Below are 72,089 nucleotides of genomic sequence, written 5' to 3'. Positions count from 1 at the left end.
AAATGTTAACATTATATCGCCTGTCATTTATGTTAACCCGCCGAGTGACACGGTCATGCGGGTTGCATATAAATACGTTTATTTTTACCTATGATGAACTAACAAAGGATTTGTACGTTATGGACACTTGAATGGTCAATTATCTCAAGACACTGGTAATTAAAAATTAAAGTGATATGATAAAAACCATCTAGGGTCCAAATCCTAATAACCCCCCAAAAATGAAAGAAATTGGTTCAGCCGTATTAGCGTGATGAGGGAACAAAGGATTTGTGCGTTCTCTTTTATATATATAGATTAAACGTTTCTGATCAGAGTCACAGAAAAAAAATCTTGTATTGAGACCCTAGACACATATGATAAGTTTGTCAGTTTATCCCCGGTACACCCTTCAAAACAAATTCCCGTTTCTATGTTGTGGAGTCCTCTTTCAGAAGCAACTTAAAGTAATCTCTCATCATGGACGGGTCCCATTTTCGCTTTATAACATTTTTCCGTCTGCAAAATGTTCTGGTGAGAACGCTCACCTTGTTCATTCCGTATAGACGCTATTTCTTTTTTCAGAGAAATAACTCAAATGGAAATGCAGACAGTGAATGAATTTTAAAATACATATTTCACCCTTGAGTCTCGCAATTTTTCAAGAAGGTTCTGTACCAGTATTTCATAGTTTCCTTCTCTTACAAGTAAACATATCGCTGTCGAAATCTAATTTCTTGACCAAACTTGGCAGAGAAGTGTGGAATATTAAGAAACGAGCGTAAGCAAAATTTAAAGTGCATCCGTCCATAAAGACGGCCGCAGTGGCGAAAAACCTGATTGATCAGAAAAAGCCGTAACAATGTGTTTCAAATTTGAAAATTTCATTTTATTTGTAAAATGAATAAAGGGATGAAAAACAAAAACACATTAACAGATACCGGGAGGAACTAGACATTTGTTTGAGGGTATGCTTATCATGACCGCCATCTTGAAGTGGAATATCTTGTATCTCGTTCGACTTCTTTAAATAGGAAGGGGTCACGTAATATATCGAATTGGGCTAGAATTATACGAGAAATACAATAGTGAAATCTATTGTTTTTATAAATTTATATTTGTATTGTTCATAATGAAATGCACATTGATATGAATTCATCGGTTCAAAGATTTCTTAACAGCTGCATCTTTAATTAAAGTCAAGAAAACCTAATGTACGCTAGTTAAAACATTGTAGGTATAATCAGCTTGAAATCGTTATCGACTGCAGACAAAATGAAATGGTGGTGAGACGATGGATAGGTGCTGATTGCCACGGGTGCTGACTGCCACAGCCAATTATTGGTGCTGACTGCCACGACTGGCGCTGATTGCAAATATGAAGGTGCTGACTGCTACGACGGCGTGCTGACTGCCACGAGCCTGGGAGAAACTGTATTTGGAAAGAGAGGAATTAATCCCTCATACTAAATTTATGATTATTAATTAATTTAGTAGAGATTAATTTAGTAATCATCACGGCAAATCTATGTGGCATCCTACAAGTTACAAAGTTGCTCACTAAGTGGAACGACATACATTTGGATGTTTATAAAGGGATTGTCTTTTCTGTTATATGTACAATTTGCACATTTCATTGTTTATATTAATTGTTTTATTGTATTATTTAATGGATATGATGGTCTGAAGCCAGATGACAAGGAAAGTTTGGGAGAAGCACTCGCCTGCAGAGAAATAAGCATGTCATTTGAAGGACCAATTCATACTGATTACAACAGGTAATAAAACTCCTGTACGTTGAGAACTGTTCGAGATATTCAGCTTGGAAATTTATATGAGAAAATGAGTGGATGCACGTTTCAATGCGTTAAGTATTCTCACCCATGGCAAAGCCTGATGGTTTGAACTTGCTATTGCTTGATCACTGGGGTCCATTCACAGACAATTTGTCTATTACAAGTTGCATGACGGATGGCAAAGACCTAATGGTTGAGAAGATACCAAAGAATTGCACACGATTTGTGCAACCATTTGATGTGTTTTGATTCCGATCAATCAAAGATTATGGCAGGAGATTTGTACATAGTATGAATCTTCTTCATCTGGACGTTATAATGTACCAACGAAACTATCAAATAAAGTTCGTGTCCATACGAATCACTTCCGATCACCGCGATACATTGGATTGTTTCAGTTTGCGTTCTGCAAGGCAGGTTACGAACAAATTATAGGCCTATAACTTTTGAATCACTTGTCGAATTTGCTTTTTGCTTTGGTTCTGCGAACTGTTCTCTTGACAGATGCAACACAATTGTACATATAAAATGTTCATGGTGCAAGGGAGTATTTTGCCTGCATCATTTCTTCATAAAACAGAAGAACAAGAGTGATCAATTTTCATCTCTAACCTATGATTATTGTGAACAATGTAATGAGTAATTGTATCTAACAAACCCGTTAGTTATTGCGAAACACTTTTTTCTGTTACTTCCAATTCGTATGTCAATATTCGTTACTAATTATGTTGTACTTAACGCGTATAAATGCGTATATCCTCATTTTCTCATATAAACTTCCAAGTTGAATATTTCGAACCGTTCTCAACCGTACAGGAATTTTATTAGCTTGTTATAATCAGCATGAATTGGGACTTCAAATTGCATGCTTAGTTTCTCTGCAGGCGAGTGCTTTCTCCTGAACTTCCCTTGTGAGGTACAGCCAGCAGTGCTTTTTTGATGGAACTTTCAAGAGCTGCTCGAAACAATTTGCACAGCTGTAAACAGTTCAATCGTACCAATTTTGTACGCACCGCTCCCTGACAAAACTGAAAGTACACTCATGTCCAAAATTATTGTCGCATATTTATAACTGTCTTCTTGTAAGAATACAATTTGATAATTTTTCAGAGTACTTTTAATACTTATATTATGTGTATAATCAGGAAATTTATATTTGTGATAAATTTCATAGGAAAAGAATTATAAATACGAAAATCATAATGAGTAAAATAAAATGTAACTAAATGGACAAGAAAATTTTATTTTCGTTTTATTGTTCTTATTTACTGCTCTTTTGACATGAAATTTACCACATACTTGTCTTTGCCGATTATACACATACTAACATTACAAGAAATACCGGGCGAATTCGTTATCAAATTATATTACTAGAACAACATGTGACAATAATTTTGGACACGAGTGTACATACAGAGACCTGTTTACCTTTGTTAGGTGTTGGTCTGAACAACACGATCCTAAGGATCATCTAGTTTCTTTCATGCTTCTTGGCGTCCGGCAATGTCAATCTAGCAACTTTCTCTCAGGCTCGTGGCAGTCAGCACGCCATCGTGGCAGTCAGCACCTTGATATTGGCAATCAGCGCCAGTCGTGGCAATCAGCACCAATAATTGGCTGTGGCAGTCAGCACCCGTGGCAGTCAGCACTCCACCGAGACGATCACAAACCTTAAGGAACTGATGAAAGATGGATGATATATATTCCATTGGATTATTCGAGTTAGAAGACAAATCTTCATAAGCAGCCACTTATCCAGTACGCACTAGTATACATTCGATTTTCATGACTTGATTTTAAAAAAATCATCAACAGGATTTTTCGCAGTAGAGAGCAAGGTTTGTCCTCTGGTTTTGTATTTTTAATATAGCTGTAATAAGAGAAAGGATATGCAAAGAAGTCGCACTGAGGATGATTTATTTGATACCATCTCGGTATTCACGGTAGTATCACATGACAATCAATAAGAACGCCAGGAACTTTTACTTCGTGTGGTATTCAAAATAAAAGAGGGTGTGCATCCAGAATAATGATAAAGAGGTCTATATTTTTAGACAAACTCAAAGAAAACAATATTTTTACGCCCAGAGGTGTGTGTAAGGAAACTTGGGAGAGCGTTAGGGGTCTTGTGGGTGTGCACAATACTCCCTGGACATAGTATATAGGCCTATTTTTACAACAGAAGTTGTAAAAAATTAAAGAAACTACTGCAGCGTTAAATTCAGAAAATATTTGCTTATGCCCGGAAACTTAATACAAACTATTCATTTACTTGTTAGGGAGAGGCCATACCCTCCCTTCTGGAGGTTATGGATGTACCTGTATTGCAATATGTTGATGTGTGTACTTGACAACCGACAGTAGCAGAGCCATCTTAACGGTACCATAGCCCTTGACCGGGGGCCTCGCAAGCAGAATAGCATGTATTAGGAGCAAAATTTAGTCATAGGGACCCCAACACACTTGTTTGCTCTGGGGCCTAATATGCTGTTGAAACGCACTGGAGAGTAGAGTAGAGACGGCACTAGCACGGGGCCCGATTGGGAGCAATCGGTCCAATCCTCTTAAAGCCGGCCCTGATCCCACTCTATTTTGCGAACTAGGTTGAACGCCTAAAACAGACAAAATTTATTGAAAATGTATCCACTTGCTGTAGCTTCGTTCTGAGTGATTAATGTTATAATTTGTTCATTTGTTAGTCAGCAAGGCTAGAAAAGAAATCTTACGTACTTCAGTTCTAATGAAACCTTGATCATATTTCTGACTATCTGTTGTTGGAGACATCCGGGCGGCAAATGCTGTAAAGCCTTATTCTCCAACGTTTTGTAAGGGGAGCGCGGTGGCTCAGTGATAGAGCGTTCACCTCCGGTGCTTGGAGTCCCTGGTTCGATCCCAGCTCGCGCCGTGTGGACTTTGTGGTGGGCAAATACTGTGCTCGTGGGTTTTCTTGGGATTTTTCCTGTTTCCTCCCACTTTCTTCAATTCTCTCATTATCACCGTCTCCTTTAGCCTAATCGGCATAAGCGTGGGACATAAAACTTAAAGATTTCATTTCATTTTTTTCCAATGTTTTGTGTCAACAAATTAATCCGTCTGTGTGCAATGAAGAAGAAGGTTCCGGAACTATTTCACCTTATCTCCACCAGACGGCATTTGTGGTAGCTTTTATTTTCTGCTCATTGAAGTAACTTGTGGTGTATTTCGATACTTGAAAAACTTTTTGTTGTGTGCGATTCGCGTGATCGATAAAGCTTTGAGAAGGCCGTGTGATCCAATTAGGTGGATGCTTTGGATGCCGTCATACTAGTATTTTTAACTTTGTTTTTATCGCCAACAGAAACACCTGTGTCACTTTTCACTAACACCGAGGGCGGATTACACACTCCTCTCTCTACCTTCCCTTCAAACATAGCGATTACGAAGTGTCTCAACGCATACAGTGTTTCATGCTTCGTTAAGATATTGAATTCAAAGTTAGCATAATTAGGAAGGCACTTAATTATGTATAGGTAATTCAGAGCTGCTCATCGCAGAAGAAAAACTGGCGTTAAGAGCCTGAGATACTAAAATAATACAAAATTTACCATTTTTCTTTTGCTTGTTTTTCATAAGTGAAAGGAGATAATGAAATGCAACTTACCACAATTATGCATAATGTTATTCTACAACAGAGAATATGAACCTCAAGAATTTTCAGCGTTGCCATCCATGGAAGTTACAGTGTTGCTAGAATAACATTTCCCCCAAAATCTAAGTTAAGGCAGAGACTAGAGGAACGAACTCAATTCCATTTGATCATGTAGTCTTGGAATCCTGTGAACAACTTTTTAAATAATATTGTAATAAACAAAGTAGTTTTAACATACAGTTATTAAAACACTAAGTAATAACGTTATTTGAAAAGTAGTTGACAGCAGGGGCGTCATTTAGAGTGGGGGCAGGGAGAGGCATTTGCCCCCATGAGTTTGAGATGTACATAGATTTTATCAATAGAATAGTTGTAAATCAGTGAAAAACGCGAAATTTTACTTATATCAAGGGGTCTTGCCCCCCCCCCCCCCCCCCGAAGCAAAATCTGAAATGACGCTCCTGGTTGACAGGACACCAAAACAACATGATACGTAATCAAATGCAGTTGAGTTCGTTCCAGTAGTCTCTGCGTTAATTTAAATTTTGGGGGAATTGTTATTTTGGCAAAACTGTAATTTCTATAGATTACAACACTGAAAATTATTCAGGTTCATACTTTCTGTTGTAGAAAAACACTATCTATGATTGTGGTCCTTTTACTTATGAAAAACAAGCAAAAGAAAAATTGTAAATTTTGTTTTATTTTTAGAATGTCAGAGACTTAAAAGAGTGTGGTTGTAGGTAAAGGAACAGAATAAGAGAATGTATATACGCTTCAATACGTACAAATACAGTTTGTATGTACTATATAGTTTATTATAAATCATTATCTGGATTTGTAACACTTATTATACATAGAATGTGAGATACGGAAAGTTTTGTATATTTATTTTATAGGAAAACTATACTTTTTTACACGAACACATGCAAAGACTCAATCAAGATGAGTGCTTTGAAAATGCTCTACAGATATCCATTTTATCCCAAGCTTTTCGCATAATGTCAGCGGTTATGTTGTCAATATCACTTGCGATTACGCGCTTTTATGTGCAGGAAGAATACGAACAAAATCATTTCTGTCATAATTAGACCAAAAAAAAAAAAAAAAAAAATGCCTTTAAGTCTAGCGAACCAACAGGCCGACTAAAAGTTTCTGATCTTCCTGAGTTCCTTGCCAAATGCAGTAAACACTGGTTCAAAAATACTCTTGAGTGTCACGTGAAAGTGGGATGGGACTTCATTCTGTACCGGTACGAAGTCATTAATCCTTATGGAGTTAGAGAAGCACCTATTCTCTGATTTCCTACAACTTCTTCGGAAAATTTCTCATATATAGTACAGAGATGGTGTAGATCAATGAAAACTTGACAAAATACAAACTAGGGATGGCCAGAACCGTTCTTGGTGGAACCGGTTTTCGGGTCTGAACGGATCCGGTTTTAGATGATCCGGTTCCGGAACCGGTTTTCGGATCCAGGTCTGGAACCGGTTCTTCGGATCCAGGTCTGGGACCGGTTCTTCGGATCCAGGTCTGGAACCGGTTCTTCGGATCCAGGTCTGGAACCGGTTCCGCGGAACCGAAACTTTGTTACCATCCCTACCTAAACGCGAGCTGCTGGCAAGCTGTGAACAGTATGCTAGATGAAATGCTGGAAGCGACAGGCAGGCCCCCAGACGGCGGCAGCTTGTCTCATTTGGCTAAATAAACTGGGTAACTGGCAAACTCATTGGCTAAACAGGCAAAGTGGCCAACTCATTTGGCTAAACACCCATTGGTGGACCAAATTTTTTTTTCTGGGGGCACAAGCGGGTCTGGGCGGGGGAGGCACAAGCGCATGGTCCTCTTTGCATTATTTTTAAAGGTGAACTTTGTGCCTCCTTTACGGGTCTTTGGGGGCTTTCGCATCCTGGTCTGGAACCGGTCCCTAAGATCCGGTTCTGGAACCGGGTTTTCAGATTCAGATCTGGAACCGGGTTTTCAGGTCCAGATCTGGAACCGGTTCTTAAGATCCGGTTCTGGAACCGGGTTTTCGGATCCAGGTCCAGAACCGGTTCTGAAAACGGATCTCCGAGAACCGGTTCCTCGCGGAACCGGTTCCGCCGGAACCGGAACTTTGTGGCCATCCCTAATACAAACACCCATGAGTCACATTGAAGAGAAGGAAAATGATTTTTTTCTAGGACATCACTATTTGTGCTTAAAAAGTTTTTTTTTTGGGGGGGGGGGGGTTAGTGCCAAATATTAATAACGGTTTACAATAACATAGAGACAACGGATGATTTTCAAGTTAACAAATATTATATACATTCACTAAGGAATGCTGATACATCTGGTTATCATTCAGTGAGAAAGGTATTTCGCGACCAGTAGCTAAAAAAGTTGCGAAAAGGACACAATATATCCCACAATCTATTACGTTATATTGCCTAGCTATGTTTGTATAAGAGCTTACTGAGTTGAGGGACAACTACTTTAGGTCTTGCTCTGTGATACAATTTGTGAATTAGTTGCTTGACTATCTTTCATTTTTACGTGCTTTATTTTTGAAAACGTGATTTAGAAAAAAAACTACACTCATATTATACCTTCTGCTATGATTTTAGTGGGGTCTGAATCTATCGTAGAGACTTCGCCATCCTCGTTCCACGAGCGCCTAGTAATAGGCCTATATCAATGAAAAACCTGAAAATTTTTGCTGACATCTGGGGTTTTGCCCTCTCCCGCCCCCCAAGCAAAATCTTAAATGAAGCTGCTATATACATATAGTACAACATACAGAGGGTCTATGGCATTATTTATAGGTATATCTTTTTAAAATTATAAGATTAAGTAACGCCTGAGGTCTGTGAACCACCAATTCGGAAAGACTGCCGTAAATCATAAATTAAAATGGCTGCCGTCTGTAATTATATAGAAGTTACTCATAAAAATATAGATGAAAATAAAAGTAAAATCTTCCAAAACCACTTTTATTTATTTATTTTATTTTATTTTTTATTTATTTATTTATTTTTTTTTGTCCGACATTTCTTACTGTTTAATCTTCGTATACCATTTATTACGTATTCGAATTGTAACTGGAGTAGCCATTAAAGTTGTACCACTGTTTCTGAAAAAGAAGTCTGTATACAGCAGTGTTGGGCAAAATCAATTGAAATCAATTGCAATTGATCAATCAATTGAAAGTAATTGCTGTGGAAATCAATTGCAATTGAATTAATTGCCAATTAATTTCAATTGCAATTGAATGACTGAATTCAATTGCAATTACTTTCACTGCAATTACTTTCAATCAATTGATTAATTGCAATTGATTCTCCATTATTAATGGCCAACTGCAATTAACAATTAACCATTACTTATTTCAATTGTTAATTGCAATTGACAATTAAATTTACAGATTAATTGTTAATTGTTAATTCAATTGAAATTTGCCCAACACTGGTATACAGTAACTACTTTACTATATATTCCATGGCAATGATTGATGTTTATGAATCATTTGGATTTCTTGAGTTAATAAAAAAATTATGATATAGCATAAGCATACAGATTGTAAGTCTGTTCTTTTTTGACCGAATGGTAAGACTTAACTTGGTCTTTGCACGCGCACCTGGAGTTAAGGAGCTTTTATCTTTCTTTCCCCTCTCTCTGTGTGTAAACTAAAGAATGGAAAAGAAAAATAAATAAAGAAGTTGTGTTTGCTAAGAGACCAGTCTTCTTCGTTAGCGTTGGAGCTGTTTGTTCCCTTGAAGAACACTTCATCAACATACATACACGTGCGTATCTTCATCAAAGACTCGGTAATTTGTTTTTCCACATTATTTCCATCACATATACCTTCCACCTGGCCAAATCTGGACTAAATCACAAAATGAGATGTATACAGGGTGTCACAAAGCTCATTTCACATAAAATCTACAGAAATATTCTACGCATGTGGTCTACATATGGGTCTAACATTGATATCTAGTTTCTTTCTAGACTCCTCTATATTCTGAATATCCAATGTAACAATATCACGACCATAACACCAAATATGCATATGTATTCTTCCACTACACAAACAAATTGAATAAAATGTATAATATAGTATGCGGTAGTCAAATTAATTATCCGTAATCCTCAATAAACTATTATTCTCCCATTATATGTTGTCAATCTAATTTATTTTAAGATATGCTGGCACCGTGCCTAGAAATTATTGCAGTATTATATTAAACAGAAAGAAATAATTTAGCTGATCCTGGTATGTATGCAATCCTATCTACAATAATAAATACTTACTAATCCGTAATAGTAATTATCCGTATGTTAGTAATATGAGAAATTTATTTTGGAATCGTTCAAGTTGTTGGTACTGTTGATGAATGTGTGGATTCCATACCATTGAAGCATATTCTAAATTTGTCCTGACATAGGTAAAATACAATGGCCCAAAAGTAGGTATACAGTTCTGTACTGATCGATCATGACATTTTATATCATTTGCTTATTGTATTCCATACAGGTATTGACTTAGTTTCTTCCTTAACTAACTAACTATATGGCCTATGGAAACCGGAGATTCAATGCCGCGTTCACAAAAGCTCTCCACTGGCTTCTGTCCTTAGCTAACTGTATCCAGTTTCTACTTTGTATTCCTATCTCTGCGAGATCCATCTTAATATTGTCCTCCCATCTGCACCTAGGTCTTCCTAATGGTCGTTTTCCGATTGGTCTTCCAGTCAAGACTTTGAAAGCGTTTCTACTTTCTTCCATTCTAGCTACATGACCCGCCTACCTAAGCCTCCTAGACTTGACGACCCTAACAATGTTAATCCGTATAAATTATGTAGTTCCTCGTTATAAAGTTTCCGCCATTTCCCATTCCCGTTCCTCTTGGGTCCGAATATTCGTTTCAGGATCTTGTTCTCAAATACTTTCAGTCTATGTTCTTCCCTCAGAGTAAGCGACCATGTTTCGCAACCATACAGAACAACGGGCATGATTATCGTTTTGTATATTCTAAGCTTCAGATTCCTCGACAGAATTCGGGATGACAAGAGATTTTGAACCGAATAGTAACACGAATTCCCTGCTTTTAGTCGACATTTAATTTCTTCGTGAATATGATTTTCCTCTGTTAATACTGATCCTAGGTATTTGAAACTATCCACTTTATCAAAAGTATTATTTAATATTTTAACGCATCCATAATTTGCTGTATTACGGTCCCAACGCACTTCCATGTATTTAGTTTTCTCTGCATTTACTTCTAAACCCATGTCCCTGCAAGCATTTAACAAAATCTCTGCATTTCTTTCTATTGTTCTCCTATCATTCCCTATTAAATTTACATCATCAGCATATGCCATAACCTGGTGAATACCGTTCAACTCTAGGCCCTGGTTGCTATCTTTGATTTTCCTTATAGTGTATTCCAGAATAAAGTTAAATAATAATGGTGACAACGCATCTCCTTGTTTCAGGCCATTTTCGACGTGAAAGCTCGTGGACAAAAATCCAGTTTCTTCCTTATCTGTTCTTAATTTATTTTCATTTCACAGTCAAACCTTTAGAACATTTTATGATAATTTGAGTGAAAATAGAAAATGATTCAACTGTCTTGTAATTTATGTAAAGCATTTTACATTTTTAAAAATAAAAATTAACATCAAACACCAAGTTCTTTAAAGAAATAATTATACACAAGAATTTTAGGAATGATCCAACAAATGGATAAAAAAAGTTGCGATGTTGCCAATAATTAGTTTTTTGATCAGAGGTTCCAAATTTTTGAAAGAAGCCCTAAATCGAGTTTTTTTTTTTTTTTTTTTTTTTTTTTTTTTTTTTTTACCGAATAAGCTCGTCGCACTGCGTTAAGTGATAGTTTGGTTTTGGCTACATTATATGTAGTTCTCCAAATATAAGGCCTACGGGAAAATTTTTGATTAAAATACATTGGAGTCTTTTTTATTTTGGATCAGGCGCCACAAAATTTTTAAACGGCCCCTAAACCGAGTTTTATATATTTTACGGAATAAGTACATCATTCTGAGTTATGTGATGGTTTTGGGTTTGGCTACATTATACGTAGTTCCCCAGATATAAGACGTACAAGAAAAATTTTGCCTGAAATATATTGGATCTTTTGATCCAAAAATTACTCTCATAGATTATTATTGTCATTGTAATGTTATATCGCTCGATCTTCGATATGACGTAAACCTGAAAAGTCTAAAATATGTATTAATGAATGATTATTCAACGCATATGCATCCCTATCTAAAATTAACCTGGGATGGGATTATAGTTTGTTTCTATTATTCACCGCTTGCAAGTATAATTTCGAAGTTAATTCGAATTCAAAAATTCAATTGGTGCTCAACACCTATTAAATACCTCCAATGGGTGCTTAAGTCGATGCCATGGATGCTTAAGTCGACGCCTATGATTTTAATACGTATATTTTTTACTTCAATTTTTCTTGAATAGTATAGCATCCAAAATAAGCTATTTTTTTTCATTTTTCCCATTACTACTTTATTTAATATATGTTTATAAGTCTTAAATCATAAAAATTATAACTTCGTAACGTGTCATATTTTTTCTTTCTTCTTTTTTTTTGCCCCACTCAGATTCTGTCTGACGTTTCCTGTGTTACGTCGCAGCGCAGAGAATAAAATACCTTTTGGATCCTCCGCCGTCTGCTACCAGGAACAGTGCTCATCTTTGTTGGAATGTGTGCGCTATCTCCCACTACCTTGAACGCATCGCAGGATTCGAGATCGCTATCTTCCCAATCGCTAACACAGAAACCAAGCTCTTCAGTTGCAGAGGATCTCAGAGCCATCTCTCAACAATTCCTGGAACTACAAGTATCATTTTAACTACAAGATAAGAAACCACACTTGTAACATATAACGTAGTTCGCTGTTGCCACATTTAAAATCGTTTAGATAGGCGGTTTTTAAAGCAACATTAAATCTTGTTTCAGTAACATATTAAAACCAACCTCAATATTATGTGAATATAGATACAGGAATTACTTTATGTATTACCCAAAATCATTGGACATACTCAGTGTCGGATTTACGTATAAGCTAAACAAGCTATAGGTAGGGCCCCACTCGCTTGGGGGCCCCCAAAAATGATTGTAATGAAATCCCAAATAACAAGAAAGAAAGAAAAAAAAACAAATAAGATAAAACGCATATACTATAATAGTGTTTTGTAATGTTATGTACTAGGCTTTTATAAAGTAAGTAATAGAGCTCTGTTTCTCAGCCCCACTTGTAATGAGGCTCATGTTATCCAGCCCCGCATATAACGGAGCCCCCGTTTTCCAGCCCTGCTTGTAATGGGCCCTTGTTTCCATTTAGATATTCATTAGATCCATAATTTAGCATATAACATATATTCAAACCTAAAAAGAACGGTGACATTTTGTTGCTGAAAGAGAAAGCTTGACGTACAAAGGGTCCCTTTCAATAGCTTAGGGCTCCATCAAACCTAAATCAGGCACTGGACATAATATTTACATATAAGCATGCAAAGGAGAGGAGGAGGAGTTACCTATGGCCTTTTCCTGTATTTCAAGTGAACCAATAATATGAATTTAGGTTCCGGACAGAAGGAATATTTTTTAAATTTAATTCTTGATTTTTTTTTATTTCCTTACGTTTCTAACTTTTGTTGTAAAAATATCTGTTGCATAACACTAGGTGGTCAACAAAATAGAAAAGTACTTGTCTTTTTCCTGTAAAATATATTGGAGGTACTGGGATGGTATTGTACCCACGCAAAGTGAACTAAACTAGTACTTAAAAAAGTATTCCCGTGCTGTAACTTACTTTATACAATTCGTTATGTCGGTAGCGGGAGATTGTAAAACATAGATATTTAGAAAGATCACACAGGTGAATGCATAAAAATTCAGATTATCAATTATGTACAAATTCTTATTGCTTATCATTAATTAACCTAAAACACACCTGTTGCAGTAATTTTACAATAGTGTTGGCAGGGGTCACGTCTCTAAAAAAAAATCTCATTTTACGGACTTGTATTAAATAACGTTGTCACATTTTATCACCAATGGATAAATGTTGATGCATACTGCACACATAGACAGGGGTTCACTCTCAGAAAATCAGTTTTCTGCAATTGAATATTGATTTTCTTCAATTTGTACATTTTTTTAATTTTACTCTTTATTTTCTTTCGTTACCACACAAAAGCGTTACAAATTCCAACATTGGTCGTGGTCTTGAAAATATCAACATGGAACATGCTTAGGGGTGAGTAGTCAAAATGGCACCACTTTTTACGTAAATGGTTTTAATTCGAAATCTTTGAAGAAATATAAATGATTTTTTCATCGTATTGAGCTTTATAGTTTTCCGATTCTTTCACAGTGATTCCATAACGATATCTTATCATTATCATGATAAAAATTGTATTTTAAAAGTCTGAGATTGGTGTGATTTACGCAACGTTCCTGCAGGCGCTCCGCTTACCAGTGAACACCCCATACGAGCTCGCTTGAAGATGATCATAGGAGGACCATAGGAACTAACTGTGTTTGCATATACAAGAGACGACTTTAATATTCACATCTCTTTCCACGGTTGTCAAACCAGAGATGGGTACCCTCACTCATTTTTGCCCTCAAGAGGGCCGCCCTCACCCTCATTTTGTAGATGAGCGTGAGGGTCAGGGTGGCGGAGGATGAGTGTGAGGGAGTCTATTGGGGATGAGGGTGGCTGAGGGTGAGTGTGAGGGAATTGATTGAGGATGAGGGTGAGTGAGGGTTAGCAAAAATGCCCATCTCTGTGTCAAATATTCAACACGCTTCTTCCCTTTCAGTGACACTACTTTTGAAGTTTTCTTCTGCACGGTTTGAAAACCAGTTTCGTCTACATTATAAATTCGAAGTCCGTTGAGTTCGTTCGTCCACTAGTTTTCCAACTTCCAAGAACATGAAAGAAATGATACACATTAATTTTGTTAAATTCTTTCGCACGATTTACAGATCCGTTTTCTGGCTGGCGTAGACTAAGCTGTGGTTGATACTTCATAAACTCATAATACCACTTCTTTCCTGCCCTTTTTTTTTTTTTTAGTGTTAAATACATTTGCGAGATGAAGATTTTGCTCAATGACTTGATACGCTAAACGACGAACATCAAGTGCTGTAAGTCCAAACAACTGTGATTCTAATTCTAAAATAAGGCTAACCAATTCTTTTTCTGCTCCAGCAGGCAATACTGGTTGTCTACCATTTACACCGCCGGTACGTTCCACGTGCCACCTCACTGCTGTAATGTCGCAAAATCTTTTCTTTGGAATACAATACTTCGTTTCTATTTAATTTAATTTCACTTTATTTTTTTAATACTCTTTCAAAACACGATTCATAGACTCCGAAGACCATTGCCCATATTGTCGTGTATCCATCTTATGTGAACTGAAGCGAGAAAGAAAACAGGTAAAGCGATTACACCACGGGAGCCAAAACCTCACTGATGCATTTTCGGACACACAGTAGTAGTGTGCTACGTCATTTTCTAAAAAATGGTTCTTTACATACTCACAAATTGAAAAAAAGAATAACTTGAGTTTGTCAGTATAATATTAATGGTATTTTGTTTATTGTTACTTATTGAAACATAAGCTAATTCTCTTACCTTATTTTCTATTTGACTGTGAAAAACCTTAAAATTAGTAAGGTATACTCCAATTATATTGTACTGCAACTGCACACACTGACTAACTTACTGAAAGTCGTCACTTTACTCTGGAATTATGGAAGTGTACTTAAGTATTTAACTACTAGATGGCATGTTAGTACTACAGTACTTTCAAAACTAGGGGTGTTGCGATTTAGGACCCGGTGCGATATCGGGAAATCTCCCCTACATTTGTTTCAGGTCTGAGATCTTTATCGTTCTTGCTTCAAAAGATATACACAATCAAACTTTGGGTTGCGTAAATTTACGGACACACTTTAGTACCTCTGTAATTCCTAGAAGAGATTCTTGGATATGTTTGTTAGGAAATAGTCACCAGGCCTTACACGTGAGGCGCTGAATATGAATGTGTATTTATTAATAGAAGAAACATGTATACGAAAAAGAAAAATACTCTTAGTCTATGTGCGCACGCAGCTGTAGTGTTGGGTGCACAAAAGGGTTTATATGGAAAGTTAAATTGGTGACCAAAGTACAAAATAGTCATAAGATCTGACGTAAATTGCAGAAACTTCTTAAGTTTCCGACATTTAATATAAATGTGATGTCTCTCTAAACACTGTTGGTAGACGTTAGTAGTAGGCCCCCGCGTTGGCCCGAATGAGTCAACAAAAATTTTGTGACGTCATAGGTCAAAGGTCAATGACCTTTGCCCGGAGTCAATGACCTAGGGGTACTTAAGACCGCCCCTTCTAGATTTTGGTAGGAGTACCTTGGCCCACACCCTAAATTTTGGCAGGGGTACCTAGGACCACCCCCTTAAATTTTGGAAATGCCAAATCTAAAAATTGGGTATGGTAGCCCAGGACCATGGTATGTACTTCTATTAGTATTGGGGGTTCATCTCGTTCCCTTTCATGGGTAAAAAATTGCCAAAAGGTTAAATTTTCGGGGATTTTGACCTAATTTATCCCCTTTGATGAGGTTTAATTACCCTATGTCGTTATATGGGTGTATTCGAAAGTTTTGTTTGAAAATTTGGTTTGAAATTTTTCGTTTGAAATTTTTTGTTTGAAAATTTTTGATTGAAAAATTTTTTGTTAAAGTTTTTGTTTCAAAATTTTGATTTGACATTTTTTAAGTTTATGCACTCATTGGTAAAGAACCGTTTCGTAACTGTTTAGAACAAAAACATCTGGCAACAATGTTTATTATGATGCAATAGTACACGTCAGAACATGGTAATGCAACGGCATCAGTTTTGCATCATCGTCCGAGTTAGTATTCTTCATAATGTCATCATAAGAAGTTCAAAAGACATTGTATCGACAATATTCAGATCCTTTATCTGGTATGGATGTATGTGATTAACCAGTGCAGTGGAATAAAATGAACAATTTCAATGATTGTGTTTCTCATTTCAAGTACAACCCCCATATTCTGACGTATACTATTGCATCATGATAAACAATGTTACCAGATGTTTTTGTTCTAAACAGTTACGAAACTGTTCTTTACCAATGAGTGAACAAATTTAAAAAATGTCAAACCAAAATCTTGAAACGAAAACTTTAACAAAAGAATTTCAAACAAAAATTTCGAAACAAAAATTATCAAACAAAAAATTTCAAACGAAAAAATTCAAACCAAATTTTCAAACAAAAATTTCGAAACAAAAAATTTTCAAACGAAAAATTTTTTAAAAAATATTTTCAAAATTTTGAAACAAAAAAATTACAAAAAATTTCAAATGAAAAATTTTCAAACAAAATTCTGAAACGAAAAACATTCAAACAAAAAATTTTCAAAACAAAAATTTGAAATTTTTGAAAAAAATTCAAACTTAAAATTTTACGTTTCACGGTTAACCGTCAAACTTTATCCGGTTTTGATCATTTATCAGTGAGTGCAAACTGTTGAACGAAAATGTTCAAATCAAGATTTTCAAACAGTAATCGATACGATAAATGTTAAACAAAACTTAGAACTGAATACAGCAAAGATTTGAAAATCATCAACCAATCAGATTGCACGAAAGATAGTGATCAGCCAATCAAATTGCATCAACAATAACTTTGTCAGTGATCAGATTACAGCACCTTGTGACTAAATTTCAAAGTGTTTTAGCATGTATTGCCTTTCGTCTATGAGTTATAAGATTTAATAAGGTTGGCTATCAGATTTCTAAGGCTCAAGGTAACATCAACCACCACCAATTATCTTAGACTATGAGCTGTGACTAAATTTCAAAGTATTGTTTCAATTTCGCGCCTCATGCTAAAATTTTGTTTATTACAATTCCCAAGTTTAAAGAATGGTCCTACTTACCTCTCTCGATATACCTAAGTCTTAGAATTAATCATATAATTACATGTTGTAGTTAGGTCTCAATTAGGTCAATTGTTTATCTTAGCAGAACCAACTGTTGTCTAGAAACGTGTTATTTGATAACTTCCACGAATTTTGAAAAGGAATTGAATCCCTGTACACTACCACATCAAGGTTAATCATTGGTATTGCTTACGTTTATATTTGGCCCATAGGTGGGAATAATCAAAACCAATGACGTAATTTCATTTTGACAATTCTCAAATTATTCTACAAGGTTTAAGAGAAACGTATTAATGTACCAATGTCCTGGACTCGTAATCCCATCATAGGTCAATAACTGATCACGTGACCATACTAATATTTGACAACGATTTACCCAAAGAATGAGATATCACCCAATTCTAAGAACAACTACCAATTATTGATTTAACAATAAGAAATATATCCCTCCCAAAATTTAAGATTGGTACACAAATACATATGTGTCTTATGGAAAAAGTAATAAATCCTGTACTCATTCAATAATAAAGCCGTATCAAAAGAAGATAAAATAGGTCAAGTCAATAACCTTCGAAACTTAAATATTTGGTCTTAAGAGGGACACCAACATTTACAATAGGTCCTAGAAAACGTTTACCGAACTTTATTTGGTAATTCCCAAATTAAAGAAATGGTCCTATGTACCCCAACAAAATTTAAAAAGGGAACATAAAATACAAAGGTAGAACCCCTGTACACATCCATTTTTATCAAAAGGAATAAATTGAGTCAATAATCAAACACGTGCTCATACTAATTTCTGGTAATTTTTCCCCATGAAAGGGAACGAGATTTATAATGGTATATATTATGAACCTATATTATTATACCAAATTGGGCAATTTCCTAACTTTAAGGGTGAACCAATGTACCTCTACCAAATTTTAAGATGAAAGTATCGATGTACTCATGCCTTATAAAAGAAAATAGACCCCGGAACACATTCATATATTCATATAAGGTAATAAAACCGCATCAAAGGGGGTCAATAACCTACGAAATTTGAATTTTTAACAATTCAATTAACATAAAGGGAACAAAATGGACCACTCAAATTTATACTAATACATATTACGGTCCTATAGTACTATATTAAATATTTAAATTTGGCAATTTCCAAAATTTAAGGTGGGGCCAATGTACTACTTCAAATTTTTCAACGGATGCACCAATGTATCTATATCTTAAGAAATAGAATAAACCCCTATACATGCCCATATAATCATATAAGGTAATAAGACCTCATCAAATGAAATAAAATGGGTCAATAATCTCCGAAATTTGATTTTCTAGCATTTTTTTTACCCATGAAAGGGAACGTGATGGATCACCCAAATTTATAGTAATACATATTGATGTCCTATACTATTATACCACATGTTTAAATTGGTTAATTTCCAAAAATAAAGGGGTGGGCCAAGGTACCCCTCCCAAATTTTAAGAAGGGTGCTCTAATATACCTATGTCTTATGTAAGATAATTGATCACTATGCACGACCATATAATCATATAAGATAATAGGACCACACAGAAGGGGATAACTAAGGTCAAAACCAAACACGTGGTACAACGTATGGCTTACGTTTATATTTTGGCAAAATTGGGTATAACGGTGTTAGGCGGCCCACACAGACTCTCAACATGGACTATCCAAAGATACTAAGATTAGATGTGTACAAGGCGAGCGCAAGGGGTTCCCCAAAGGATGCGAAGCATGCAGCGGACGTTATGAGGTCAAAGTGAGGTGAGAGGATGTATGTCCCTTGCGCTCGCCTTGTACACATCTAATCTTAGTATCTTTGGATAGTCCATGTTGAGAGTCTGTGTGGGCCGCTTAACACCACCCTTCTATATCTTGTCGTTTTGCCAGAATTAGCCTTCAAAGTTCATTTTCCCACCCTTTTGGACGTCCGTAATTCGGTTAGGAGGCCGAGATGGACATTGTGTTGCAGAGACATTTTTACTTGTTTCCATCTGTAGAATCACCTCCCATGCGTGTTAAATATTAGGAATTTCATGAAAATTGAACCAAATAGATAGCTTGCAGGACCCTGTGTGCGTATATATATATAGGTGATTTATAGTTGGCAAAATATTCTTTAGAAACATACAAACACAGAGACGTCAATACGGAAATGGTAGGTCTTCTCCCAAATCTGGTCGTATCTGGATTTACATTAGGCATTTTGACCGTAATACAATACTTCCTTTTTATAGTATAACATGGAAGTTATAACCATCACTCACAGAAATTTAATAAGATTTACCACTGTTGTAAAAAGTTCGTTTATACCTACAGTTTTAATTAGAAATTGTTTTGATTTCTCAATATCGAAAACGTAAGCGTAACTGATATTACTTTGCAATATCTATTCGCGAAGTGCCTGGAGGGATTTAGCATGCAATACCTTCCAAACGGTACAAACTACCAGGGCGGATCAGGTCCGACTTCTTGGGGGGGGGACGATGGGTTGTCATACTGCTACTTTTAAGGGCTCCAAACTTTGGTATGGGTTTTATTTATATACATAAAATAAGGAAGTTTCCTCTTCTGGGGGGGGGCGATCGCCCCGATCGCCCCCTGGATCCGCCCCTGCAAACTACGAGAAAATTCATTACACCAGAGAATTTAAGAGAAAATTGTACATGAATTTGTACCTATTCCTATGTATCACTTACACCTATTCCCATTTGAAAAAAGGAAGTTGAATCCAATATGGCGGATTCAAGATTGCACCAGAGGGAGTAACGTGTCAGAGAAGCAGTACTTGATTCAATTTGTTTTGCATATGCCCATATTCATCTCCGGCTACATCTTTACACATTGGGCTGCGCAGAATCAATTTTACACGAATCCCAAGAGGACACTTTGCGAATGTACCTTGTGAGTTGAAACAGAAAGTCAACAATAACTCCGAAACCAAACGGAGACCGTAATATGTCACATATAGTGGCGGTTATAAAGTAAGCAGTGCATGCCCAAAGATAAAACCCACATATAATACTATTTCTTCATTTTTATTCCAACCGATTTCCAAAATCGCTCTTATGCTTTCCTTCCTTGACATTATATTGAAAAGTTATTTCAGGCCCCTCATACTATAGCTAGCAACCAGTATAATAGCATAGACATGTACTTTTAGCATCGGTCTTTCGTACTACTTGCGAGTATGGAAGCAACTCTTCGCATTGCTTACCCTACCGAAAGTTAAAAAAAGAAAGACAGTGAAAAAGTGTCAAATCCTGTAATCATTACTACAGAAATTGATGTGTGTCTGTTTATTGCAATATTCGGTTGTTTAATAATGTAGTGATGTGCTTGAGTCTTGTACGATATAGTCTATGGGAGGAAGATTATTGCAGTGGAATCAAGAAACCTGTGGAGTGGAGACAGAGTTAGGAAATTGAGGTAATTGTGATCACAGAATTTCGATTTTCAGCGATCTAATTTTCCTTCTCGAGCATACGAAAATAAAAAGACAATTTTGCAGAATGGTCGTCCTACTCCTCAAGTTAATATTCCCACTAAGTGAAAATATGTATTCAACATTTTTATATTACAACAATTGAGTGTTATGTGATTGATTGTTCTTATACAAACAAGTTATGTTTTTTTTAAATCATATAACCTTTATTAATGTATTTTTACGTAGAGATGAATCTCACATACATGCGGATTTAGAAGATAAAATCTGAGAAGGTAGCCAGAACCCAAACTATGATAGATATGTCATTAGTTTACTATAAACTTCAAAATTATATAAATAATGGGTTCTAAGCCCCTCCGGTCCCGGTTTAGATCCGCCACTGATCTCAGAAGTAAAACACAACATATTTAGATTATTTACACACTAGTCTATTAAAATATTACTACAAATATATTCTGTAAATTTGACAAACCTGTGGATCCGTACAGTGAGTTTGCACCCAATGTTTCCTAAAGACTAGCATTGCGCGTTAAGCAAACTTTTATAACACGCTAATCATACACAGTATTTCTTTCAGAAAAAAATGTTCCGATGGGTACACTTAGAATTTCAGGGGCTCACTGCTGATACTTTTCTATTTATTATTATATTATAGACGTATTAGTTTGGTCTCCTCTGGGAGGACACTCGCAGAACGCCGGGGTGTAGTGCCCCCCAAAAACATGTCTGGAAGACAGACTGATCACATGTGAAATTACTGGTGGTGGAACCGTGCGTCTGAGAAGAAGTAGAGAACATAAATGGTAGTATGAATATGTGTAGTCACCATCACTGGTGTTGTATGTAAACAAATATGGCGTGTAAAAATTTGCCCGCGAATATAAAAATTTAAAGGTATAAACATAATATGTGTAAGCAGTTGCTCTCATCAAAGAAAAATTTATATTTTTTGCATTTATTGTTATCTAGCACAAAACATGTTTACAATGTTAATCAGAGTTTTTTTTCGTAACCTTGCTTGATAATAATTATATTATCATTTTCTTTTAAAAATTAAGCTTTAGAGTATGCTTTTGAGAATATTGCATCAACCAAAATTAATTTTGATGATACGCAGGATTTGATATAAATTGTAGCAATTAGTGCCAGGTAAAAAAAATGTTCCTTGCACTTCAATGAATGTGTTCCTCTAGATATGTGTGTAGCTTTTGGCAATCATATTTCACAAACTGCGCAGTATGTACTTGTACAGAGGGCATTACTCAAGTAGATGGTTCAACCAAATTTTGTCACATTTCGTACATTTTCAGGTTAGGTTAGAGTTTTGTATTTCTGTAGCAGAGCGCACTAATGAGGAGCTCTTACTACTTGTAGAATAACTTCAGGAGGGCTCAATATAAGTACAGTGTAGACGTATGGCATTCAAACTACAATGCGTAAAACATAAACCAATTTCTGCTAGGTGGCCACTAAAAAGCACGAATGATATCTAACCGGGGTATGTTTAGTACAAGGGGTCCAGAAGCACGTAAAAAACACAAAATTTACAGGAGAAAAGAGTGATGCAAGTACTTAGACGTAACATAACGTAACCAAATCTAACCTAACCTAACAAACTAACCTAAGCTAACCTGAACTAACCTAAACTAACGTAATATTAGTAGAAATAAGCGAAATTCAATCATTTTTTGGAAAATTATGCGGGACTCCTACACTAATAAAACATAAACTAAACTAACCTAACGTAACCTAAACTAGCCTAACCTAACTTATACTAATCAACCCTACCCTAAACTAACCGAATGTGAACAGAAATTACCAAAATTGTAACATTTTTTAGAGAAAAGAGCTGGACCCCTTCTGCTAAACATAGGCCATCTAACCGAGTCATAGGAGGAGCGTAGCAGGGGTCTCGAGCGGGTGTGTCCGTAGGGAGCAGGCGCGTCAGCGACAGGGGCTATACGCAAATACGAGGATAGTGGAAGAGCACGGTTACACATACAGTACTTTCACTATCATTCAAAATTCATTTCAATATGCTGTGCACTGACAGTAATTACTTGTGTTCACACTTTCAATCATTCATGAAAAATGTTTCACATCGTATTTTACCAATAAATTTCTATTTGGTAGAACCATGTGCTCGGTTGAACCCATACAGAAAAAACCTAACAGATTAATGGAGTGTCAATATTTACAAAGCAGTCAACTCACATTTCTTAATGGAAATACTCTCCTATTACCTTCTGCACACTTTTCGGTGCTGATTTACTCTTCGAGCACCGCATTTTGGAAGATTTACGGGTAAAATTCAATACTTTGCATGAAAAGACATTTATAAAGAACATTTCTGCAGGCGATAGAATTAAATACAAAGTAATACACCTGTATTTTAGGTTTACTAGTGTAGGGTTACATGTGTAAAGTCATTACAAGTGCTTTCCGACAGATAAAATAAGGGAGTAGGTATGAAAGACGGTTGTACAAGATAGCATTTTACACCGGTGGAGTATTTCTGCACACTGTACATAAGCTGTATTTTATGTTTACAAGTGGAGCGGTAGCAGTATGAAACTACGATAAGTGCTATTGCAACTCATATCAAAACCAACGCCCACTTGCTTTCGCAAGCATCGCTGACGCGCCTGCTCTCTTAGAACGTATCCGATCGGGCCTCCAGCTTTGCCCAACCCTGACTCGGTTAGATGACATTCAGGCTTTCTGGCAAACGGCACAGTTTGTTTTGTACTTTGACAGTGTGATTTTTATGCCATACAGCCGGACTCTGTGTGCATATATGCAAATTGGAAAAGAATTGTAGTTTTTCTACAGTTACTTCTAATAGCCCTGTTGAATTTTATCTATGCCAAGTGAGATATTTTCATGTCGCCTAGCGCAAATTATCTAGGATAGAACAAGAAAGAAATTAGTGAAAGTATTATAATTTTGCAATAGTTCTTTCTAGTGGTGCGCCAAAAGTAAACCTTCGCGCACTTTTCTGGCTGATGTGCAGATACGCATATTGTGACCAGATGACTTGTTTTACTCTAGACAGTTCCTTTTTTTCACGCGTTTTCCAGGTATATAATGTTTCTCTAACTGGACGCCTGTTCCGTTTTTAAGCAAATATGAGATAGCTTTGCGCAATTGTTGTTCAAAATATAAATGATCAGATCAAATTCACTCTTTCGTTAAATTGATTGTGAATAAAGTTGTTTTTGGTATTGACAATATTAAGAGTTTTTAGGCCGCGCCTAGATCTGGTAGTTGTTTGCGGCAGTGTCATCTTTACTTGTATATTTTGCAACTTCAAAGCAATCTGTTAATTATACATCTCTTGTTTCCCATCTCCTTGCGCTTCCCGTTTTTGCAAGTTAAAATTATGGACAAACACACACACACTCACACACATATGACTTGCTTGGCTCAAATCAAGCTGAAGAGCACCACCGTAATTAATTGTTCAAAACTTCAAATTATTTAACTACTTATCCATATTCCTACATAACCCTCTCCGGGTTCACTCAAGCAGACGGTTCTACCAAATACGACGTGACATATTTTTGTGGAGGAATGAGAGTGTGAATATAAGCATTCACTGTCAGTGGACAGCATATTGGTATTAATTTTGAGAGATAGTGAAAGTACAACCCCTCGTCGCTGATGCGCCTGCTCCCTACGGACGTACCCCTTCGTTGTCGCTCGGGCCCCCCTGCTGCGCTTTGGCTCTGACTCGGTTAAGTAGCATTCGTGCTTTTTTTAGTGGACACCTAGCACAAGTTGGTTCCTGTTTTATGTACTGTAGTTTTTATGCCTTACGTCCACACTGTATTTATAATGAGCCCTCGTGTAGTCAATCTGCAAGTAGTAATGGAACTCCTCATTTAGTTCATGCTCTGCTAAAAGAAATACAAAGCTCTAACCTAACATGAAAATGTAAGAAATGTCAGAATTTGGTAGAACCGTCTGCTCAAGTAATGCTCCCTCCGCTCACACTGTGTAGATCTAGTAGCTGTCGTATGTGGATGTGGTGCGTGTAGTTTTGGATTCGATCGCGGTGGAAGAGCACAAAACTTTAATTTGACAATCACTGACTTTCATTATTCATCTGTTTTATATATATAAGCCTAAAGGGCATAATTATTGGACATTAAAAAAAATCATTTTCCAAATTTTTATAGATTATTGGTTTCTTGAGCTCCTCCCTGGCTATATGATTAACGTACTCACGTGTTTGGTTCAAGACATCTGGGTTCAATTCCAGATGGGAGCTCATGTTGGGATCTCACTAAGCTGTGGGTCCACGCCTCATATGACCTCGCTCTTAAAGGAGACGCTAAACTAGAATCAATTAACACTTTCTTTCTTTTTTTTTTTTTAATACATACAAATTTATAGCATGTCTGCAATATATCATAAAAATGACAAGTGCGAAAAACACCCACTAATCTCTGCTAGGTCGTCATTACTACAAGCTAATTTTTCATCTATTCCAGTTCACTGCAGGGCAGTTTGGAAGTCCTACACATGTGCATGTCCGTAGGGAGCAGGCTGGTTAAGGATGAGATATATATATATATACGCAAACCAGATTTGTTTGTAACATTACAGTTTGAGTGAGGATAGGAATATTATCTCATATTTAACCTTAAGTTGCCTTTAAAATCTAATAGCTCTGCCACTGTGGGCAGTGTGTTGACTTAGTGACATTCGTCACATTTTAGACGATTTTTCATTGTTCCTCCTTTTCGTTCACTCATGTCTTCACTTTACTTCACACGAGTGACAATTATTAAATTTTACAGTGTCAGTGTTTCACTATTCATTCACAGTTTGGAATCATAAACAACACTCTCGAACAGCACGAAGTAAAATTCCGTCAACGTTCATACCACACAATGGTTTCTTTATGCAGAATTACATTGTACAACACCACACTAATTGTCACTGTCTGATTTCTCACTATTGCTTACCTTAGAGGTATGTCATTTGCATAAATTACTTACTTTTGTAGTACTATTTCGTTCTGGTAATTGACCTGTAAATTTACAGATACTCGGGCTCATATTCTTCATCGTTACCAAAAAGGACTAATTTTTTCAACCCTCTTTCTATATTCATAGATGACTTCAATATTTTAATGATTACGTTTTCATAAATAAGTTCATTTTGCATTACTCTTTCTTTGTGAATAATGATATTTAACCTTATGAAAAAAAAAAAAAAAAAAACTAATCTGCTCGCGGAATACAGTTTATATTGCCATGCAAGATAACACCTAAGCAGCAAGAAACAGTAAAAGATAAAAATTTCGCTGGAATTAGTCTTTCTTGCATTTGCTAAGGCTTTTAACCTTACTAACGAGTGTTATTAGGGAAGTAGCTAGAACAAGTTAATGTTAATTTTTCTGTGCTTAATAAAGCATAGTAATGAAGTAGTGTAGAGCAGAGTATGATGGTCTGATCCCTGTTAGAATTTGAAACTTAAGTTAATACGAGTGACCCATTAGTCTCAGGGGCGACTCTGGAGTGAAGCCATATTGCTAAAAATTAAACTTTTATCACTCCATGCCAAAGAGAACTTGTATCACTACACCTAACTTCACCAGTACTGACAAATTGCAAATTGACACATTGGCACCCCAGGTGTCTCTCCCGACATGGTCACATGAAAATCATTGTAGACTCCAGGTCCATTCTTGGCCCAAGTTGACATTTGGCATACTTATGCTGGACATATGAAACTAACTTGGTACTCAATTAAAAAAAAAATCAATTGGACACTTTTTGAGATATCACTGATCCAAACTTTTCCCGGAAAATTATATTTGATTTTCAAATAAATGTTCCTGACATATCTTACAGCTTATTCTTTCCTCTTCAAGATGGTATATTATTTTTCTCTCTAGCTCAATATTTACGGGAGATATGACAAATTGAAGCTAACAAGATTCTACAAAAAACATCAAATTTGTCCATTTTTTACTACCCTGTACTCTGAAACTACAAGGGGTACAGGACTAAAATTTGCTGCATGATCATCTCTCATAGGGGCTTACATGTACAATGGAAATCTGACACCATGAGGTTTTGGGCTTGGTTCATTTTACATGGAATGATCCAGAAGCGACCACACTTTTCTTCATTTGATTGAACTTTTGCGGTGTAGATCATTCAGAACTACGATTGCTATCGTCTAAGTGAATGATATATGGCCAGCTCACTGATTTCTATCACACCAATGAATGATGACGTCAGAAGGGCAATTTCTATGTTTCATAAGGACTCAGAATCCAGTATTTTGACTCATCAACGTGAGTCAATTCGGGTTGCTTTCATAGTCCTTTTCTTGCTCGTCTAGTGGCAAGCACACATACCTTGGGTACGCTATATCCTGGGTTCGATTTCCGGTTGGAAAAGAATTGAACGCACCAGAGCGGTTCAGATCTCACTTTAAAACTTAGATCTTGTGTTATATAACTTTGCTGCTGACAAAGGTCGTAAGCTCGGTACAAAGAGTCAAAAGGATTCGGTGCGCTGACACGCATGATTCAGTTATACTGTGTCTTTTGTTCATTTCTCTATGGTTTTTAGATAATAAATGGTGTAGTTTTAATTCAAAGGTGACGATCATTTGTTGCTCCTATTACCAGCCCCTCAGGGTTATATATGATGAAAAACTGGGTATGGATATTTATATAGTAACTACCGTTTGCTGCTCTTTGTCTGATTGGCCTTCTCGATCCTAGTAATTGTTGCGTCATTTGATTGGCTGCCGGCGTTCTGGCACCAAAAGAGTATTCTAAGAAGAGATTAGCTATCGCCCTGTTAAAGTTGTTGGGATGCTTTCTAATTTTAATAACTTATTTATCTTTTCATTGTAATTGCTGAAATTATGAAGTACATCAGTATTGTGAAGTTGTATTTGATGTCCCTGTTGGATGGAAAAAATATGAAATGAAATGAAATCTTTGAGTTTTACGCCCCACGGTTATGTCGGCTAGGCTAAAGAAGACGGTGATGATGAGAAATGAATGAAATAGTGAAATTAATAAAGTAGGAGGAAACAGGAGAATCCGAGAAAACCCATGAACACGGTGTTTGTCCACCACAAAGCTCACTTGACGCGAGCTGGGATCGAATCAGGGACCACACGCACTGGAGGTGAACGCTCTTCCACTGAGCCTTCGCCCCTGTTGGATGGAATGTTCGGCCATTTCGGATCTTTCAATGTCTCAACTTCACGTCTTCTGAGTTGAGTTGATTCTGAGTTTAACGTCCCGTTCAGCAGCGAGGCTACATGAGACGTGGACCTACTGATTAACGTGGGATCCGAACCACATGAGCTCCCGCCGGGAATCGAACCCGGGTCTCCCACGCCAAAGGCGCGTACGCTAACCGCTTAGCCACGGAGGAGCTCTTCACGTCTTCTATCCAACCGTAATACATCATGAGCTATAACGCCGTTGATTTTTAACTGTCTTGAAACACAAGTATATTATACTTAAAAATTTTGAGTTCTTGCTTCTTTTCGGCTATAGATGTCTTAATGTTTATAAATTATAAACTGTTAAACTTTAGGTGGAACTTCAGATCTTGTTTACTAAAAATAATGATACTTTTTCTTTTTTCGTTGTTGTAGAATGAGTCTGCTGCGACCATTAACATCTCTTCCTCTGTCTGGCGAGGCGCAATCAAAGCTCCATCGTTACGGGTTTATGTATGCAGAAGACATCGTAGGCAGGGAAAAGGGTACGTGATTGATACTATAAGTCGTTCAACAATAAGAATAAAATTATGATTGCTTACATATGTATATATACACAGGGTGTTTCAACGTTGGGCAGGTGATCCCGACACCAAGATAAGACGAAAAGTACAGACCACTTGGGAGCACAAATGCTTCCTTTCGGAGTTATAGGCTGCCGAAAACATGAAAAATGAACTTTAAAGGGCCATAGCTCCAAAACTATGGGACCTACCATAGTTGGGTCAAGACTTCACTTAGAAACTAGTATGTGCCGTATCCAAATATCCGGGTTTCAGAATCCTGCGGTACTTCCGCAACAATTTTACAGAGATAGTTGGTGAGTACTTCAGATTATATGTCCGTAGCCAAACTCCCTCTTTAAAAATTGTTGCGTGAGTCCGTTAGGATTCTGACACATGTATTTTTCGTACATATTTGTTCCTAAGTGACGGTAGGTCCCATTGTTTTGGAGCTATGGATCTTTAAAGTTCATTTTTTCATGTTTTCGGCAGCATATAACTTCGAAATAATGGATTTCTGCACCCAGATTGGTCTATATTTTTGTTTTATCTTGGCATCAGGAATCACCTCCCAAACGTTGTCGGTGTTGTTTTGAAACACCCTGTATAAGATGACTATTGTACACAGGGTGTGGGAGAGGGTATTGTGTTAAATCTCTCTTTTGATACGGAAGTTTATATTGTATAAAATGGTATTTCCCGTCTTTTTACTTTTTTAATATAAAATATTTTCCTCCTGGATTTGTCTTAAAATAGCTGATCAAAATTGCGACTTTAGTTGTAGTCCACACACTGTACTTGTGAATTGTATTCTGGTTTGTGTTCTGACCAAATGTTTAACTGCTTGAATTCGTGCTACACAGTTTTTATTTTGCTTAACAGTGTTTTTGAATAAAGCCATTCGAGTCGCATACATTGTCGCAGTGGCGGCGGTTGGACGTTAAAAGTGGAGGGGGGGGGGGCAAGACATGATCTGAACAATTGTATATCAATATTACATTTCCTGAGTGTTTTAACACTGTTTGATGAAAGGTTGTATAACTAATAGGATACTATCTTTTTTCACTTAAAATACCACATATCGTATTTCTATTTTATTAAGTAAATTCATAAGAGCAATACAGGTAGGTATTAATCTTTTATACTCTTGAACAATGAAAGTGTAAGAAGAGATTTGAGTTCTTGCTCATGAACATCTTAAAATTATGTCTGGAAAATTGTGTGATTAGATTATTTAATAAATTTGCAAAATAAATAAATAGAAGGGACAATATTAATCATAGTAATGAATAATGACGCTTGTTTTGCAGAAGTTATATTGAAACTAGGAGTTAATGAACAACTTATACTTTTAATTCCAGGCATGCCATTAAATGAATGTTTTTACTCTTAGAAAATGAAATACAGTAAGTACTGCAAGCATACGCTGTGACATTTAAAGAAATATGCAATTGCAATGTTAATTGCTTTGAATTGCAATTAAAACGCAATTCCTGTAGTTTTCTTAACTCCATGAGAAGACAAATAACCAATACGTACTCACGCAACGGCAAATATATGGCACCATTTTTTCTATGAAACAGTAATACATACAAAACCTTTATCAGGGTCCACATTCTGGAAAATAAGTGAAAGTCAGGGAAAGGTCAGGAAGTAAAAATGTATTAGGTGAAGTCAGGGAAATGGCAGATTGGCCAGGGAAAAATCGATTAATGCCCATTGTTCAATTACTGGATTTTTGAAATAGGGTTGGTTTCTTTACTGTTAATGGATGTAAAATCTCGTGTTCTCAATGATGATATTGAGGGAGTCAGTGTTCTCTGATATAGTTGTTGAAACTAATTTTCTGTGAGAAACACATCTAACTGCATCCTGGCATATTTGCTCAAAAGGGTAGACGCTATTCTAGAAGAATTGCATGGTGCCAAGAGGATATCTGGACAAGTGGCTGAGAACGCGAAGAAATAGTACGCTCTACGCTCTTCAGCTCACAGTGAAAGCTCAGACTAAAGAATTTAAAGAACACTTGAATAAATTCATAGCCAATGACAGAGATTGTATTGGACTTGATGAGTTTTTTTTACTTAGTCTTAGGAAATGGGAAGAACTTCGTTGACTTATGGTCAGTTATGAAGTTGTCTTTTATCTTCTTTCACGGAAACGCATTTTTTGAAAGTGGTTTCACAATAAATAAAATTCTCATTGTTGGGAACTTACAAGAAGAATCTCTGGTGGGTCAACGGATCATATATGATTCTGTGATGAGAATAGGTGGACCATCAATATTAATAATTACAAGAGGTATGATAAATTCAGTGAGAAGTTCAATGAAACAATATCAGGTGTATTTGGAAAAGAAAAGAGAAATAAATGCTGGAGACGAGAAGAGGAGGGAGAAACGGAAGATTCAGCAACAACTGAAGGTGTTGGAGGAAGAAGAAAAGAAAATTAAACTGCGGAGACAACAAGAAGGATATTCAGATCAATGAGAAGAAAACTATGCGAGAAAGGATGAAAACAAATTTCTAAATGGGTTGCATTTAACAACTGCCCCAGCAAAAGTATGTGTGTCTGTGTGTATTTTTTTTAATAATCAGTAAAATCATGAATGAACTGTTTATTATTATAGGCAATATTATAATATTGTAATTGGTATTATAATGTGTATTTTTTCCATATCTTAAGTACTCTGTATACTGCATACTTTCGTTTGTAACTTTACAATTTGTGTAATATGTAGGCCTAATCAATATCGGCCTAATGCACATGCTTGTAAATTTACATTCGTTTGGAAAGAAAATTGAAAAAACAAAGAAACAGAAGCGGAAGAGAACAAGGCCAAATATTGGGAGTGTAGAGGCTGGAGTTTCTTTCTTTTTTCCATATTTTTAAGTTATTCAGGGGTCAGGGAAATCTGGAACTTTCGTCATGGAAAGTCAGGGAAAAGTCAGTTTTTTCTCCAAATTGTGTGAACACCCTGTTTACATTTCCAAATAAAACTATATAAATTAGGGCGTCGCTTCAAAAAAGTGGGGGGCAACTGCTCCCTCTTGCCCCCCCCCCCTAATCGCCGCCCATGCATATTCGATGGAAGAGGTACAAGTGCTTTTTGTGAAGGATTTTTCTACATTCGTATGAGTGCAGACCGTGAAATGTAACTTACCGGGTAATTGTCGATGGATGTGTAGGGACTTCGTCTTTCATGTAGTGCTGGAAGAGCCTTAATTGTCCCTGTTAGCTCCAGTCACGGACGTCGTTAAAGGAACTGTACGGATGGGACATGTCTTACCCAATACTTTACTTGTGAACCTAGGATTTTGTTTCGGTAGGCTGATTTTTTTTCCCAGAATATATCGTTTTCGAAATGAAATGAACATGAAATGAAATCTTTGAGTTTTATGTCCCACGGTTATGCCGGTTAGACTAAAGGAGACGGTGATGATGAGTAATGAATGACATGGTGGAATAAAGAAAGTGGGAGGAAACGGGAGAACCCCGAGAAAACCCACGCACACAATGTTTGTCCACCACAAAGTTCACTTGGCGGGGGCTGAGATCGAACCCGAGACCCCAAGCACCAGAGGTGAACGCTCTACCACTGAGCCACCGCGGCCCTCTATATCGTTTTCTTAGAGCTGGCTTTTTCAACATATTTCATAGTACATCACCTCTTTTTGCCAACGGCCCTCATAAGTAACTTCCGGTTTGTAATAAGCTTTTCGATTTTGACTGTTTGTAATAAGCTTAAGTCGTTGCTTATCCCAGGGCTCATAGCGAGACATTTTTTTTTTTTAAACTAAAAGTTATTTTTTTCAAATTTGTCACTAAAAATTACTTTTTTGGGAGGTAAAGTGACTTTTTCGTGTGATTTATGTTTTGCATTGGCAGTTTTCTAAAAACAAATATTATAAAAATAAAAGGAAAAAGGCAGAAACTTGTTACTCATTACTCTTCTGAAAGCTTCAGTACTTGCTGCCACATGTGAAACAGTCAGCTTTATTCTCACTTCAGCTTTTATTCTTTCTAAAGCACAGTGGACGGTTGGTGGATGCTTAAGCTCTCAAGGTGGAGTTGAGAACTCTTCTGTGTCTATTCTTTCTTCTATCATAATAATCTTCTAGTTTTTTCTCGTAATAGTTAACGCTCCGTTCAACGTTGTGTATGTTTGTGTTATGCTTCATCATATTCGTCTTGTGTTATGCTTCTTGTATATTCTTCTTAAGAGTAGGTGATGAATTTGAATATTTCATGGCTTTGAGAACTCTCAATGTTAAGTTAAACATAATGTCTGGGATGAAGAAATTCGGAAATAGGTTAGAACTGGTTCCACTTACTCAGAAGCTTCTTACATCTGCTAAGTCTGCTTACTGTAACTACAAAGCATACTTTGAAAATCTAAAAAAAGGAGGAAGCTCAAAAAGAAGTAAAGAAGAAAAGATGAAAGAAAACAACAAAGAGAGAGGTGATGGCGAAATTGATAAAGGAAAAAAGGGGCATGATGAGATTATGGTAACTTTTTTGTGTGCTTTTGGTCACTTTTCAACTATTTACAAGAGACCAGACCACTATGAGCCTTGTTAAATATTCTTTCCAGTATTTGACAGAAAAAAAAAAACTATGGAAATAAAAATACATTGTATGTGTATGAAAATAAGGAATTCAAAATAATCTTTTAAAATATATTTTCTTCTACTAGATCCTAATTACATTTAAAATTATGATCTTCCTTCACGAGTCCCAGATTGAGAAACTCCACCTTAGAATATGTTTTTTCTCATATTATAATCCAGTATTTTGCATATTTATTTTTGTATTTCGAGGAGAGGGTAATTTGACCCCCGTCCGGGTCCACGTGTTTATTTTTATGCTTATGAATGCATTTTTTTCTTTTTTCTTTTGCACTACATGAGTTACGATAAGCTGTTAAACTTCTTTTGTAAAATTAATCAAACCATAGTGTGAAGCTAAAAATAACTTGCACATGAGAAATGTAAGTATGTATTACGGAAGTGTAAGTGTGAGAAGTGTAAGTAAGTGTATCTCTCCAATATTTAAAAGCTAACGATGCCAGTGGCTCTAATGACGCTGCTTCGCCTTAACAAGTGAGTTACTTCAACAAAAGTAGTTATTCGACAGGTAATGGTTGATTATAGTTTCTACTAGAGTCGTTGGATGGCTTTATCAATGATGTAGGAGGTGAAAGGTAATTTGAAAAAGAATGCAGAGTTGGGCTGAGACTGTTTGCTGTGATTGACTCACAGTTTGGAATGCCTGGTAGGAGCAATTTTTTAAATAATATTTCGTTGATATATGGTGTCACGTCATGTTTATCTAGGTATGAAATAGATTCCATATATATATTTTTTTTTTTAATTCTATGTTTTAATTCTTGTTTACAGAAGTATTGAGTGAATTGAATGGAGACGAGTCTATATCACAAATCGATTGGCAGTCGTATGTTGAACCTCCGAAGACGGTTACAGCACTTGAATGTTGGCAGGTACCTTTGATTTTTGCTATTGTTTTTTTTATTATTATTATTATTATTATGAAATGCGTCACTATCCCTAATTTGTTTTGAAACAATGTGTCCCTTCTGTCTTTATCAGTTGGTAATTCTTGGTGTGTATAGTATTCACATCCTTTCTTTACATAATTGTTTTTTTGCTTCTGTTATACAGTTTCTGTCTGTACAATACGTAGAATTGGTGGTACTAAATATAAGATATTGGAAATTAAGAAATAATTGTCACGGAGGCTCATCGATATCATCGTTAAACTTTGTCCGTGATTGTACTTTTAGTTCAATATTCTTCAAAGGACATTCAACGAACAGCGAAAGGAAATGATGGATATTTCAAAACTAAATTGGGATTAATTAATGAATTTTTTATCTGTAAAACTGCTATGTAATTCCGTCTTTGAAATCGTTGCCAAGCACTGAAGTCAGCTAGCTTTTACAATTCAACACGTAAGATCCATGCATTGACAAATATGATGATAGAAGTGAATTTCAGAGGTTCATATCTTTACGTATTTCACCACCAGTACAGGAAGTTCCATAACCTCGTCTCGAGTCGAGTAACAAAACTACTGGGCTTTTCCAAAGTCAGGGCAGTAGTAGCTTCGAAGACCTATCAGGAGGAACACCTTGTTACTAGTGTGGATCGTATTGTTCATCTACACGACATCAATAAGAAAAGGTATGTACCTGTTTCATATTTGCCAATGCCTAGTCATGAGTCAGTACTTGGGAAGTTTCAAATAGACACTGCTGATCAAAATTACACACATTAAAAACATTCCCCACAGATCCTATTCTTTTATTTCAACCGAAATGCCATCATTATCCAGAAATACGGATAGTGATGACAGCCCTAAAAAGATACGACCATCATCGCACTAAATAGTAGCGCAGGTAAAGCGCTTACCTCTGGTGTATGGAGTCCCTGGTTCGATCTCTGATAAAGTAAGTTAGTGGTGGACAACATTGTGTCCTTGGGTAGTATTGTCAACGGCTTGAACGGCTCGGCTCACAGCTCAGTCACCACCGAGCCGAGCCGAGAAGTGAGCCGAGCCAACAGCTCACCCAACCGAGCCGGCTTGAGCCCTCGGCTCGTTTGGGCCGAACCGAGCCGAGCCGATGGCTTACCTGAGCTGAGCCGAACTGAGCTGATGGTTCACCTGAGTTGAGCTGAGCCGAACCGAGCCGATGACTCATCGCATTCGAGCCAGCTCGAGCTGATGGCTCACCTGAGCTGAGCTGATGCCTTACCCGAGCCGAGCCGGTTGACATCACTATCCGTGGGTTTTCTCAGGATACTCCCGTTTCCTCTCACATTCTCATTCTACCAATCGTTCCATCATCATCCATCTCCCTTAGCCTAATGGGCACAATCGTTAAACGTTAAACTGAAAGATTTCACTTTATGTCAGGAAGAAATGACTACTAAAGAAAACAGAAGAGTAATCCCCCATATAATGGGCTAAAAATCAAACATGGTGTAGATTGAAAACTTGGTACATTAAATTTTAAATTTGGTCGTGGTATATTGAATAATATGACCTCTAGGCGGCTGTACATAAACATAGGACGAACGGACAGACGGACATCCAGTAGGGATGTAAGAGCTATCTTTAACTCGATTTTTTCTGGGGGGGGAAGTGGCTCAGTGGTAGAGCGTTCACCTCCGGTGCTTGGGATCCCTGGTTCGATCTCAGCTCGCGCCGTGTGAACTTTGTGGTGGACAAACACCGTGCTCGTGGGTTTTCTCAGGGTTCTCCCGGTTCCTTCCACTTTCTTCATTCCACCATTTTCACTCATCTCTCATCATCACCGTCTCCTTTAGCCTAACCGTCATAAGTGTGGGACGTAAAACTTAAAGATTTCATTTCATTTTTTGATTTTTTCTTTTATAATAACCGTACTTTCTTGTCTCTTATTGAGTTGATTGTGAGTTTGATTTCAGTATTAATGTCCATAGAACAAAGATAGTAAGAGGTATCAGGTAATGACGTTTTGATGTGGATTCAGCATCCGAGAAATAGGTTCTATCTTTGATCTTATCCATCTATGGCAACCAGCAGTTATACATAGATTATTTCCAGTATAATATTGAATTCACATAGTTTGTAGTCTACAGTAGTTTCACACTGTGAAATAAAACTCACCTGTTTTAATGCTGATAATACAATGTTCCAGAATGAAGTAAAGAATCCATGTATTGTTACATTCTGTAAGGAATTAGATGACATGTTAGAAGGAGGCATAATCCTGAATACAATAACAGAGCTGTATGGTGAGCCAGGAACTGGAAAAACAAATCTATGGTAAGTGTGTTAGATTTATTTAAGATTTTGTTGAGCTTCACAAATAAACTAGGTATACAATAATTTCAAATTCGGAGCGAAGCAATCGACCGTTATTGATTATTTCCGTTTTTCGGTGACTATTCCTCAATGGTATGTCCGATCGGGACATGCGACCCCTTACGACACACCATGTCAAATTTTGTTAAGAACGGTTCAAACATCTCGGAGGAGTATCCGGATAATCGAACACCTAACTCGAGTAAATAGTAATTTCACTTCAATAAAAGTAGTACTAACATGAATATTAAACCAGAAAAAGTTAAGAAACTGTTTGTCTCCAACATGAAATAATGTCATATACAGACTGAAAAAAGTACGCTGGATCGGGAATAGAATCCAATTTCCGGTTCACTGTAGCGATGCGTTAACCACTACGCATTGACCCTGTTTTGAATAGGGTTCTCCTGCTGACTGCTGCAGTTCGAGGCGAATTTGATAGATTTTGGTCGCCTATTTGCGTACATCCTGGACCAAAATATATTATGTTCTTGTTACTTTCTCATCAATGTCTCTTCATATTTTCATTTCAGCAGGTTGGTCTGTAATTTATGGAACGCCTGTCTACGGTTCTTAGAACAGATATCTTGCTGCGACAAGCTGTGACACCAAGGTCCGATGAATAACGATGCTACCTTCATCACATCTATGGCCAAATCAGACTCCGTCATCTTCCAGAGGAAGAGCTGCTTGACATTTTCACAGTACAATGATAACAGGCCAGTGGTGGCTTTATTATGATTTGAGGAACCTTCATATGGTCATTCATGGGCCCGGTAGTGCGTGTGGAGTGCAACATGACGGCTCTTATCTATTTGCAGATCATTTCTGATCACGTACACCCATTCCCGTTGTCTCTTATTTCCACCTGACAATGGCATCTTTCAGCAGAACAACGCTCCTTGTCACAAGGCCAATGTTGTACTGCAATATTTCGATAAACGCAGTGTTGAATTTCAGTATTGGCTCCCAAACTCACCTGATCTTAATCCAGGTTAACACCTTTGGGGTAGTATTGAACATTATATTCGAGCTCATCACCCCACCCCCCACCCTCCTCCGTGGGATTTACAGGAATTAAGTGATTTATGTGTGCAAATGTAGTGCGTCATGCTTGCAACCACGTACCAATGTCTCATTGCTTTCGTTCCAAACAGCATGACTGCTGTTCTTTGATCCAAAGGTGGAGATATCAAATAGTATGTAGGTACTGGGTGATCAGTTTGTACATATATATCCGAGGGGGTCCGAAAAATAATCGGAATGTACTTGTACGCATTATGTACTTGTAGTACGAGATTGTCCCGCTAGAGCGCTATTGGAGAACCTCTCCTGAGTCAGTATGCCAAATGGTGTCAACCGACAACAACGCGTGTGGTTTCTCTGGCAGTTTAGTATGTGTGTTTGTAGTGCACTGGTGACACGAAGAAATGACGTTGTTTCTCACAAACAACGTGCGGCTGAGAACGCAGCAGAAACTTGTGATGATGCGAACAGCTTACAAAGAACATGTTACGTTCTTACCGAGTAAAAAAACTTTCCAGGCGCACGTTGTTCGTGAGAATTTGCCAATCTTCGTGTCACAAGTGCCTTACAGACACACACACAGTACTACCAGAGAAACCACACGCGTCGTTGTCGGTTGACGCTACTTGGCATGCTGACTCAGGATAGGTCCTCCCATAGCGCCCATGCAATCACGTACTACAAGTACACGGCGATGTGCAGGAATACGATACCGGTCATTTTTGGGTCGCCCCTGGTGTATATATATATATATATATATATATATATATATATATATATATATATATATACTAGAGTCTCGGTGACGGTACTGATGGTACTTCGGTTAAACGAAAATTCGGTTAAACCGGGGTAAAGCTTCGTTGATATACAGTACAATTTATTTGATATATTTTCAGCGTGAAAAGACGTTAGCAATATGTAGTATCTTCAAACTGAGCGTTAAAAGTGAATATTGCTAAACTAAGACCATACGGCTAAAGGAATAAAGTTTAAATTCAGCTTTTTTTTTTTTTTTTTTTTTAAGCAATTCGGGCGTCGGTTAGATGGGACAGTAGTAGTAGATATACAGGGTGTCTGTCGGTCACAAAAGTCACGAAAATCATGAAAAAGTCACGAAATCAGAAAACGGTCATGAAAGTCAAGAAATTTAGCTTTTGGGTCACGAATTTTTTGTTATCTGTATAAATATAAGTAAAGACGGGAAAATTTAGCTCTATAAAACATCAAAAGTCATCGCCAAAAATGTTTATGGTGGGCTTTAGACGCTACCAAATCGCAATTGCACCCAAATTCACTCGTGAGATTATTCTTCTGCTGTCGTCATTGAGCAATAGCGATGCAAATCGCATCGCATTGCCGAAACCACCTACGCATCTAACCAGTTTATTCAACTGTGAGAAGACTCCCAAGTTTTTATCGCTCCAGGGAACAGCCTTTGAAACTGGAGATAGCATAGATAAGTGCTAAAGAATGTTTCGAAGTTTTATATTTTGGTAAAGAAAACGCCACGAAAAAGACACGAAATTTTATTTTGGAATATTAGTAGACACCCTGATATAGTATATAATGTTATCAAGCATAGAACTTTTGTGTTATTCGCTGTAACTTAACGAAAATTTATTTGTAGATTAATAACATATCTATCTTGGTGCAGGTTTGAAGAGTTATGATTCTGATCATGTATACCCAAGAAGCGGTCATTAAAAATGACGACTCGTCTGGAAAATTGGTCAAAAGTAGAGGTGAGGTCAGTAGCGCGGTTTCTGTAGACCCCCCCCCCCCCAAAAAAAAAACCTGCTGACATTCATAGGCAGTTTTTAAAGGTGTGTGGGGAGAGCTAAATTTCAAAGCAACATGTAGGGAAGTGGTGTCGTACTGTCAAAGAAAGACGGACCAATATCGTTAATGATAACCCGGGACACAACGGTAGACCCGGTACTTCAATCACTGACGTTACACTTGGAACGACTAGAGCACCCCTTCTACAGCCCAGACCTAACCTCAGTAACTTTCACTTTTTCCCTGTTCTAAAGCACAAATTGATAAGTCACCATTATCAGGCATGTGATTGTGTCAACGCCTCTGCCTCACGGTGGTTACGAGAACTTGGCGCGGATCTATCTATCTATATCAGGATGTCTATCGGTCACGAATGTCACGAAATCAGAAAACGATCATCAAAGTCACGAAAAAGTGACGAAATTTAGCTTTTGGGTCACGATTTTTTTAAACTGTACAAATGTAAGTACAGATTGGAAAATTTTGTTCTATAAAACGTCAAAATTCACCACCAAAAATGTCTATGGTCGGCTTTAGACGCTACCAAAGCCCAAGCAAAGTACGTTTCTATCGCATGCATGAAAATTCGGCCTTATTCGCACGCAAATTCGCTTTTGAAAATGTTAGGAAATTTTATGATTTGGCAAAGAAAAGGTCACGAAATTTCATTTTGGAATTTTAGTAGACACCCTGTATATATATATATATATATAGATATAGCTATGGATATACTATTATACGTAACTGCCGATTGAGTAGTCAAAATAGGTTTTAGATTTTTTTTTTCATGTTTCCTTTTTAAAAGATGAAATGAAATACTGAATACTTGGAATTAATACTCTCTTGCTTTATTTTTTGTAGTTTCCAGTTATGTGTAGATGCTACCATTCCGGAAGCGTTCGGTGGTCTCAATGGGGAATCAATAGTCATCTGCACCGATAACAGTTTTAGTCTCGACAGACTGTCAGGTAAATGCTTTCATCACTTCCTTTTCTGATTCATGTGAAACTTTCAGAACTTATCTACAGTATGTGTTAAAAAATATGTTTACTTTCATAAAAGTATATTTATTGATACATGCTTTAGAATGCCTATTTAATATTTAGAAGTCAAAAGATATCTTATCGTATACCTTCTAAAAGTGCCTTTTAGAAAGAAAATCAATGGAAGTTCTTTTCACATTACGCTATTATGAAGCTCAAATTATTGGAGGGGGAAGAAGGCACGGTGGCTCAGCAGGGTTTGAAAAAACCCGGGTATTTTTGAAAAACCCAACCCACCTGGGCCCATGTGGGTTTTTTCGGGTATTTTCGGGTTTAATTGGGTTTTATCGGGTTTAATTGGGTTTTTTCGAAATATTTCAATGCCTTTGGGGTAAAAATGTTAAAAAATGATTTACATTTCAAGATTGTCATTGTCACAACTTGGAACATTTTTCTATTCTCTGCTGTTTTGAAAAAATGGCCGCCATATTGAAAATTTTTATTGGATAGCCGAAAAATTCTATACAGCAAATTTAGAATGTCTCGTGCTTCTACCCTCAAAATTTGAACTTAAAAAGTCCGAAAATTGTACCCTGTAGCATGGATACACGCTATTTTGAATAATGACCGCCATTTTGAAATTTTATGCCGCCAAAATATATACAGCTAATTTAGTCTCTCGTGCTTTTACTCTGAAAATTTTAACTTGAAAGACCGATAACTGCTCTTTGTAGCGAGGATTCCGCTATTTTTTTTAAAGATCCATTTTGTAATTTTACGTTCGTATGCCGCCAAAATCTATGCAGAAAATTTAAAGTGTCTCCAGTTTGTATCCTGAAAATTTAAAAGACCGAAAGTTGAACACTGTGTAGTACAGGCGAACGAACAAATGTAGATCATCCCAGGAGCCTGAGTGACGTTTGGCAAATATGAATACCAAATAGTTGTATTAATTTGAATCAAAGACGTAATTCATCAAAATGTCTTATATGAAATAAATATTTGTCAACGTAAAGTAAATGGTTTTATTGTTGAAGTTCACTTTCGATGCTTTGTGCGTTCAATTACGGGAATTTCCCGAGCACTTGTTGCAAGACGGTTCTTTTCTAGTGTTTGCCAACTATGGAAAGTAGAAAAACCGCACCCCCGCAACGCAAAATTCCCTATGATATAGGTCTAAGTGTAACGCATCTCTGTTCGGACCCCCTCCTCCATGCGGAGGAAAATACTATCGTGAACAAAAGTGCATTAGCACCTGTATTCTGCATATCCTTAGTACATTCAATAATAAGCTTAATTATATAAATTAGGAATAGCCAAAATTTTCCGGATTCCGGAAATTTCACTTTCCGGATTTCGAAAAATTCCAGAGTTCAGAAATTTTTCCGAATTCCAGGATTGGCCATCCTTACTATAAATGAGAAACTGAAATCGGCATTGATCATTTTTTTTGTATTTATCACCACTTATTTAAAATTATCGAAACAAATGAATAAATTAATCTTTACTTGACAATTTTGGATTTGGAAAATGAAATTTATTCTTTAAACTTACACTTCAACTACAGGAAATTGCTTTAAGAAGTCCTTTTTTTAATCAATAAATGTATAAAGTTCCTTACAAATAAATTTAAAATTTTCCGTGATACAGTCCCTGTCATCTCTTCACAATTATGTAAGCAGATGAACAAAATATATTAATCGTTGATAGATGGTGAAAGGTGAGTTTTGGATTTACAGAATGAAAGTTACTTTTTAAATCTATACTTTGAACTAGATACCAGTTTGAAAAAACCGGTCATAAATCGGCTGGTAAGAAGTTTGCACCGGTCACCGGCTTTAATCAAAATAACAGCAATATTTCCGGCCAGGCCGGTGAAAAACCAACCCTATTCTTTTCCGAAAATTAATTTAAAACAATTAACAGCCTATAAATTCATATTTTATAAAGTAAATGTTTCAAAATGTAATAAATGAAATTAAATATCTTCCAGCGTAAAATAAATAGTTTTATTGTTGAAGTATTCACTTCCGATGCTTTGCGCATTCAGTTGCGGGAATTTCCCGAACACTTCTTTCACGACAGGTTTTCCCTGAAAATGCAGCTTGCTTTACTGTACATCGTAAGTTCAATTATCACTGAAGTTTGAATTCAGCACTTGAAATAGTAAGCGTTACGTAGTCTTGGGAGCTCCAAGCATTAAGCTTCTTAATTTTGACAAGAATTTTTATGCTATTGCTGGTGTTGATTCTACAGAATGCTTATTTGAAGGGTAGCAACAAATGACTGTTGTTGGAAAACCAAATTTTACTGAATACTTTTGTTACCACCAAAGGTAAGAAATAATACTAATAGGTTTACTAATGTATTTACATATTTACTGTTAGTACCGGCACCTATGACCTTAAACCCGTCAACGTATGAGGGATAACGTCTCTCGGCGGCGCCGAGTCAGCAAGCACACTATTCACGGAAAGTACTTCTCTAAAATATAGAATTGCTTATTTTACTTCAAATAGGCTATAAGCATAATCCACATATTAATTTGTTCTATAATTATCTCAAGCTAAGGGAAGTTTTTTATTCATTCATTCAGTTTATTCAGAACTTTATAAAGGTCTTATGTTGAATGTTGTTGTCTACCTTAAAGTGAAAGCATCTAATTCGCCCAAATAAAGTTAAAAATCTGATAAAAATAACTTTCAATGTGATCACCTTAGTTGTAACAATAATATACTAATAAAAAGCTCAAAAACCCAGGTGGGTTTTAAGGCGGGTTTTTTCAGGTGGGTCCAACCCGAAAAAACCCGCTGGGTTTTTTCGGGCTGGGCCCACTTGGGCAAACCCTGTGGCTCAGTGGTAGAGCGTACACTCTGGTGCGTGTAGTGCCTGGTTCGATCTCAGCTCGCGCCAAGTGGGCTTTGTGGTACACAAACATCATGTTCATGGGTTTTCTCGGGACTCTTCCGTTTCCTCCCACTTTATTCATTCCACCATTGCATTCCTGTTTCATCATTACCGTCTCCTTTAGCCTAATTGGCATATCGTGGGGCGTGAAACTTAAAAAGATTTCATTTCATTTCATTGTAAGTTTCTGCTAAATCAACTTGAGAAATGTTTTCTGGAATTAGTGCGTAAATGTTATTGCTACGATTTTCACACAAAATGTCTTAAACTGTTTCACGTTTACTACCTGATTTCAGACAAAAGAAAGTTACCCATTTAGGTGTGAACATATTTTTAATATATCAAATATATGGAAAAGTTTTTTAATCTTGTAACTCTTTTTCAAAAGGAAGATTCTTAGCGCCTTTGACCTTTATAACTGGGTAATGTAGAAAATTCTTCCATATTCATTTTAAAAAAGTATTTTATTCAAGGTATGGAATTTTACGGAAGAGAAATTCAATTGACATGCGACAGATTTAGCAGCGTAGCCTAAGAGGCTACATTTAAAATATGCGAAAAATTGAGTATCTCACAATACTGTGAAGTTAGAAACATGAAATGAAATGAAATGAAATCTTTGAGTTTTACGTCCCACGCTTATCCCGGTTAGGCTAAAGGAGACGGGATGATGAGTAATGAATGAAATGGTGGAATGAAAAAAAGTGGGAGGAAACGGGAGAACCCGAGAAAACCCACGCACACGGTGTTTGTCCACCAGAAAGTTCACTTGGCGGGGGCTGGGATCGAACCCGGGACCCCAAACACCAGAGGTGAACGCTCTACCACTGAGCCACCGCGGCCCCCAGTTAGAAACATGAATCTTGGTATATAAACTACTCATTCAAAATAAGCGGACCCGTGTTCAAACATTTTTCAAAATTTCCGTTTTAAGGAGCGGAAGGGGGCCATGTTCTGCAATTCCTTTCTTCACATTAAAAGCGTTGTTGTCTATTATTTGAAACACTTGAACAGTTTGAAATGAATTTTGGAACATAGAAATGAATTTTGGGACATAGAAATGAATTTTGGAACATAGAAATGAATTTTGGAACATAGAGATGAATTTTGGAACATAGAAATGAATTTTGGGACATAGAAATGAATTTTGGGACATAGAAATGAATTTTGGAACATAGAAATGAATTTTGGAACATAGAAATGAATTTTGGGACATAGAAATGAATTTTGGAACATAGAAATGAATTTTGGGACATAGAAATGAATTTTGGAACATAGTTAGCACTTACCTTGACCTGGGTTTTTTTATCGTGTTACTTTAGTTAAAGTGCTAATCATAAGGGGGTAGAGGGGGGTTAATATTTATGTAAAAATACAGTATCATGGGGATTTATCATTACACTTTCATTGCAATGCGTGTCCTAAGGGTAATTCAAATATTTTTCATGAATCTGTTCTTCCCGTGCGAAGAACGGGCATTTTAGCTAGTAAATTTATATATATGTATTCATTAGATTGACATTTTCTGGTAGAGAAGTGATTAAATAAATTTCGAATATCTATATACACCATGTTGCCGTTTGTCACTGGACACGTGTACCAGTGTGTTAATCCAATCTCACAACAGGATAACAGTATCTTGTAGGGCCATTTTTTGCCGCAGTGACGTACACAACTCTTCGAGGAAGACTTTCCACCAGTTTGCGATACATGTTTTGGTTCGTTCATTCTGCAAAGCGTCAAACAGTGGTGCTTTTTTGGGCAGCATGACCTGGCTTTCAAGCGGCGCTCGTACTCGTCCCAAAAGTGTTCATTGGAGTTGAGATCTGGACTTCGGGATGGCCAATCAAGTTTTTCTGCACCGATGTTCTCGAACTACATGTTTATAATGCCTGCCATATGACATAGAGCATTGTCGTGCTGAAACAGGTATGGACCAATACCGAATTGTGCCCATAATATCGGTAGCGCAGAATTGTCTAGAATTGTTTGGTATGCTTCGATATTTTATGTTTTTCCGAACTAAAACAAGAGGATCAAGACCATACCAAACGAAAAGCAGGGCTACACCATGATGGTACCTGCGCCAAATTTCACTCTGGGTGCGATACAGTACGGTAAAAAACGTTCTCCGAGCATACGCCACATCCACACACGTCCATCGAATCGCCTCATCTAATAGGCGATTCATCCGCTCCATAGAACGGATTTCCATTGCTCGAGAAGCCAATGACGGCGTTCCTTGCATCACTGTAGACAACGGGTCGCGTTGTGGACTGTGAACTGCTGCATGACCGTGAAAACCAAGTGCGGCGATCTCCCGGCGGATGATACAGTCACTTGCAGCGCTATTGGAAGCCGATCGAAACTTCTGTGCCACCATCTCTAATGACGCTTTCCGGTTTGATTTCGCCACACGTTTCAACCATCGACGGTCATGGTTGTTAATATTTTCTTTTTAATGGGACTGGGCTTGCACGTCATAATCCCCTGTCGCTTCTACTTCACGATAACATCACTTTACTCGACCGGGATATCTGAAATCTATTGGAAATCTCACCGGTCGAATATTCAAACCTGTAGGCTCCAATAATCATCTTTCTTTCCCCCTCACTAAATTCGCGTCGTCTATCCACATTTACTGCTGTAGCTGACATGAGTGTGTTCTTAACCAGCAACGTCTTTTATAAGTTGTATGACATGTACTGATTATCTTAAGCATTTTTTGAGAAGTGGCCGGTGACGAATGGTAACATAGTGTAACTTCATAACATCAACTTTCAAGTTCCTATGGTCTCGCTAACGCATTGAGTATATATATATATATATATATATATATATATATATATATATATATATATATATATATATATATATATATATGTGTGTGTGTGTTTGTACAGTCTGGTAATGTAAAAAAAAAAAAGTCATTTCACTAGAAGATCGGGAAGTTCAGTACATGATTCAGACTTACGTCTTCGGTGACGTTATATATGTTTAGGAGCAATCACAACTGATTCTTCGTACCATCACAAATAAGTAACTACAACCACTGGCGCAAATCCCGGGGGGATGAGGGGGACATGTCCCCTCCAATCTCGGAACTGGGGGGACTTCCCCCCAAATAATCCGATTTGAATTTTTTTTTTTTTTTTTTTTTGGAGAGAAATGTGATGACTTGTGTCCAATTGTCTCAAAGAAAAGTGAGATGAAATTGATGTCCCTCCAAGAATACGCCTCAAATCTGCCTGTCTCCCAATGTTGAAGACAACTCTACTCTCCTGATCCTCCATAGCATTGTTTTTCAACATTATAAATATTTTGAACATTGCTTTAAAAAAAATGTGGGAACGATCTTACCTGTCCCCCCAATGTTGAAAACAGATTTGTGCCGCTTTCTCTGACAAAAGGAAACAAAGTTCCAAACAAAACAGAACTTCTTTTAAAACTCAGAAATGTATACTCTCGATTAGTCACCTTATGGATTTCATGAATCTATTAACAACAGAAGTTGCTGAAAGGATAAATTACTTAAAACAAAACAAAAAAGGAAGCTGCTTTGCTCCAACTTTGGATTTTTAAAATATAATAATAATAATAATATAATAATAAATCATTCAGTGCTCTTAAATAGTATCTACGTGTTTTAAAATACTAATGTTTGAGAAATATAAAAATAACTGTTACATTTACTTAAACATCCAGGCATCTTTTGGGAATTTGCCGGGCCTGAAAAGATGCCAATTGATTGTATATAGGCCCTCAGCGCCCATGGCCTGCAAATTACAAAGGGGAAAGGAACCTGAGGAAGATACCATTAAGGTAAACAACCCTCGAAGCTTCCTTTTCATAGAGGGATTTCTTCCAGGGCGCTGTTTCCCTTCCCTCTGTTGCCCCTAAGTAATCTTTAACAGCCAAGTTACAAACTGGCATATTGATTTAACATAGTGGTTCTTGTATATATGCTGTTCCCTCATTCCTAGTAACGTTTTTAACCTCAACGCCACTAGCAAAAAAAAAAAAAAAAAAAAAAAAAAAAAAAAAAAAAAAAAATGGGGAAATAGGACAATAAAATACTTACCTGAATACATTCACTGAATTTTGCCACACAAATAAGACAAACTTAACTCTTAGCAACAATTTGATTGTTGGTGTTTTTTTTTTTTTTAACAAAAGATTTGTCATTGTTAATTTATAAACCCCTTTTCTAAAAAAAATAAATAAATAAATAAATAAACTGTTAAAAATTTCGAGGTATGAAAATTTTCTAACACAAATTTTCAGTTTAAATAAAGGTTATTGCTGTATGACAATTTTAAATAATACAAGTGATTTTCAGTGGTATTCAAATTATTTTCGTTTCACGTTGCTACCTACGGTAGATCTCCAAACTTTGAATTCAATGCTGAAACCTTAAGAAGTAGATCTAGAAGTTATGGTTGCATCAGAAATAAAAGCGTGATTCATACGAAAAAGTTTCCCACTGTCTCTTACAATTATCACTATCTAGGAACCAATATTGAAGTCGGGAGCTGTCCCCTTAAGGAATTCGTTGTCGTCTCAGCATCCGGCTCCTAGCTGTTATAATGGGTCCAGCAGCGATGCCCGCCGTCGGCATCCTGGTCAAAGTTACAATGATACCACCCTTTGAACCACCATGTCGGGGCCACATTACTACATGCCACCATGTACTTGGGTGCCCACCTTCCTGCCGACATGTTGCCGTAATAAAATTACTTTTCAGCCGCAATGGCGGTTCTAGAAAGACCATCTGGATGGCGGTCCTTCTTCCCGGCGATGGTGGCCTTATAAGAATAATTCCGCGAAAGCGTATCGGCATGTGGTCATCGCCTCGCCATGTTTCAGTTGACGGATTTCCTAAATGGGCTAGTGGTCTAAATCAACCCACAATTTGGAGGTTTACCTGTAGCATATATTTATCTCACTCTTACATGCACCTAAATCGTGTACATCCACAAATACTTCCTTCTTATCAACACTGGCGCAAATCTCGGGGGATGAAGGGGACATGTCCCCTCCAAACTTAAACTGGGGGGGACTGTCTCCCTCAATAATCACATTTGAAATGTGTTTTTTTTTGGGGGGGGGGAGAGAAATGTGAAGATTTGTCTCCGATTGCCACAAAGGAAAGTGAAATGAAATTCATGTCTCCCCAGAATAAGCCTCAAATCTGCCCACCTACCAATGCTGAAGACAACTCTGTTCCCTTGGTCTTCCACAACATTGTTTTTCAACTTCATAATTGTTTTGAACATCGCTTAAAAAAAATGGGAACGGTCTTACCTCTCCCCCCCCCCTCAATGTTGAAGACAGATTTGCGCTGCTGACTACAACCCTTTTTTGTAATATATATTCTTTTCTTTCTGTCTTTTTAAATTTTAGAACATATCAATTCAATATATGTCATGAAGTTGCCCTCAATTGCCTCGAGATGGTTAAACTATGAATGCACATTTTTGTATTTGCAGATGTAGCTGTTGCATGTTCTGAACATTGTCAGAAGATCGCTGAAATAACGAAAGATGAAGCTATGCTTAGAGAGAGCAAGAACTACACGAAAGAACTTATTTTATCGAAAATTCACTTCTTCAGCAGTCCCAATCATTTGCAGTTAATTGCGGCGGTGTATTACCTTCGTGAATTTATTTCACAGCATCCAGACGTAAGTTATGTAGTATTATGAATAGGATTAATGAACACACGCATAGTTTCGATTAATGTCAATTTGCAGTTTCGTAATAAGTCTCGAAAATTTCAAGATATGAACATATTTGCAGCTTTGACATCTACTGCAGTATGCAATGACATACGTAATATATATTTTATTACATATAGTGTAATATAGTATAAATATATACTATTTATTGGAGGTAACATCTCCCATACCAAAAGACAGACTCTGGTGTTCAATCATTGTGGAGTAGCGAGCCAGACTCTGGTGTTCATTCATTGTGGAGTAGCGAGATAGACTATGCTGTTCAATCATTGTGGAGTAGCGAGACAGACTATGCTGTTCAATCACTGTAGAGTAGCGAGACAGACTTTGGTGTTCAATCATTGTGGAGTAGCGAGACAGACTCTGGTGTTCAATCATTGTGGAGTAGTGAGATAGACTATGCTGTTCAATAATTGTGGAGTAGCGAGACAGACTCTGGTGTTCAATAATTGTGGAGTAGCGAGACAGACTCTGGTGTTCAATCATTGTGGAGTAGCGAGACAGACTGGTGTTCAATCATTAGCGTGATAGACTGGTGTTCAATCATTGTATAGCAGCGAGACAGACTCCGGTGTTCAATCATTAGCGAGACAGACTCCGATTTTCAATCATTAGCGAGACAGACTCTGGTGTTCGATCATCAGCGAGACAGACTGGTGTTCAATCATTAGCGTGATAGACTGGTGTTTAATCATTGTGGAGTAGCGAGACAGACTCAGGTGTTCAATCAATTAGCGAGACTGACTGGTTTTCAATCATTAGCGTGATAAACTGGTGTTCAATCATTGTATAGTAGCGAGACAGACTCCGGTGTTCAATCATTAGCGAGACAGACTCCGGTTTTCAATCATTAGCGAGACAAACTCTGGTGTTCAATCATTAGCGAGACACTGGTATTCAATGATTGTGGAATAGCGAGACAGACTGGTGGTCAATCAGTGTGGAGTAGCGAGACAGACTGGTGTTCAATCATTGTGGAGTAACGAGACAGACTTTGGTGTTCAATGATTGTGGAGTAGCGAGGCAGACTGCGGTGTGCAATCATTAGCGAGACAGATTCCGGTTTTCAATCATTGTGGAATAGTGAGCGTGCAATCAAAACAACTCCCAAGTGTGAACTACTTGATGTAACTTAATTTCTCCAGTCAAAAAGAGCTAATATAGCCGCAATTCATCGTCGAATGAGTAAGGATTATGGAAGAAATTTTAAGTGATTATTGTGTGTCCACAAGTGCTACAGAGAGTTTAAAGAAAGTCTTAGCAACGTACACGACGATAGTTGCCAATGGTGGAAATCTGTCGCGTAAAGGGGTAGAATATGCTTTTTGAACTGTCTGATCTTAAAATTTCAGGGAAGTCAGCAGCTGCCTGAAGAAATCGAATTACATCATGTAGTTTACCAGGATTGGCTGATTTAAACCAACTAGTTTTTTTTTCTTCAAAAAACCGACTGGTTTAAACAAAAAAAAAAAAAAAAAAAAAAGGAAAAAAGGAAAAATGCTTTAAATCGTGTGAACTTAATGATGACGTTTCCACAAATGAAACCATCTGCATTAGTTTTATCTCCTTTTCACATTTTAATCAAGGCGTCCCATGTTTAATTCTCGGTCGAACCCTTCTTTCAAGTGTAAACCAAGTAGCGGTTCGAATGTCACTTCAAGCAAAAGTCTTCTTCTTACCTCAGTATTACATAAAGATGTTAAGCCTAAACACACGAAACGAAACCAAATTGTATGCCTGAATGCCTGTTGTTTCATAAAGAAGCCAAGCTTGCATAAATATATTGATAGAAATTGGCAAAATGTATCGACTGCCTATGTAGCTTCCAACATTAGCTTGGATTGGACTTTCAGTTTTAATTTAATTGAATGATATCTACATACTAAATTTGTAATTTAATACCTCAGTTTTAGCGTACTGATTATGATACATTGACCATACAATTTTACATGCCAGTCAATAACGAGATTTCTCCGCTATTGCTTTGCATTTAAAGTAATAACAGAATTTTCCCAATGGCTAAGGCGGAGTTTCCCAATTTATATATAATTCTGTGTAATGTTTCCATTTGTGCAACTGTTTATGTTTTTGTCCTTCTGAAATGACTCTTCACAATTATATTAACAAGTATGTCAAGATCAGTACAACGTATTTTTTATCAAGAGCCCTTCGTGAGTGAGTCGGCAGACTCATCACATTTGCGGCCAATGGTCTCGGTTTCGAGTTCAAACGGAGAATAATTTCTCTCGAATGTAAGCGGAGAAGCGGTTTGGATTCCGCTTTACGCTTATGTGACCCCCTTCCAGCACAACCCCGTTGCTGCGTAATAACATCAAGGCGAAACAAACTTATTTCTGCTCATATGTAATATAAATACTTAAAGCAAATTATTAAAAAAAAAAAAAAAAAAAAAAAAAAAAAAACTGGTTTAAACAAAAAAAAAAGGCTTAAATTAAAAAAGCACTTTTTTTTTCAATAAAAACCATGGTTTTTGCCAACCCTGTAGTTCACACGTGGCGGGCGCTTTGATTGAATTCGATATATTTTCACGCAAGCTACTCCACAATGATTGAACAGCAGAGTCTGTGTTTTGGTATGGAAAGGTACAACCTCCAATAAACAAATTTGGCTTACCATCGTTTCACTACCTGACGTGGGTGCTCCCTCGTGACTAAGTGGTTCGCGTACGGCGTAGGCAGGTGTGTATGTTGAGATAATAGCTAGTAAGTGTTTATTGTCGATATTTTACGACGTTGCAATAAAATATATTGATTCTCATTGTTACACATCAATACCATTTGCCCGAGTATAGATAGTGAAATTAAAGTGCATTTTCTTTACATTTTCCTTTCTTTGCAGATCAAGTTGGTTGTTATTGATAGTTTGTCATTTCCTCTTCGGCATGGAGTATACAACTCATTGGACAGGACAAGATTGTTACATACAATCTTCAACGAACTTCATGTACTTATTTCAAAGTTCACTGTTGCTGTAAGTTCTTTTTAAATTGATTTTCGAATGATAGATAAAGAAAATACGAAAGAAGTGATTTAATATTCGTAATCATAAATAAATAAGCTAAACCCAAACTTCTGATCTTTACTGTGGCCCCGCGTAGCGTAGTCGCTAACCCTCTCGCCTTCGGTGCGAGCGGTACCGGATTCGATTCCCGTGGGATCACTCGGTCAAAAAAGTGTAACACGCTTTTTCAAGCCAGCCACCCTGAATGAGGTTTTCCTGGGTTTTCCTCATTCACACCAGGCAAATGCCGGGGTGGTAGTACCTAACTTATACGTCCCAGGCCGCTTCCTTCCTTCCCTTTCCCCGGATTGTGTGCTCGCCGAGGGACGTCATCCCTCAAATCGTGACGGGCCAAATGGCCTTAGATGCCGAAAGCCCAGAAATCTAAATCCTAAATCCTATCTTCTGATCTTTACTGTTCATGAAATGTTATGGACAACCAGGTGGCTTTCGGTTGACTCTTGTGTAGTCAAGTAGACCACAGTTCGCTACCTTTTTAATTCAAGTGGCTTCTCAATTGTCTTAAAATACTCGGTTAACACTAAAAGCTCTATGTCACTCCTGGAATGGAAATCCAATAAGCAGAAATAATTCAGGATATTTCAAAATGAATATCAGGGTTTTAAGATTTTGTAGGATTTATTACATTTAACGTACAATTATAAATAATACATAAAATAAAAGAGCAACTCAAACAGTTTTTGCTACAAGTGTTCAATGTGATTACCATTCGTCACACGACACACGTCTAATCTATAGGCGAGAAAGGCCCATAAACTTTTTGCCGGGATACGGCACAAAATACATTCAATTAGGGGAGTCTCGTTGCAACTGTACCATCTCGTGGGGATTTGCTGACCCCCAGATGCGAACATTAGGAGCGTTCAAATCGCCTTTTGTCTGGATTGCACTGAAGAGAACACAATCCTAAAATATCTTCATCATTGTGCAGCAACTTTTCATTTGCAGAGTTGGCACATAAATCATAGTCTGGCTTTAAGGCTTGTAACAACTGCAAATGATAAGGACCTAGTTATAAGCGTCTCCTTGAAATTCTACAACTGGCGGTTGCACTGTAACTACAGATTCAGTCTTTGCAAAATGTAAAACACAAACAGTCTGCTCACTAATAGCCATTTTTTTTTCTATTAGCGCTTTCTAACGACAGACAGAGAAACAGTGCATGCGCATGCGTGCGTACTAAACTGTTTTTGTTATTGTGTCATTTGATATATTATTCATAATTGTAGGTTACCTGTAGTAAATGTTACAAAGCCTTAAAATCCTGATATTCATTTTGAAACACTCTGTATTAACTAACCCGTGCCTATTATATGCTTTAGGATCCTGATCGGATGATTTTTATCCTGGTGTGATTTCGGCATCCAATCCTGTTGCCTTCGACAGCCAAACGCTGATGAAGATATTTTTTTTTGTTTCGCGCCCTTGTACAATACCAAGTTTATTAAGGACAGAACTTAGTGTTAATGTTAGTTCCGAACCACAACTGGGACTTGAATTCGGTGCAGTTGGCTGGTGCAAGAGCAACCCTCTCAGTAGAGGTTGTCCTCCATCAAAATATCCTGCTTCCAAGAGAGTCAGATTGTAGAACCATGCCACCTGGCCTCAGCTTGAGATAATAATAATGTTTTAATGTGATGTATGTTCGATAATATTAAGAATAATAAGTGAGTGTGAAACTTAAGACGATTAAAAGGGAGTTACCGTGACACCGTATTTTTCAACTTTTTGGGGTTTAAAATGTAGATTTCGATGAGCCATGTTTAATGGCACCACTTCTGGAACCGATCGCTTCAGGGTAAATTAGAGGTCAAAAATAAAAAGTGGGACCAGTTAGTCAATGTGGACAAGTGATCGACTGGGACGAAATGCGTGACATTCGATTCGTGTTCACACGTACATAAAGAACTGATATTCCGTTTTCCCCAAAAATTCAATTTTGATCTGAAAAATTGAATATTTTGGGAAAATAGTATATCAGTTGTTCATGTAAGTCATGTCTAAAATGATTGTCGCATATCTATAACTGTCTTCTTGTAAGAATATAATTTGATAATGATTTTGGAGGGTACTCTTAATATTGATACTATATGTATAATCGGGAAATGTATATTTGTGGAAAATTTCATAGGAAAAGAATTATAAATACGAAAATTAGATTGAGTAAAATAAAATGTTACTAAATATACAAGAAAGTTTTATTTTCGTTTTATTGTTCTTATTTACTGCTCTTTTGACATGAAATTTACCACATACATGTCTTTGCCGATTATACACATACTAACATTATAAGAAATTCCGGGCGAATTCGTTATCAAATTATATTCCTACAACAATAGACATGAATACGAATAGAATGACACCCATTTCGTTCCAGTCGGTCACAGAGCCACATTGTCCAAAATCCCGGATTTTCGTAGATTTTCAGAGACAAAATAGAATTTTCGGGAAAATGGCATATCAATTATTGATGTACGTCTAAATACAAATCGAATGACACCCATTTCGTCCCCCGGGGGCGCGGTGGCTCAGTGGTAGAGCGTTCACCTCTGGTGCTTGGGGTCCCGGGTTCGATCCCAGCCCCCGCCAAGTGAACTTTGTGGTGGACAAACACCGTGCTCGTGGGTTTTCTCGGGGTACTCCCGTTTCCTCCCACTTTCTTCATTCCACCATTTCACTCATCTCTCATTATCACCGTCTCCTTTAGCCTAACCGGCATAACCGTGGGACGTAAAACTCAAAGATTTCATTTCATTTTCCATTTCGTCCCAATCGGTCTCTGGTCCCCATTGCACAAATGCTCCCGTTTGCTCTTGAAGCGGTCGGTTCCAGAAATCAAAAGTGGTGCCATTGAACACAGCACAAGGAAATCTACATTTTAATCCCAAAAAAGCTGAAAAATATGGGGCCACGGTAACTCCCTTATAACCCTTAAGACTTCCAAACTATGTGAATTCAATACTCAAGCTTAAAGTAATGCATCTGTAAGTACTGCTTAAAAAGAGTAATAAGACCAAAGATATCAGAAAACCGTAACCCCCTATCCCTTAACTGTCTTTGTTTCATGGCAATACAGGTTGAAACCAAAAATCGTTTATTTCAACCACTTCCGGTTTGAACAGAGGAGTAAGGGAGGAAATGAATCCTGTTCTTGGTACGCTGAATTTATTGCAGAAAACCTCATCTTGATAGCATTTACCGTTTTTGATCTACGGAAATCAGTATTAAACCGGAAGTAATAGTAAATTTGAACCACTTTGTGTTTCGGTAGAGTGTTGTGGATAGTTATGATGTGTTGCCCTAAGACGCTAAATCGTTTGCAAGAAACCTCTTCTTGCTATCTGTTACCGTTTTCGTTCTATGACGATAAATGTTAAAGCCAGAAATGGCTAATTTACACCACTTCCGGTTTGAATAGAGGGTTAACACAGCAGATAGAATCTTGCAAGAAACCTTATCTTGATTGCATTTATCATTTTTGCTCAACGGAAATCAGTATTGAAACCGGAAGCAGTAGTAAATTTAAACCACTTCCGGTTTCGGTAGAGTGTTGTGAATAGTTATGATATGTTGTCCTAAGACGCTGAATCGTTTGCAAGAAATCTCTTCTTGCTATCTGTTACCGTTTTCGTTCTATGACGATAAACGTTAAAGCCAGAAAAGGCTAATTTACACCACTTCCGGTTTGAATAGAGGGTTAACAGAGCAGATAGAATATATTCTTGGAAAGCTGAATAAATTGCAAGAAACCTTATCTTGATTGCATTTATCATTTTTGCTCAACGGACATCACAATTGAAATCGGAAGTAATGGTAAATTTAAACCACTTCCGGTTTCGGTAGAGTGTTGTGGATAGTTATGATATGTTGCCTTAAGACACTGAATCGTTTGCAGAAAACCGATTCTCGTTATGTGTTATAATTTTCGTTCCATGGTAATAAATGTTGAAACCGGTAATGACTAATTTGAACCACTTAGGGTTAACAAAGGAGATGGAACGTTAACCTTGGGACGCTGAATCGATTGTAGAAAACCGCAGCTCTTATTGTTTTGGCTTTGATACCAATCAACAGACGGACGGACGGACAAAGCCGTTCTATAAAACTTCCGACACTTAAGCCTAGCATAATTTGGAAATCAAATATTTAGAAATTATAATGATAATAGATTTATGGATTACTCTGTTTACTATGTCACATACATGATGCTGTGACAATTTTTGAAAGATCAACTCAAATGGCTGTGAAGAAGTTGGTGTTGAACGAAATAACCGTTACCAGAAAGTAGGATTTTTTTTTTCATGAAATGTTTCCGATTTCACGAAGAGCATATACTTCATATATTTAATTTATAGATATTGGTACATTGGATATTTATATTTTTTAGGTAGTAGTAACGAACCAATTCACAACGCACGTAGAGAGATCTGAGAGAGGTATATCAGAAAGTCGATTAGTACCAGCCCTTGGAGAAGGATTTGGCCACAGAGTTAACCAGCGGCTGATGTTAGCAATAATACAAAATGTCCACTACGCAATACTGGCCAAGAGCTCTACACAGCCTCAGATAATGTCTCGTTTTGAGGTAAGAACCAATCATACTTTTGTTTAATTATTATAAATGATGCACCATATATATGTGAGTGCATCATTTATAATGTTCAACCGTGATAACGGAGAAAGCAAAAGAGGAAGCAAAGCGAAACTTTGCACGATGTAACTATAAGGAGGAGCATATCTTCGCACATATTGAACAGAAACACCCAACAGTGTTGCTAACTCAATATAAAGTTATATTTTTTTCAAATGGCATTACGTCAGATTATTACATATTTCAAATCAACTTGTCAACCCAAAACTTAAAAGATACTTCATTTATTACTCAGTATTGCAAACTTTGGATGTTATAGTATCATAAACATTGAAGGTTTGAAAGCCTGTATCACAAATAGAGCACCGCGGAGATGGACAGGATAATACACATCAAAAATACCTTAGCGTTGGATACCATGGTCATGGTATGACTTGTTTTGAATGAACAGGAACGAAGTTACAAGGGCTTGAAAATTTGATTTTTTTTTAGAACGGGTTTATTTAAAAAAAATGCTTAGATAAGTACATCTAGTTACTTGTATGCTTTGTAATTGGGAACACTGACTGAAGTTTGCAACACTGATCAAATTAAGTAGTTGAGAGAAGTTGTTGTAATTTCAGCTTCTAAATGCTTTTGCTGTAATGCTATAAAAGAGAAGGAAAACAACAATCATTTTAAATATTTTTCACAAATACGCAATTTTCAAAAGTGTTGCAAACTTTATCAGTGTTTATCATATCTCTGGAACAGTTTGAGATATCGAAGTGCTATAAACGGTAAAATGATTTGTTTGTCAATTGCAAATCCTACATGTAACTAGATACTACACTTATCTAACCATTTTTTTTTCCCGAAATAAACACTTTCTAAAAAATTCAAAATTTCAAGCCCCAAGAGTATAAATATCTATGCTCTAAGATATCTCTTTCAGTTAGTGTCTGATGAAGACATTGTTAAGTTGTCGAAACCGTTACACTGTAATTTAGTTTTTAATAAACAAGTGTATATACTCTGATCAGAAGTGTTTATTATTTCTTTAGTGAGTTCCAGAGTCGTGATAGATAGAGTTGCATGTCATGTAATAACATTCACCCTCCCGAACAACATATACCATGAATCAAGTGTGAACGCCAAGCCGTTCGTGTGCTACAGGGGTGTTAACCGACTTATGCCTCACTGTGTAAAATGAGTAGTACAATTGGACTTTGATAACTGGAATTCCTTGATAACTCGATTTTTTTTCACATTCCTTTCAACTCTCCATAACATTCAATGTTAAAGTAATCTATATAATTCGAATGTTTTAAAAATTTCAACCTCGATAAATCGAATTTTAAGGGTTTCATAATCATATTTAAAAACCTCGGTAACTCATGTCTAGTATTTTATTTCTACTAGTAACCTTATTTAATTTAATCAACTTTCACAACTTTAAATTATAGATATAGAATGAACAAAACTTCCAGTTACAGAGGTTATATAGTCACTTTCCATCAGGAACGCGGAGCCTCGATATCTCGTATTTTTGTTGTGCCCACCTTGATTACTTGAAAAACTCGATAACTCGAATTTTTATATATTCCCTTCAGCTTCGAGTTATCGAGGTCGACTGTATTTGTTTTTATATTATTCATTATTCTAATTGATTAGGAAAAAAATATTATTTATGTATCTTCGTTGTCATTTTTTTTTCTTTCTTGTTTTTCCCTTTTCTATAAACATGGAAACATCTGTGAGGCTAATTACAAATCAGAGAATTCTTTCTCGTAATTTTCGTAGCCATTTTGTCTTGGGCTGTCGTTTGTCGTTTTGATTACAATCCTGTTGCCTGTACCCTCGTAACAAACCTGTTACATTTCATTAAGTATTTGTATTATTCTGTGTTTTATTTGACCTTCGTAATGTCGTAAACTAGAATAATTCGAAAATTCCGTAATTTAATATGTATTTCTAAGTATAGAAAGGCTGTATTAGGTAAGTACAGTAGAGTCCAGAAACACCGAAGAGTGGCCGAGTTTGTAAAAGTGCTGGGTTATCTGGAATTGGATTTAAACAAAATAAGTACGAGTGTTTCCTCAAAAAATACAGTATTGTACTTGTATGTATTGGTTGCTTGAGAATAAACTGGCCAATTACCCTTAAGAGGCCTCATCCCGGCGAAATTAAAATACCGCTAATTTTACAGTAATTATGTGATAACTTCAAATAGATAAGAGATAATTGAAATGTGGAACAAGAGCGCCCTAGACAATATTATTTTGCGTGAGGTACCGTTATCACAAGTCACCTAGTGGCTTTCCGTTTTCAGCCGTTTAGAAACGCGGAAATAAATGCCGATTTTCATAATGGCCCGAAATCGAAAGCAGATAAGTGAGTCGTGATAACGATATCTCATGTAAAATGATATTATCTAGGGCGCTCTTGTTCCACATTTCGATTATCTTTTATCTATTTGAAGATATCACATAATTACTGTAAAATTAGCGGTATTTTAATTTCGGCGGGATGAGGCCTCTTAAGGGGGCAGACTACTAAAAATGATACAAAAGCTAACAATTTTTCTTTTGCCCGTTTTTCATAAGTGAAAAGAGATAATGAAATGTACCTTACCACAATAATAGATAGTGTTATTCTACAACTGAAAATACGAATCAAAAGAATTTTCAGTGTTGCCATTCATAGAAATTACACTGTTGCCAGAATATGAATTACTCAAAAATCTAGGTTAAGGCAGTGACTAGAAAACTGAACTCAACGGTAATTGAGTGGCTAAGAGGTTAGCGTACGCGCTTTTGGCGTGGGAGACCCGGGTTCGATTCCCAGCGGGAGCTCATGTAGTTCGGATTCCACGTTAATCAGTAGGTCTACGTCTCATATAGCCTCGCTGCTGAAAGGGACGCTAAACTAAAATCAACAACAATCAACGGTAATTGATGACATCATGTTGTCTTGGTTCCTTGTTAACTACTTTTTCAATAATATTTCTATTTAATTTGTACTGTTTATTACAAAATTATTTATTTTGTAGTGTTTATTACAAAGTAAATACAAACATTATTTAAAAAGTAGTTAACAAGGAACCAAGATAACATGATTAATCATCAATTACCGTTGAGTTCAGTTTTCTAGTCACTGCCTTAACCTAGATTTTTGAGTAATTCATATTCTGGCAACAGTGTAATTTCTATGAATGGCAACACTGAAAATTCTTTTGATTCGTATTTTCAGGTGTAGAATTGTGGTAAGGTACAGTTCATTATCTCTTTTCACTTACGAAAAACGAGCAAAAAAAAAAAAAAAAAAAACTGTTAGCTTTTGTATCAGGTTTGTAGTCTGCCCCCTTAAACAAAGAAAAAGTACGTAATCTATGAAGGCATACTGCCTTTACTATATATTAAAATGAAAATTAATGAATACACAGTACAGTAATTTACCTGATAAGACAGACCTGAGAAAAAAACCCGGCAATGATCTTAAACAGGTCTTCGCGCTTTTTTTTTTTTTTTTTTTTTTTTCAGGGTATGGCCGAGTTATCTGAACTGCCGGATTATCGAGTACCAAGCTTTAGGGACTGTACTGTACTTTTCTTTATTCTAAAATCTTTTAGTTCTGAGCAGAAAAGTTCTGTTTAAGGATATTTTTGTTTTTTACTTTACAGATTAATTCCTCTGGTATCAGGGATCTTGTTACGACGCAGTAAGAATTGTGGCTGTCAAAACAGAATACAGAATTGTGGCTGATACCAAGAATACTATGAATTATAAACGTTTCATTTGTACATAGAATGTCTGAAAGAGACGATAGTTGTCTGTAAATTACACGATAAAAAAAATCAATACTTGTTACAAACATACAGTATCATCTTTAACGTTTCCAGCAGTCTACATAGAGATTTTTTGTAGTAAGACTAAAGTTTACATTCCTGAGAGATGCATTGTTCTTGAGTACAGCCATAGAAAAGTTGTCTTAAAAAATCTAATAGGATTATCTGTAGTTATTACTCACTTGTTCTTGTATTCAAAAAGGTAAATAGTGTTTTAAATCCATTTGTTGGTTTGGAAATTCATTCTTTTATACAGGGTGTATCATTTATTTATTTAGCTTACAGACATAGTTTTGTTGTCATTTTGTAACAAAATACAAGCTTTTTTAGTACCTAAAGAGTTCAATGTGGCTTCCGTTGGTGAAACCGATTTCTTGTAACATTTCCACACAAAATTTCTTACAAGCAATTCTATCAGTGTCTTAATTCTTGCACCATTTGTAATTTTTTACGGTTTGAGATGCAACCGTTTTCTCAACACACGCCAAACTGGCATGTGTAGGACGCCCAGTTGTCGAGAAGCATGCCGGGTTGATTTTGTAGGACTGTTTACAAAGTTTTGTCTCACTTGTTCTACAACGTTTTCAGACGTAAGGGGACGACCTGAAGATTTGTCGTGTCTTACCGAACATCCAGTTTCAACACTTATGCCACTGATAAATAGTAGGCCTATTGGGAGGATCTTTACCATACTCTGTATGGGTTGTCGCAGACTTGGATTCTTCAAACCAAAACATACATCTAGCACACTCGGGACCAGTAAAGGCAGCCATCTTTACTGCAACTGCCGCTAGCGCTTACGGTGGCTTGTTTCTTAACTAGTCTACTACATGAGTCAAAACTTGGTGTATTTTGCTACAAAATGACACCAAAACCATGTCTGTAAGGTAAATGAATAAATGAATATGAGTTTTTAAAGTTGTGAAGTCCTTTTCGATACACCCTGTATTTTGACATGACATGTAATTTCCAGTACATAGAGAAAAGATTGCGGTAATTTGCGATCAATTAGCTAATGCGCGTGCTTGCTGTTCGTGTAGTTCTGAAAAAGGATTTCCTTTTTAAACAGAGATGGCATCTTATGCAGTTCTGGTGTTGAAAAGAAACATTAAATTCCTAATTAACCAACCAATCAGTAGATGAAAGATTATCGAAACTCGTTTTGTTGCGTATGATTATTAAGTCATTATTACAATTAAGTTTCTAACAAGCAGTGTACGCATAGCTTTACGCAGTATATTTGGCATTCATACCAAACAACGAATAACGTTCTATATTTTCTGTAATCGGTCACAATAATAGTTTTGTGAACTTGTAAATTGTCTGTCAACAGTTAAATGAGTAGCAGTTCTGCTATCTTCTGTTCTTACGTGCTAACACATAAGAATAACAGATAAGGAAAACAGATGGCAGGACTGCTATTCATGAAACTGTTGTCAGACAATTCACAGGCTTACAAAACTATTATTGTGACCGATTACAGAAAATATAAAACGTTATTCGTTATTTGGCATAAATGCCAAATATACTGCGTATAGCTGTGCTTATACCAAACAATAAAAACCAATGCAATTTCTCACAGCTAGTAACTAGCTATTTCTAATATGCTCGGAAGGCATTGGTACTGAATTAACACACAAGTAACACGCTAAAGTGATAGTCATTTTGTGTTTTGTCAACACCTCATTTTTGCTGTGTGTGATGTACGAGTCCAAAATAAGCCATTTTACTCAACATCAAACATAACTGTTGAATGAATAGAAAAGCGCATTCCTATGGGTTTGTGTAACTGTTTTCAATTTAGTAGGTCATTTAAAAATAAACTTCATGTGTAGTACACGATAACATAATGTTCTTATTGAAATTTTCATGAAGTGCGATTCTGGACTTGTACTGTTCTTCCACTCATCGGTTCAATTGTTTATTACAATTTAGGTGCTAATATTGTATATAGAAACATTGTACTGTAATATTGTAAGACAGGGTATTAAGAATTATAAGGTTTCAACAAATGTAAAAATTCCCTTATACTTATTCCTCGTGTCCTACAAATAACCGCGTTTCAAACCTACAAGGGGTTTATCCAGGGCCGTGCCATGGAAAATCAGCGTCCGGGGCGAGAGTATACGACAGCGCCCCCATACATATATTCCAATCAATTTTTCCTATCTTTTTCCTTTTTTCTTCCGAATTTTTCGCCCCCTTACTTCGGCGCCCGGGGCCGTCGCCCCGCTCACCCACGCCCCACGGCACAGCCCTGGGTTTATCATCAGGTATTTGAAGAAACAAAGGAGGAAAAGAAGTTAAAATTAATAGAACAAACTGTGTGAATTCGTCCAACGTGTTATAGAAAACTAAACTTCCTCGGAGATTTTGTCTCTCTGTTTCATCTGTGGCACTGCCGTAGTGTCTGGATTCAGAATTGATAACACTCCTTTTACATTCCGGAAACACAGAATTTGTGGTCGGGACCATCCTCGTACAGTTGATCAATATCTGAATTTAGTCGTGGTTATTATTATTGTTGTAATAAGAAATGACCTCATAACTAATCTCTTTATAGTTATTAAATACTAAAGGAACCACTTGGTATAACAGCCCTTCTTGAGGAACGGAGCCGCTTCAACGCCATCTGTCAGCGACCAGCTGAAGTACGTTCAGCCTACGCGGCATCGCCCTGTCACTAACCGGCGAATCAGGAGTTTTCTAGACCTAGTGGCCGTAACGTCTTTCATTCACTTGACTCCCCAGTTTGCATCACGACGCTGGGTGAACGCCGAAAATTGGGATATACCAGCGGGGAATCAAACCCGGGACTATATGGACGTGAGTCCAACGCTGTAACCATTAGAATACGGCGTCCTTCTTTATAGTTATTGGATTGTAACAAAATTTCGTCATATGATTTATTCGTCGTATGCGACAATCCAGAAGTTAGATATTCGTTTTTTCTTTCTTTAAGTTTCTTTTATATATTATGAAATTCTGGTTGATACCCTACTCTTAAACCCCTGTGGTTTGTAAATTATCCGTAAAATAACTTTTATATTCCGTCCGATGTTTTTGTGAATTTTTGCAGAAGGTGCAAGTGCAAGTGCAAGGATAATTCCACAGTTGATTACAAAACATTTGTCATACGTAGTACAGTGACACAAAGGTAAACTCCTTCTTTAGGTTTGAAGTGTGTTGGTTACTGATAAGTCGATTAGGCTGACTGAAGGACCACAGAGATGCAGTTTTCAAAATAACGGGTGAGCAATGGAAGACATTTTATGGGTGTTCCGATTCAAAGTGTCCATAATCTGTTTCTACAGTGCAGCCGGAGTTTCATTCTCAGTTTTACAAGGAGGCATCCCATAAGAATCACATTCGCAGTTAATAGAGAAACCTGTGTAAAGACGAATAACAAATGCACTGTAGACCATATTTCCTCGGATGTAGCAGCAATCTGATTATCATGCATATGTTTGTAGCGTAACAAAGCGTGTACACACTAAAAGAAAACTGTTTATGAAATCCTTCCGTCCTATATGAATCAGAATCAATTAATGTATTATATTTTTAAAATATTAAATTATTATATATTGTAATTTTGTATTTTTATAGAATCGTAAATAAAGCAACGTGATATGTAGCAGATTGGCCTGCAAATTATTCTTTCAGTCACAATGAAACAAAAGGTTACGTGTAACTGGTACAAGTTTTGTACAGAGTATTAGTTAATGTTGTTGTCATGTTACGTGGCGATTAGAGGAAAATGAGTAGTTACTTTCTGTAAGCCTATCTGGTTAGTTCTCTAAAGATTTCTTCCAGGCATTCGTTTCTAACGTTATTTACCTGTAACTCCCTTCGTAAATCCTCATCCTCTCATCTTTTATTATTTTAAGGATTTGGATAGTCGTCAGTAAAATGCATTAAAAAAAAAAAAAACTTGCCTCACGTTGTTATGTTAGATCCATTTCCCTCATGTAGTTTCAGAATTTCAAAGACTCAGTAACCAGAAAGCATCTAATCTTCCCTCTGGTTGGTCTAGTGTTCCTTTTCAGCACCGAGTCGTTATGTGACGTGGACCTTCAATTGAAAGTGAAACCCGAACCACCGAAATTTCAAGTCTTTCAAACCGGGAACTGAACTCAGGATCCTATGCAGCAAAGGCGAACCTCCCTGTGGCATAACCTATCCGTCAGTGTCTTTCGACGTTGCCTTATGTCCGTAATTTCCTGAAGCAACAAACTTCGAAATGAATAAGTCACAATTTTTTAAAAGTCATTTCGTAGCTCCGTGTAGCGTAGTCACTAACACTCTCGTCTTTTGTGCGAGCGGTCGTAGCTTCGATTCCCGGTGGGGACACTCGGTTGAAAAAGTGTAAAAGCTTTTCCAGGCCAAGCATCCTGAGTGAAGTTTTCCTGGGTTTTCGTTACTCGCACGAGGCAAATGCCGGGATGCTACCTAATATACAGGCCCCAGGCCGCATTCCCAATCCTTTCTTCCTTCCCTTTCCTCAGATAGTGTGCTCGCCGAGGGATGTCATCCTTCATTCGTGATGGACTAACATGGCCATACATGCCGAAAGCCCAGAAATCTTAATTCCTAATCCTAAAATTCATTTCGACCTAATACGGACGGAAGCGTGATTCTCATTAATCTTGTTAAATTTTCAAGATTGTAAAGTTAAGAACATTATTTCGCTTTGTCTTCTTTAGCAATAAAATCTACTGTTTAACGTTCGCAAACTAAAGAAAAATGTCTGAATGAACGTCTACGACCTGCAAACACGGCATAAGAGAGCTCCCTCGTGGCTATATAGTAGCGTACGTGCGTTTGGTTTAAAAGACATAAATTCAATGCCTAGTGGGACTGCATGTGGTACGGATCCTACGTTAATGCATAGCTCCATATCTTATATAGCCTCAGTGCTGAAACGGACGTTAAATTCTAAATTAATCCAATTCAATACACACACAAGCGGCAGAAATGCCCCGAAAACATGCAACACAGGAAATTGTCAGCTTCATCAATTGCCTGCAAACAATCATGAATAAGTTCCACGCCGAGTTTGGTAATATTCTATGCCAGCTGCAATGCGGCGACAGTAGACAGCAACTGTATACGACGATAGTGCACATAATATACCAGAAATCTTACGAAATTATATGTACTAATGAAAGTCGGAATCAGCCGATTTTTTCCACACAAGATCCCCTATAAGTGCGAATTCTATAACACACAGAGTGGAAAAATGACTGACTGGAGTGGGACACGAACCTGGGACCTTCAGCCTACTGTGCCAATGCGTTAACCACTATACCACCAAGTCCGCTTCCAAGAACAGGCGTTCACTCTCGAGGTCGGTGCTCTCCGCTCGGATCACATGAGTTGTACCACAGACCCCTGCTGTGATTGGACAATCCTGTGTCCGTATACCAAGCACCTTATGACAGTTGCGATTAATGAAAGAAGGAAATAGTCGATTTTTTTAATACACCAAATCCTCTATAGGTGCGAATTCTATAACATACACGGGATGAGAGCATCGACTTCGAAAATGAGAGACTGAATGGCTGTTTTGGAAAGCGAACTGGGTGGTGTAGTGGCTAAGGCTTCGGTACGGTGTACCGAAAGTTCCGGGTTCGTGTCCCGGTCCAGTCAGTCATTCTTTGTGTCTTACGAAATTAGTTTACTTGTACGGAAGATATTGATAAACGAAAGTGTCTGGACACAAAGTATGTGGTACTATAGGGAACTACATAGTTTCAGAATGTTGTACCAACGCATTAAGAACACACACAAAAATTTATTAAACATAGAATGATTGTTCTTTTATTGATTATTATTCTTACTCTTAAAATATGTGTTAAATAGCATTTGTTACAGATTTAATACATTATAGAAATATTGCCAAGTTTGTGTAACATATATAAAATATATGTTTATACACTACTTTCAAAGCTTAAAATTTACTATCATGAATATTTCATATTTCTATGGTGTTTCGTCTACTTCATTGTTCATTAAAGCTTAACAACTAGACATATTTTCCTTTAAATTACTAAAATATATGTTTTTAACTTTCATATATACAAGTTGTTATTTAATGTCTATCTATTTGCAACATTGTATTGTAAAAAGAAAAGGAGGCCAAATAACAAGGCCTAAGAGTAATGGAAGATCTCCCCTTTTGTTGTTACAGTAATGGATGAGTCAAACAGTGTCGTCACTTCCGATGTTAATAAAATTGCTGTTAAAAGTGAGCTTGGCCTCGGTTTTTATTTATTTATTTATTTTTAAAAGAGATTAGTAGAGCTGGATGAGGTGTCTCGAACAGTACTAACTTTTGTTCTCTGGAAGCGATCACATTGAGATTACATCCAAGATGTAAAAGCTATCTCCTCCACGTCAAATTATTTAACATATGCGTGGCAGCCAACAAAGAACTTGTTTTTCACTTCTTCTCTCGATTACTTTCACTATTTTTGACCAGAACCAAAGATTACTCTCCTTTCGTGAAGCTGGTTATATTATATTCTATCCACAACGGATTATTCTGGATAGCATGGAAAACAGGCTAAACTCTTTTGTGTTTAAGAATTTTAACCACAATTGCTCAGAATTTTGAAACAAAGTTAGTGATACTAAGGGGAGTAGATGGACCAATTCAGATTTGAAAATGAAATGAAATCTTTGAGTTCTACGTCCCACGGTTATGCCGACTAGGCCAAAGGAGACGGTGATGATGAGAAATGAATGATATGGTGGAATGAAGAAAGTGGAGAACACCGAGAAAACCCACGCACACGGTTTTTGTCCACCTGAAAGTTCACTTGGCGTGAGCTGGGTCGAAGCAAGAACTCTATGCATCAGAAGTAACCGTTTTACCACTGAGTCACCGCGGCCCCTCAATTCAAATTTATACTGTCTTTGAAGCTCCTTGTGAACGTCGACTTCAAGAACTTATCTTCCATGGAGAGCTTCATTCTCGTGGCTGTGACGATCTGGTTGTACTTCAGTTTTACTATTGGTTTGGTTCAACTTCAAAACTCAGTCACTTTCTGATTTTGTTTCCTCGCCGTAAGAATTTCTGTTACTGCTGTCTTTATGAATCTCTTTGCCCTATCCGTTCGGAAAAAGATAGTCAATTTTTAAATTAGATTCACAAATGTTTTGACTTTGTTGACCTAGAATAACAATTCATTCATTTTCTTGATTGTAAAATGTTTTATGAAATTAACTTTACTGTTCATATTTTATTCATTACTTCGAAGATTGCTACTATTTTACGGCTGTACATTCTATGCAGGAGGAGAATCTTTTCCTTTTGACCTTTGCTTTAATCTTGGAGCGGTCGGTTCCAGAGGTCAAATGTGATGTCATTCAATACAACTCATTGAACTCTACTTTTTCCCTGAAATAGTGAAAAAAAGAAGGCCAAGGTAACTCATCTTTAACCCAAAAATGTACAGTTGCAAACAACATAGCTGTGAGGTAAGAAAAAAAAAAAAAAAAATAGGCTACAATATTTCAGACTTATTTTATGCAGGTACGTTTTCTTACCTCATTCGCTTGAATCATGCATACTTCAAGGTGTATTTTGTTTCAAAATCTTAAAATACGAAGAAAGTTTACCTTCTTTTCCTTTAACTACATTGCTTGTAGAATTAAGGTGGAGCAAAAGCACATAAACATTGTAATTTCCGTACATTATACATTTGTTTGGAACCTACGTGAAACAAACTGTGATGACGTAGTATCGGAAGTATTTGATACCTGACCCATCCATATAGTCTTATTTGAGTGCAAATCACACTTCTAAGCGGATGCGCTGGGTTTCAAAGTGCGATATTATATTTGCATATTACCGGTACATATTACGTGGCATGATTTTGTAATTCTAGTAAGTAGTTGCAAAAGTCAGAAAATAAGTTTATTAGGCCCTAATGTTAATTATTACATAACATATAACAACTAAATTTGATTAATTAGATAACCCCATGATCGTCAAATGTTAAGAAGTATGAGAGGCAATTTTTTAATTCTAGTCTATGAGACTTGGTAATTAGTAAAATTAAGTGCTTTTCGGGACAGGACAATTGTACTGTCTCAATGTTCTAGCCTATCTTAAACATGTGACCTTAGACCATCCCTGTGTTGTGATACTGAGGTGAGTTTCCCGTCAGACGTCATTGTATTCGCACCAACGTAATATTCATGCCTTCTGTTGGCAGCGAGGCTATGTAGAACAGTATCTGTAACTTAAAATAGGATCTGAACCAATATAGTGAGTTTGATGTTCTCCCACCGGGAATCGAACCCGCAGCCTCGTGCTCTACAGGCATGCACAATAGTCATTAGACCAACGAATATTAACGTTCTATTCTTTAAAGCATTGTTCGTTCTTAGAGGATGATATCACAAATAAATAAATAAATCATAACATTCACACTAAAAGAACGATTAAGGGGCTCGGTAGCTCAGTGGTAGAGCCCTCACTTCTAGTGCGAGGGATCCCGAATTCAATCTTAAGTTATGTGAGTTTATGGTGAATAACATCGTGTATATTTTCCCGGAGTTCTCCCATTTCCTCCCACATTGTAATTCCACCAATTATTTTATAAGCACTGTCATTAATCGTCTGTCTCTTTTAGCCTCCAGGGCATAATCATCAAATGCAAAAACACATTTCGTCTCAAAAAAACAGGTAGTACTGAAGAGTGATAAAAGAAAATATATTTTCATTAAGAATTGAGGACAGGGTGTCTGTTGGTCACGAATGTCACGAAGAAGTCACGAAATCAGAAAATGGTCATGAAAGTCACGAAAAAGTCACGAAATTTAGCTTTTGGGTCACGATTTTCTTTTTAACTGTTCAAATGTAAGTACAGATTGGAAAATTTTGTTCTATAAAACGTCAAAGTTCACCACCAAAAATGTCTCTAGTCGGCTTTAGACGCTACCAAATCGCAAGCAAAGTATGTTTCTATTACATGGATGAAAATTTGGCCTAATTCGCACGCAAATTCGCTCTTGAAAATGTTAGGAAATTTTATGATTTGGTAAAGAAAAGGTCGCGAAAAAATCACGAAATTTCATTTCGGAATTTAAGTAGACACCCTGGAGGAGATCACAAATTGAAAAAAATGTGGTATATATATTGTGGAAGAACTCGATTTTCGAGAATAATAATTTGTATATTTTAGATTTATTGTTATGTTTATGTCTCGAAATCGTTAAGTAAGGTTATGGGAATTTAATGTTGAATATGTAAAGTTAATGCAAGCTGCACAATCTCGCTAATAGTTGTGTCAGCAATTCATTGTAAACAGTTGTGTATAAGAATGTCATCGTAACGTGTCTGGCAATGTAGGAAGGAAATGTTGACAATGTGTCTTTCCTCACATTAGCCAGATTCTAGAAATTGTACAAAACGTGAATTTGTGGGATTTTATGAATTTCATGAGATTACGGATGTACGGAGAATTGCTTAGAATCGGGAAGTCAGAACGTGTCGAGGGTTGCAGTTTTGAGTTTTGACACATGGAAGGAATTTGTCTCTCCATGTGAAAACGGTGTCGCACGTGCCACAGCAGACGGAAAAGCAGACGATGGTAGTTGGACCCCGCCAAACAAAACCACAGGACGAGAAGGTTTTGGGAGGAGTTCCTAAGAGTTCTAGAGAGAGTTCGAGAGGATCAGTTCCTGAGTTCTTGATGATTAGTTCTGAGAGTTCCAAGATTGTTCATCGACTTTGAAGATACTTGGGTTCGAGTCTGGTGAACCAAGTTCCATTGAATTATCAACTAGATGATAGGAGAAAACAGTACGTTGTACTTCAACATATTCTAACGACGCAGAACTTCGAGGGAGATTTACATTGAGAGGCCCATTCCTCAATGCCCACTTTCATCGTCCAACAACAAGGAGCGTCAGCTTAAGGAGCAGAGTTCAACACCAGAACGACGTGGGACAGCAACAGATTTATCCAGGTATGTGTGACTCCGAGTCAGAATTCAAAGCTCAATACTTGATCGTACTATACCTTACTGGCAAATGACTCCGAATATCCGTTATAGCAAACATTCAGAAATCTCACAGTTCATTCATCAGATTTCAGAAATACAGTGTTTTATGTTAAATGAAGTGGACGTATATTTATTTGTTTAATCCCCATATGAAAACCTCTTGCAAGTTAAGTTAAAATTTACCCACTCATTCTAGATGGTGAGTGGAAGGCGCCTAGTAGCACTCATCTTTGCATCCCCAAATAGGCACTGAGTGGCTAGGTTGTCAATATTATCTCGGACGCTTAGGACATTTGAAGTAAGATTACCAGATCTCACGTTCTCTCTGTAAGTTTTATCTTATATCTTTTTATTCCTCGTAAAACAATTTCTTCTGTTTCTTTTTAAAGTCAAGAAGTCTTGGATACTTAAACTGTTTTTATAAGTTCATGCGAAAAAATATGCTTTTACTTGGATGATTTCTTACACACTGTTGCCAACTCAATCCAAAAATGTAACTTAGTATTCAGAGAGAAAATGCAAGAGATTGCATTTTTTTTACCTGCTATCTAACCAGCATCTTTTCCTTCGTCTGCCAACACCGTCTCGATCATATGGCAGTTTCGATCTATCCTTATCAGGAACAGAAGCTACTGCGAACTAATAAAAACAGAATTTCAAGTAGTTGTGAATTTCGATATGTCCTGCATGGCGTAAGAATGTGGGACTGTTAAGAATTGCAAAAAATTTCATTAAAATCAACAAAACTGTGTAATGTACTTCATGGGGTGGATTTGAGTTTAGGTTTCGTTCAGAACCGAGGCTATATGATACGAGGATCTGCAGCTTAACGAGAATGCGAGGGAATTGCAAGTACTTCATTGCTTTATACGTTGCAATTATTGTTAATGAAACTGCCTCAGTTTCCAATTAGAATACTACATCACTATGTGAAACCATATATACATGTGTTATACATATAAATTCTGAATATCACATATCTTTCTCCCCATATAAATCGAAAAATCTTCCTTTATTCTCTATGAAAAATTTCGCAACTCTAATTTGAAGTAGCATAGTATAGTAGGACAGACTTTAATTGCATTGTTAGATTAATATTAGTATACCTCTAAAAGAAAGGACAAATTTTACACTAAGAACTCGTCAGCACGTATCACTGACTTCGTCATTTGGCATTTAAATCATTATACAGGGTGTTTGAAAACAACATCGACAACGTTTGAGAGATGATTCCTGACACGAAGATAAGACAAAAAGTATAGACTAACCTGAGTACAGAAATCCGTCACTTCGGAGTTATAGGCTGCCGAAAACATGAGAAAATGAACTTTAAAGGTCCATAGCTGCAATACTATGGGACTTACTGTAGTCGGGTTAGGACTTCACTTAGGAACTAATATGTGCGCTATCCAAAAATACATGTTTTAGAATCCTACGGTACTCATGCAACAATTTTTATAGAGGGAGTTTGGCTACAGGCATATAATTTGACGTACTCACCAACTATCTCTATAAAAATTGTCGCGGAAGAATCGCAGGATTCTGAAACATGGATATTTGGATAGGGCACAATACTAGTTCCTAAATAAAGTTTTGACCCGACTACGGTAGGTCCCATAGTATTGGAACTATAGGCCTTTAAAGTTCAGTTTTTCATGTTTTC

The 72,089-nt window shown here is 36.9% G+C and overlaps 1 protein-coding gene across 4 annotated transcripts; it reads left to right on the top strand.

The window, feature by feature from the left end:
* The first annotated feature begins 20,752 nt into the window (after positions 1-20,752).
* On the top strand, positions 20,753-63,972 carry spn-D (RAD51 DNA repair protein spindle D). Of its 4 annotated transcripts, none has more exons than XM_081752941.1 (9): positions 20,753-20,859; positions 28,520-28,629; positions 34,047-34,147; positions 36,350-36,477; positions 40,186-40,292; positions 48,704-48,897; positions 51,811-51,942; positions 56,381-56,578; positions 60,106-60,239. In XM_081752941.1, the coding sequence occupies exons 2-9, from the start codon at positions 28,521-28,523 to the stop codon at positions 60,217-60,219; spliced, it is 1,083 nt and encodes a 360-aa protein (XP_081609067.1). In that variant the 5' UTR covers positions 20,753-20,859; position 28,520; the 3' UTR covers positions 60,220-60,239. The 4 variants fall into 4 exon arrangements, with proteins under 4 accessions (XP_081609067.1, XP_081609066.1, XP_081609068.1 ...); XM_081752940.1 differs by lacking the exon at positions 20,753-20,859 and adding an exon at positions 21,605-21,772; XM_081752942.1 differs by lacking the exons at positions 20,753-20,859; positions 60,106-60,239 and adding exons at positions 21,613-21,772; positions 60,246-63,972.
* The last annotated feature ends 8,117 nt before the right edge of the window (positions 63,973-72,089 follow it).

Source organism: Thermobia domestica, chromosome 3 (assembly GCF_964235325.1).
Source record: "Thermobia domestica chromosome 3, izTheDome1.hap1.1, whole genome shotgun sequence".
NCBI classification, from domain to species: Eukaryota; Metazoa; Arthropoda; class Insecta; order Zygentoma; family Lepismatidae; genus Thermobia; species Thermobia domestica.
This window is presented reverse-complemented; position numbering and strand designations above follow the sequence as displayed.

Coding starts and splice junctions, on each gene's coding strand:
- spn-D (XM_081752941.1), top strand. CDS start 28,521: ATGAGTCTGCTGCGACCATTAACATCTCTTCCTCTGTCTGGCGAGGCG. Junction 28,630..34,046: donor CATCGTAGGCAGGGAAAAGG/GTACGTGATTGA, acceptor TCTTGTTTACAG/AAGTATTGAGTGAATTGAAT. Junction 40,293..48,703: donor TAGTCTCGACAGACTGTCAG/GTAAATGCTTTC, acceptor TTGTATTTGCAG/ATGTAGCTGTTGCATGTTCT.